Source organism: Lissotriton helveticus, chromosome 12 (assembly GCF_964261635.1).
Source record: "Lissotriton helveticus chromosome 12, aLisHel1.1, whole genome shotgun sequence".
NCBI classification, from domain to species: domain Eukaryota; kingdom Metazoa; phylum Chordata; class Amphibia; order Caudata; family Salamandridae; genus Lissotriton; species Lissotriton helveticus.
In genome coordinates this window covers 331,900,011-331,972,099 of record NC_136073.1, presented here as the reverse complement: position 1 = coordinate 331,972,099, position 72,089 = coordinate 331,900,011, and positions in this window count along the sequence as shown.

The following is a 72,089-nucleotide window of genomic DNA, read 5'->3' as shown; positions in this document are numbered from 1 at the left end:
TCTGATGAAGTGGTAATTGGACCACAGAAACGCGTCAGGCGAACGTACTTACCCGGATGATGGCGAGAGATTTAAATGACCCTTGAGGCAACGCACTGTGGAGTGCACCCTGGAAAGCTGAGGCAATTGAAATGACAAAATTTTGACACGGGGGCCTTCCCGTGCAGGATGCACCGGCTCACACACCGAGCGGCAAAGGCAGAGGAACTACTCCAGTCTGTCAGCACAGCGCGTTTATATCAGATAAACTCGCTTTCACAAATCGGATCCTACTACAGGAAAAAACATTATCTCCAATATCTGCTTCAACTGAACGAACAATGCAGCGCCAAGAACTACAAAGTCCAGCATGCAGTGTGGCTCAACTAAAAATCATGATAGTCCCACAAATGACAATTAAGAAATGAGCATGCGGCAAAGCAGCGCGGTTCAATTGAATGCAGGAGAACGCCTCTGATGAAGTGGTAATTGGACCACAGAAACGCGTCAGGCGAACGTACTTACCCGGATGATTGCGAGAGATTTAAATGACCCTTGAGGCAACGCACTGTGGAGTGCACCCTGGAAAGCTGAGGCAATTGAAATGACAAAATTTTGACACGGGGGCCTTCCCGTGCAGGATGCACCGGCTCACACACCGAGCGGCAAAGGCAGAGGAACTACTCCAGTCTGTCAGCACAGCGCGTTTATATCAGATAAACTCGCTTTCACAAATCGGATCCTACTACAGGAAAAAACATTATCTCCAATATCTGCTTCAACTGAACGAACAATGCAGCGCCAAGAACTACAAAGTCCAGCATGCAGTGTGGCTCAACTAAAAATCATGATAGTCCCACAAATGACAATTAAGAAATGAGCATGCGTCAAAGCAGCGCGGTTCAATTGAATGCAGGAGAACGCCTCTGATGAAGTGGTAATTGGACCACAGAAACGCGTCAGGCGAACGCACTTACCCGGATGATGGCGAGAGATTTAAATGACCCTTGAGGCAACGCACTGTGGAGTGCACCCTGGAAAGCTGAGGCAATTGAAATGACAAAATTTTGACACGGGGGCCTTCCCGTGCAGGATGCACCGGCTCACACACCGAGCGGCAAAGGCAGAGGAACTACTCCAGTCTGTCAGCACAGCGCGTTTATGTCAGATAAACTCGCTTTCACAAATCGGATCCTACTACAGGAAAAAACATTATCTCCAATATCTGCTTCAACTGAACGAACAATGCAGCGCCAAGAACTACAAAGTCCAGCATGCAGTGTGGCTCAACTAAAAATCATGATAGTCCCACAAATGACAATTAAGAAATGAGCATGCGTCAAAGCAGCGCGGTTCAATTGAATGCAGGAGAACGCCTCTGATGAAGTGGTAATTGGACCACAGAAACGCGTCAGGCGAACGTACTTACCCGGATGATGGCGAGAGATTTAAATGACCCTTGAGGCAACGCACTGTGGAGTGCACCCTGGAAAGCTGAGGCAATTGAAATGACAATATATATATATATATATATATATATATATTACAATTGATGAGGAAGGGAAGAGACAACCCTACCCTAAGGTTTCCCTGTGATGAGACATTGCCCTTCCCCATTTTAAAAATTATAATAGCATACCACGGACATTGGTGTCATTTGACGAAGCTGCATGACATTTTCCAATCAAATATCATGAGTGGTTTTGTTTTTTTCATATCCGGTTTCATGAAGCTCTGTGTATGGAGTGAAAACCCTTTTTCTTGAAAATAGAACATAACTTTACTGAGAATTGTGCAATTGCTTGAATTGGTGCAAATCCATTCATTTGTCTTGGAGAAATTAAAAGTTGCCAAAGGTGTTTTTCTTCTTCAAATATTTCTATTGATAATTTTTTCATTAATTTCACAAGAGGAGAATAGAGAAGTGTTAAACAAAACAAAGTTAATAGCAATGATCCATTAATACAATAATTTAAAATTAAATTAACATAGTTGTATGATAATATATACATCTATTCAGTTGGCATTAACTACAAGGAAATAGTTTGTAGGATAAAGTGCAAGTCGTGCTTCAAGTATAGAGCAGTGCAAAAGATGTAAATGCATATTCCTATCAACTTGTCTATTTTAATGATCTTTTAATACAGCAGTTACACTTAAAAAAAAAATCCATAATGCCATATACTTTATTCACATCTCAAGGGAAAGAGGGAGACGCAGGGGTATAACCAAAGTGCAGATAGTGATTCCTGTAAAAAAACAAGATACATAGAATTCATACAAATTAATGTAAGACATCTTCTAATGAGGGAAATACGAAAAGGCCCATTAATTCCCCATGCATCTGCAAGCATTTCCCAGGCCACATTTGTAGAGGGGCCCAGATCTGTTTGCCCCTTTTTCTAGCCTTTTCGTATATAAGGATTATTTTCTAGATTGTAAATTGATAGCAATCAAGCTAACCATTGAGGAAATGTGGATCACGCCATGCTGGAGCAATGCGATTATGGAAAATGGCCATAGCTATAAAAAACAAAGAACTGCTCTGACCTAGTGACTGTGTAATTCTGTGTACCCAGTAAAAATAATGGGAGGGTCATAGTAATGTCCAGGGACAGTGCAGTTTCCATTAACCTGGTTATCTCTTCTTTCAATACATGACATCCAGTGCCGGACAAGAGCTGAACATATGCACCATGTCTGCCTCCTGGCTTTGCCAACGGGGGCAGCGAATACCAGTATTTCCTCCCCATTTAGCATTTTTGTGACCGTATAGTATAGGTCAAAAAGTGTTCTAAAATGTTGCGCCTGCAGTCCTGCAGACAACAGTAAAGTGTGACCTAACTTCAAAGACTCATAAAAAAAAGTCAGTAGTACCTAGCTTGTTCTACCATTTGCCAAAATGTCTTTCCAAATCATCAGGCATGCCACCATTCAGATATTCATAAATTGGGCTAAATGTACATCTGAACTCATTCCCCTCGACCTACAACAAGGTCAGTTTATCAAATCTGCTGGGTACCCTACCGTTTTTTAAAAGAAAGTCACGAATCTGCATATATTAAAAGAATTCATCTGGTCTTAGTCCTGATGTAATTCTTTAAATGATGCAAATGCATCTCCAATATAATAATTCCCTAGGCCTCCCATCTGAGACAAAAAAAGTCCTGAAACAGTGGGGGAAGATAATGAGTTCCCCATATTGGGGTATAGTAGTCGAGTTTCCTAATCCACTTGTTTTCTTCGTCATTGTCCAGATCTTAAAAGCTGCACTGAGGGTCTTAAACTTAACTTTCTTAAAATAGCTTGGTTCAATTATCTTTTTTTTATTTTAAATAACATTTTTAGCATCCTTTCCAATAAGTAATTCATACATGGGAGAGATACTTTCTTCAGCATAGCAATTTCCTTCACTCCAATCAATAAGGGATCTCATATACTGTAGAGCAATTTAAAATTGGGAATGGCCCAACAACCTCTTTCCCTAGCTAGCATCAGAAATTTAAGGGCCCTTCTGGCTTTAGCATATGACCAGGCAAAGCTGCCATATCATCCATCGATTTTCAAACTCAAGTTGGATACATGATAAAGAAATAAAAGACTTTGGGTAGGAACAGCATCTTAATAACATTACAGCCAAAATGGATGTATATTCGTTATCAATCCTCTGTAAATCTCTTTTTGCTTTACAAAGTACCAGGGCTAGGTCAGATTTGACAATCTGATCTAGATCTGCCATAATGCTAACTCTCAGGTAAACTACTTCTGTTACATTGTGAACATAAGCAGTTTGTTTGTATTTATTTGCTATTACCTGAGCAATACACTGGGTGGGAATAGCCAGACAATTTCCCAAATTCAGGGGCTTTTCCCCTATCTGCCACATTGATGCCCCTAGGACAGATGTCATGACTGCAATTTCATCAGCTCTGTTTTAAACAAACAAGGGGACCCGAAGAGTAGCTAAGGACCCCGGGTATCAATTATGATATAGAACAATGGTCCTTAGGGAACAAGTTCAAAGAACAAACAAATGCGATATAGACCATAATGGGTACTATAAAGTGTCGATGCCCAGATGCATATGATCTTTAAGATTCCGACTTTTATTCAGATAGGATTGTATGTGTCACCACATTTTCTCCTATTTCAAACAAAATAAGGAAAACCATACTGCAACACTGGTCAATAATAAATGCAGGGACTCTAAACATTGAGAGACCGCTCTTTGCATTTTGTTAAAGTCGGAATCTTAAAGATCATTTGGTAAGGGCAGCGCTCTCTAACCCTTGTCAATCGACCACAATTTACTCACTACGGGGCTTATCCCCTCTGACTGGTCACTCCAAATGCGGCTCCTGCAATATTTGCGAATTTTCCTTGGAAGGCAAATCCTTCACTTTAAATAACATTACTGTACATTGTAGAGCTTTTTCTAATTGTAATACATGCAATATGGTGTATTTGATACAATGTCCTTGCTTGAAATTGTACGTTGGGCAGACAACTCAGAAAATATAAACAAGGATCTGCCAACACCGTAGCAGGATTAGATGCAAGACACAGAACGCCCCCTTGGTTGAACACTTCACATTGGCTCACCACATGGAGGACGATATCAGATGGACTATCCTAAAAGTGCTCAAACTTCCTCAAAGAGGAGGCAACATGGCTCTACTTTTGAATAGAGTGGAGCTTAAATCAATAATTCTTTTTGACACCATGAGAAGCGGATTGAACAGAAATGAGGATTGGACTACGCTTCTCTAATTGTCTCCTTCTATAAACTATCTGTGGTTCCAACAAGACTATCTCCTTGTACCATTATGTATTTGCCTTAATTACTTAGTATGTATTCATGCTATCTTCAACTGTCAAAAAGTGTTTTTTTCAAAATTTTTGTTTTCATAGGTGGCCACCACTCAATACAAAGAACAAGTGTACTGAGTTAACACTGTCCACCCACCTAATTCGTGGCCCTCCACTGGAAGCCTCCTTTCTTTCATTTAACAACACCTTAGATTGCTTTGTGCACCATGCATTATGCGGAAGTATTTCTTCCATTTCCACCACGTCCTCACCCAAGATGGCGTCCCGTTCACTGGCTTTACCTCGGAAGTAAAGGAGTTCGCACACAGTTCCTGCCATCGTGCGAGGGACTACAGGCGCATCCATGCCAGCATTATCACACGGTAAGCTAGTTGCTGGGCTCTTGCCTTTTCACCCACGCTTTTCCTTCACTCCCAATCTAACCCGAGGTTATTCTCCACAGCGGACGGTAGCCACATGCCCAACCGGGCACACTCAGCCAATTTCCTCCTTCAAAACCATTAAGACGCACCTTGACCCATCGGGGCTTTCTGCCACTCCATTGCTGACCATAAGGTAATCCCCATTTCAAGCTCTCACTAGCCACTTATGAACTCACAATCACCCCTTTGGGTCTCCGCTAACGGTCCCATTTTTTTTACAGTTATCACCATATCCGTGAAATGTTCTGTTCGTAGGAACTCCCCCCTCGATCCTATGAGGTTAGTTTTCACACTCTCACGGTTCCAGCTCGGAACTCGCGCCGGTTTTGAATGACCACAGCTCACTCGGTTATCGATTTCTTAATCGTTCAGATTCATGTTGTTTAGTTCACTTCCATCCCACTGCACCGCGTTCAACCCGCCCTCATTTTATCTGCTTTATAACCAAACCTTTTCGTGCATCAGCCACATGTTCGCCGTTGCATGACCTTTATTAGTAAATTGTTTCAGGCAGATCCTGCATGAGCCCACATTCATGATGTATCCATCACGACTGCACGTCCCGTCAGATCATTCAGCAAACCAGCATCTTCAGTAATCACAACTGCTTCCACTGCTAGCATTAAACTTTTAGCCCATTTTCTGACCATTCTTTATATGTGAATTATGTTGCATGGGCATGCTTGAACTTGGTGTAAACATGTCCTTTGCATATATATACTTGACAGGTGCTTCTGTTTTCTTTTCTTCCTGTTTTTACCAACAGGCAAATTATTATTTTAGTCCTGATGATGATCCCTTTAATTTATGAGATTGGGATCGAAACGTCGTTGACATACTAAATAGTGCCACTGTCCTCCATTGTGTATGAATAATGTGGTTACTATGTTCGTTAGCTTGTTTCACTGTATGCTAAATTCAAGCTTTCAATCCTCCAGTTTCTGCCTGTGTCCTTTTTGTTCATTGTATGCTTAATGTTTCTCGTTCTTTTGTCTCCCTAATCAGGTGCAGGATTGCGTCCCGCTGTATCTTCCTTCTTTTCATTGTTTTTATTTCTATCTGCATATTAAAATTCTTTGCCTGGCTGGGCTTCGACACTTTATAGTACCCATTATGGTCTATATCGCATTTGTTTGTTCTTTAAACTTGTCCCCTAAGGACCATTGTTCTAAATAATAATATGCAATATCGTCAGCAGCATCTAAGGGTTCTTGCTGTGGAATCGCATAGCTTGATTAAAGCTTTGGACTCCAGCCTCCTAAACAGAGGATCTATATGAAGGGTAAACAATAAAGGGGAGCAGGGGCACCCTTGCCTTGTCTCCCTCATAATTTTGATGAGATCAGATTGCCCCCTCTCCCCAAATCTTTGAAGCCAGGCAATGGGGTTATGATAGACAGATTGAATTACCCTAATATAACCCCATCCATACTATTTCATAACTGCCCAAAGATAATCGCAGGCAACCCTGCCAATGCTTTCTCTGCATCTAACAGGGCCAGAGCCATAGGTTCCTCTAAATTTGCTGCTTCATCAAACACCGTTATAACCCGGCGGACATGATCCATAGGGATAAAACTGTGTTCCCAAGGAGAAATCTACTTGATAATACATTGATATAGCCTTGTTTCTAGGACTTTAGAGTATAACTTAGTGTTGCTGTAATCTAATGGGTCTATCTGATCCTGTGGAGGCTTCCTTTTCTTGGGAAACACCACTATATTGGTCAAGGCCAAAGTCTCAGGCCCCTGTTGTACTTTTTGTGCCTTGAGGAATAACCCGACCAAAGCAGTGCCTAAAGCTGAGAAGAATAGAATTCTAGTGGAATTCTATACATCCCAACTGCCTTACCAGAAGGGAGCTCTTTGAGAGCTATATAAACTTCATCCTTAGCTGAGAGAGGTATCTAGAAAAACACTATCATCAGGGCAGACTTTAATTCCAGAGATTAATCTAAGTTATTTCTCAATCTTTTTATCATCCTTTGCCCTCTCAGCACAATACAATACATCGGTAATGTCTTGGAACACTTCATGGATCGCCCAGGGTCAGTTACAGAATGACCCTCCCTATCCTTAATTTTGGTGATCTCACCATATCTTGATTTTTGCCTTGTGTGTCTTGCAAGCAAATAACCTACCTGCTTACTATATTCCTAGCACTCCCATTTAAGAGACAACACTTTTCCACTTTTTTATTTGCCGAGATGCTGTTAATGGCCAATTAGCTAGAGCAAGATTAAGTTGGACCACTACTAGATCATCTCCTCCTGAGGTAGTGGCGATGAGTTGAGCCTTAACGTCGACTAATTCCCTATAAAATCTTTTCAATATCTGAGTTTGTGTCTTCTGGTGGTTCAGACGGAAACTAAGTGTCTCCCCCACAACTTCTTCTGTAAACCCATCCCAAACTATCCCAGGAGGAGCATTTTCCTGATTGCAATCTAACAACTCCAAGATCAAGTTATTGATTTGGGTAAGATATATCTAGCATGGATTAGACCTCTTATGAATGACCAGACCTGAACTGACCCTACACCAGTGGCATTTTAATGACCAGGGGATTATGATCAGACATGATTCTTGGGTATTTATTGAATAATATTGTAGTGAAGACGCTGGCGTCAAGGTAAGTGGAGAAGCTTTATTGTGGGCTACACAGTTTTGAGTCAAGGAGCAGAGACTCCACGACCACCACAGCTTCACCCACAAGTCCCAATTAAATGATACCATTCTAAGAACACAATAGATGTCAATCCCAGCAACCAGAGATACGCTGGTAGAGAATGTTTCACCCTGCCACCACAAAAAAGGGGAATACCAAAGGGGATGATGCACCGAGCGTTTGAGCATATCAAACACTCACCCCCAGTCAACTGATCTGGGTTTAATCCATCAACATTCTTTAGCTCACTCCACCTCCCCAGTTCCGACATGGCCATATGCAAATCAGTCTGACCCTGTGGCTCATGGGAACAGTCCAGCACGAACTGCCAAACCATGTCCTATCGGGACCAGAAACAAGCATCCAGGGACCGGTTTCGGGTTCATAACCCTCATCAGCCAGGCTATCTTGAATCCAGTGGCAAAGTGAGCAAGGGATCCACGTCTGGGCAACCCTGCCAACTTAGGGTGAACAAAGCGATACCAAAGGGGATGATGGACGGAGCGTTTGAGCAAATCAAACGCTCACCCCCAGTCATCTGATCTGGGTTTTATCCATCATCATTCTTTAGCTCACTCCATCACCCCAGTTCAGACATAGCCATATGCAAATCAGTCTGACCCTGTGCCTCATGGAAACAGTCCAGCCCGAACTGCCAAGCCATGTACTCCCTGGACCGGAAACAAGCATGTTGGGATCAGTTTCGGGTTCATAACCCTCATCAGCCTGGCTATCTTGAATCCAGTGGCAAAGTGAGCAAGGGACCCATGTATGGACATACCCTGCCAACTTAGGGCGAACAAAGTGAAACCAAAGGGAATGATGGACGGAGCGTTTGAGCAAATCAAACACTCACCCCCAGTTAACTGATCTGGGTTTAATCCATCATCATTCTTTAGCTCACTCCACCAACCCAGTTCAGACATGGCTATATGCAAATCAGTCTGACCCTGTGCCTCATGGGAACAGTCCAGCCCGCACTGCCAAGCCATGTCCTCCCTGGACCGGAAACAAGCATCTTGGGATCAGTTTCGGGTTCATAACCCTCATCAGCCAGTCTATCTTGAATCCAGTGGAAAAGTGAGCAAGGGGCCCACGTCTGGGCATACCCTGCCAACTTAGGGCAAATAAATCCATACCAAAGGGGATGATGGACGGAGCGTTTGAGCAAATCAGACACACCCCCAGTAAACTGATCTGGGTTTAATCCATCATCATTCTTTAGCTCACTCCACCACCCCAGTTCAGACATGGCCATATGCAAATCAGTCTGACCCTGTGCCTCATGGGAACAGTCTAGCCTGAACTGCTAAGCCATGTCCTCCCTGGACCGGAAGCAAGCATCCTGGGACTGGTTCGGGTTCATAACCCTCATCAGCCAGGCTATCTTGAATCCAGTGGCAAAGTGAGCAAGGGACTCTAGTCTAGGCATACCCTGCCAACTTAGGGCGAACAAAGTGATACCAAAGAGGATGATGGATGGAGCGTTTGAGCAAATTAAACACTCACTCACAGTCAACTGATCTGGGTTTAATCCATCATCATTCGTTAGCTCACTCCACCATCCCAGTTCAGACATGGCCATATGCAAGTCAGTCTGACCCTGTGCCTCAAGGGAACAGTCCAGCCCGAGCTGGCAAGCCATGTCCTCCCTGGACCGGAAACTAGCATCCTGAGGCCAGATTCAGGTTCATAACCCTCATCAGCCTGGCTATCTTGAATCCAGTGGCAAAGTGAGCAAGGGACCCATGTCTGGGCATACCCAGCCAACTTAGGGAGAACAAAGAGAAAACAAAGGGGATGATGGACAGAGCGTTTGAGAAAATCAAACACTCACCCCCAGTTAACTGATCTGGGTTTAATCCATCATCATTCTTTAGCTCACTCCACCACCCCAGTTCAGACATGGCTATATGCAAATCAGTCTGACCCTGTGCCTCATGGGAACAGTCCAGCCCGAACTGCCAAGCCATGTCCTCCCTGGACCGAAGAGAAGCATCCTGGGACCGGATTCGGGTTCATAACCCTCATCAGCCGGGCTATCTTGAATCCAGTGGCAAAGTGAGCAAGGGACCCACGTCTGGGCATACCCTGCCAACTTAGGATGAACAAAGCGATACCAAAGGGGATGATGGACAGAGCGTTTGAGCAAATCAAATGCTCACCCCCAGTCATCTGATCTGGGTTTAATCCATCATCATTCTTTAGCTCACTCCAGCACCCCAGTTCAGACATGGCCATTTGCAGATCAGTCTGACCCTGTGCCTCATGGGAACAGTCCAGCCCGAACTGCCAAGCTATGTCCTCCCTGGACCGGAAACAAGCATCTTGGGACCAGTTTCGGGTTCATAACCCTCATCAGCCAGGCTATCTTGACTCCAGTGGCAAAGTGAGCAAGGGACCCATGTCTGGGCATACCCTGCCAACTTAGGGCGAAAAAAGTGAAACCAAAGGGGATGATAGACGGAGCGTTTGAGCAAATCAAACACTCACCCCCAGTCAACTGTTCTGGGTTTAATCCATCATCATTCTTTAGCTCACTCCACCACCCCAGTTCAGACATGGCCATATGCAAATCAGTCTGACCCTGTGCCTCATGGGAACAGTCCAGCACAAACTGCCAAACCATTTCCTCTCTGGACCAGAAACAAGCATCCAGGGACCGGTTTCGGGTTCACAACCTTCCTCAGCCAGGCTATCTTGAATCCAGTGGCAAAGTGAGCAAGGGACCCACGTCTGGGCAACCCTGCCAACTTAGGGTGAACAAAGCGATAACAAAGGGGATGATGAACGGAGCGTTTGAGCAAATCAAACGCTCACCCACCGTCATCTGATCTGGGTTTTATCCATCATCATTCTTTAGCTCACTCCACCACCCCAGTTTAGACATGGCCATATGCAAATCAGTCTGACCCTGTGCCTCATGGGAACAGTCCAGCCCGAACTGCCAAGCCATGTCCTCCCTGGACCGGAAACTAGCATCCTGAGACCAGTTTCAGGTTCATAACCCTCATGAGCCTGGCTATCTTGAATCCAGTGGCAAAGTGAGCAAGGGACCCATGCATGGGCATACCCTGCCAACTTAGGGTGAACAAAGTGAAACCAAAGGGGATGATGGTTGGAGCGTTTGAGCAAATTAAACACTCACTCCCAGTCAACTGATCTGGGTTTAATCCATCATCATTCTTTAGCTCACTCCACAATCCCAGTTCAGACATGGCCATATGCAAGTCAGTCTGACCCTGTGCCTCATGGGAACAGTCCAGCCCGAGCTGCGAAGCCATGTCCTCCCTGGACCGGAAACTAGCATCCTGAGGCCAGTTTCAGGTTCATAACCCTTATCAGCCTGGCTATCTTGAATCCAGTGGCACAGTGAGCAAGGGACCCATGTCTGGGCATACCCTGCCAACTTAGGGTGAACAAAGTGAAACCAAAGGGGATGATGGACAGAGCGTTTGAGCAAATCAAACACTCACCCCCAGTTAACTGATCTGGGTTTAATCCATCATCATTCTTTAGCTCTCTCCGCCACCCCAGTTCAGACATGGCTATATGCAAATCAGTCTGACCCTGTGCCTCATGGGAAAAGTCCAGCCCGAACTGCCAAGCCATGTCCTCCCTGGACCAGAGAGAAGCATCCTGGGACCGATTTCGGGTTCATAACCCTCATCAGCCGGGCTATCTTGAATCCAGTGGCAAAGTGAGCAAGGGACCCATGTCTGGGCATACCCTGCCAACTTAGGGCGAACAAAGCCATACCAAAGAGGATGATGGACGGAGCGTTTGAGCAAATCAAACACACACCCCCAGCCAACTGATCTGGGTATAATCCATCATCATTCTTTAGCTCACTCCGCCACCCCAGTTCAGACAGGGCCATACGCAAATCAGTCTCTACCCTGTGCCTCATGGGAACAGTCTAGCCCGAACTGCTAAGCCATGTCCTCCCTGGACCGGAAGCACGCATCCTGGGACCGGTTCGGGTTCATAACCCTCATCAGCCAGGCTATCTTGAATCCAGTTGCAAAGTGAGCAAGGGACCCTAGTCTAGGCATACCCTGCCAATTTAGGGCTAACAAAGTGATATCAAAGGGGATGATGGACGGAGCGTTTGAGCAAATCTAAACTCACCCCATGTCAACTGATCTGGGTTTAATCCATCATCATTCTTTAGCTCACTCCACCATCCCAGTTCAGACATGGCCATATGCAAGTCAGTCTGACCCTGTGCCTCATGGGAACAGTCAAGCCCGAGCTGCCAAGCCATGTCCTCCCTGGACCGGAAACTAGCATCCTGAGACCAGTTTCAGGTTCATAACCCTCATCAGCCTGGCTATCTTGAATCCAGTGGCAAAATGAGCAAGGGCCCCATGTCTGGGCATACCCTGGAAACTTAGGGCGAAAAAAGTGAAACCAAAGGAGATGATAGACAGAGTGTTTGAGCAAATCAAACACTTACCCCCAGTTAACTGATCTGGGTTTAATCAATCATCATTCTTTAGCTCACTCCAGCACCCCAGTTCAGACATGGCTATATGCAAATCAGTCTGACCCTGTGCATCATGGGAACAGTCCAGTCCGAACTGCCAAACCATGTCCTCCCTGGACCGAAGAGAAGCATCCTGGGACCTGTTTCGGGTTCATAACACTCATCAGCCGGGCTATCTTGAATCCAGTGGCAAAGTGAGCAAGGGACCCATGTCTGGGCATACCCTGCCAACTTAGGGCGAACAACGCAATCCCAAAGGGGATGATGGACAGAGCGTTTGAGAAACTCAAACACTCATCCCCAGTTAACTGATCTGGGTTTAATCCATCATCATTCTTTAGCTCACTCCACCACCCCAGTTCAGACATGGCCATATGTAAATCAGTCTGACCCTATGCCTCATGGGAACAGTCCAGCACAAACTGCCAAACCATTTCCTCTCTGAACCAGAAACAAGCATCCAGGGACCGGTTTCGGGTTCACAACCCTCATCAGCCAGGCTATCTTGAATCCAGTGGCAAAGTGAGCAAGGGACCCATGTATGGGCATACCCTGCCAACTTAGGGCGAACAAAGTGAAACCAAAGGGGATGATGGATGGAGCGTTTGAGCAAATCAAACACTCACCCCCAGTTAACTGATCTGGGTTTAATCCATCATCATTCTTTAGCTCACTCCACCACCCAAGTTCAGACATGGCTATATGCAAATCAGTCTGACCCTGTGCCTCATGGGAACAGTCCAGCCCGAACTGCCAAGCCATGTCCTCCCTGGACCGGAAACAAGCATCTTGGGATCAGTTTTGGGTTCATAACCCTCATCAGCCAGTCTATCTTGAATCCAGTGGAAAAGTGAGCAAGGGGCCCACGTCTAGGCATACCCTGCCAACTTAGAGCAAACAAAGCCATAAAACAAGGGGCATCTTGGATCGGGGAGGATCGGTGGCAGTCATCCTCCTCGATCTAAGTGCCGCTTTTGACACTGTAAACCATACCATCTTATTGCAGCGCCTCCGGGACATTGGGATTCAAGGAGAAGCGTTGGAATGGATTTGTTCATTCTTAACCAACAGAAATTTCCAGGTTTTCGAGGGAACCACCACCTCCACCAGCAGGCCCTTGGATTGTGGAGTTCCGCAGGGTTCCTCACTCAGCCCGACGCTGTTTAATGTCTACATGAGGCCGCTGGCTGGGATCGTCCGCCCATATGGTATTAAGATCCTGACCTATGCGGACGATACCCAGCTGGTGGTCTCACTGGCGCGGGCTGGGGACCCTGTGGGCACAGTGGATCTGGGGGTTGCTTGAGTGAGGTCAGCAGCTGGATGACCCTGTCTTGTCCCAAACTTAACGGGGACAAGACAGAGGTCATGCTGTTGGGCCACTCAGTTCCATCTGTGATCGACCAGATCTGGCCAGCTTGCCTGGGCACTCCTCCAGTCCCTAAGGATAACATCAAGAGCTTGGGCGTCTGGATGGACAAGTCCTTGACGTTTGACCATCAGGCTGTTGTACTATCTGCCACCTGTTTTGGCCTCATTAGAATGTTGAGGAAGATCCTTCCTTTACTACCTTTTGAGGCAAGACAAATTGTGGTTCAAGGACTGATTCTTTCCAGGTTGGATTTCGGAAACGCGCTTTATCTTGGGGCCCCAGATTTCACACTAAAGAAGCTGCAGTTGATTCAAAATTGTGCTGCTAGGACCCTGCTTCAAATCCCCCGTAGGACTTCTGTGAAACCTGGATTAGCAAGACTGCACTGGCTCCCGGTGAAGGACAGGATTAGCTTCAAATCTCTTTGTGTTGCCCACCAATCTTTCTGGGAAACTGGTCCAGTGATCAGTCGTCCCTTAATTACCCCCTACCTTCCTTGCAGACAGCTACGGTCTACCAATGCTTTACGTGCTGTTGTGCCTAAGGTAAAAAGGTCTAGATCAGGAGGCCGCTCTTTTTTCCTGAATGCGGCTAGGCTTTGGAGCAGTCTACCTTTTCATTTAAGATCCAATTCGGACCTTACCTCTTTTAGGAAACAGTTGAAAACTTTTTTGTTTAATAAGTAGTTTTTTCTGTTCTGCTCACTAACTCAGCTGACAACACACTGTTAGCACTCAGCGCTTGGACGCCCCCGGGCAGCTATTTGCGCTTTACAAAATTCATTTTCATTTCATTTCACCAAAGGGGATGATGGATGGAGCGTTTGAGCAAATCAAACACACCCCCCCAAGTAAACTGATCTGGGTTTAATCCATCATCATTCTTTAGGTCACTCCACCACCCCAGTTCAGATATGGCCATATGCAAATCAGTCTGACCCTGTGCCTCATGGGAATAGTCTAGCCCGAACTGCTAAGCCATGTCCTCCCTGGACCGGAAGCAAGCATCCTGGGACCGGTTCTGGTTTATAACCCTCATCAGCCAGGCTATCTTGAATCCAGTGGCAAAGTGAGCAAGGGACTCTAGTCTAGGCATACCCTGCCAACTTAGGGCGAACAAAGTGAAACCAAAGGGGATGATGGACGGAGTGTTTGAGCAAATCAAACACTCACCCCCAGTTAACTGATCTGGGTTTAATCCATCATCATTCTTTAGCTCACTCCACCACCCCAGTTCAGACATGGCCATATGCAAATTAGTCTGACCCTGTGCCTCATGGGAACAGTCCAGCCCGAACTGCCAAGCCATGTCCTCCCTGTACCGGAAAGAAGCATCCTGGGACCAGTTTTGGGTTCATAACCCTCATCAGCCAGGCTATCTTGAATCCAGTGGCAAAGTGAGCAAGGGACCCACGTCTGGGCATACCCTGCCAACTTAGGGTGAACAAAGCGATACCAAAGGGGGTGATGGACAGAGCGTTTGAGCAAATCAAACGCTCACCACCAGTCATCTGATCTGGGTTTAATCCATCATCATTCTGTAGCACACTCCACCACCCCAGTTCAGACATTGCCATATGCAGATCAGTCTGACCCTGTGCCTCATGGGAACAGTCCAGCCGGTACTGCCATGCCATGTCCTCCCTGGACCGGAAACAAGCATCTTGGGACCAGTTTCGGGTTCATAACCCTCATCAGCCAGTCTATCTTGAATCCAGTGGCAAAGTGAGCAAGGGGCCCACGTCTGGGCATACCCTGCCAACTTAGGGCGAACAAAGCCATACCAAAGGGGATGAAGGACGGAGCGTTTGAGCAAATCAAACACACACCCCCAGTCAACTGATCTGGGTTTAATCCATCATCATTCTTTAGCTCACTCCACCACCCCAGTTCAGACAGGGCCATATGCAAATCAGTCTGACCCTGTGCCTCATGGGAACAGTCTAGCCCGAACTGCTAAGCCATGTCCTCCCTGGACCGGCAGCAAGCATCATGGGACCGGTTCGGGTTCATAACCCTCATCAGCCAGACTATCTTGAATCCAGTGGCACAGTGAGAAAGGGACCCTAGTCTAGGCATACCCTGCCAACTTAGTGTTCCGTTGCCGACCGGCCCAACATCGCAGGAGTGAAAAACGTCCCAGTCCTCTACCCTCACCGTGACCCCCAACACCCGCAATCAAAACGGATGGTGGAGAACACGACACCGGGAGAAGGTGGGTAACATAACAAGGGAACCCAAGGTCTTGGGGTACTCAACTCGTCTCCTCGGGCTTCTTGGCAGCTGACAGCTTGACACAGACGAGACCGCTAAAATGAAAGAAGGGGACAAGATTAAACACACACCAACTACTATTACCAGTGGCAAGTACACACACGAACCACCGACCTCCCTGCTTACCCCAGATAACAAACGGGAGTGGCTTGATACGAAACAGGAATTCTTCCACTGCAATCGTATTGGTTGTTTCTTGCGTAACCCCAGACCAACCACCCCCCCTCGGGAAACACCGAGAATGACAAAGGGGGTGGAATTCACAATTCTTAGGACAAAAAGGGACAGGGGAAAAATGGTATCAAGGGAATATGAAAGATACCCAAAAAAAACCTGGAATCTAAAAAATAACACGAAGGTAGCGCAAAAATGGCCGTTATTCAGCTCCTTCGTGAAACCACCCAAACACAGCGTATAACAAGATGGCTAGGATACAAAAAGGGATAATAACGGGACGTTAAAACCCAAGGAAACGCAGCCGCGAATCCCAGAACGTCACCGAAGATCAAAAACAGGTCCCCAATAAAGGGTTCAGAAATGCCCAAGGGAATAGGAAAACAAGGGAGCAGGGGAAAAAGGGGATCAAAACCCAGCACTAGAAAAGACCGCTGGAACTGAGCTCGAAGGAAGGGAAACAGGGTAGGAACACAGGAACAGGAATCACACGGCAAGGGACCAATATAGAAACCAAGCACCTGTTTCCTGTTGGCAGCCCCCTTTTAAAGCGAGCCCTAGGGAGCGTCCATAAATTTGCATATGCACTTGACACTTTTAAGAAAAAAACGCTAACGGGGAACTAGACAGAAGGAACCAGGCCCCCTTGAACCCCAACACTTAGGGCTAACAAAGTGATACCAAAGGGGATGATGGATGGAGCGTTTGAGCAAATCAAACACTCACCCCTAGTCAACTGATCTGGGTTTAATCCATCATCATTCTTTAGCTCACTCCACCATCCCAGTTCAGACATGGCCATATGCAAGTCAGTCTGACCATGTGCCTCATGGGAACAGTCCAGCCCGAGCTGCCAAGCCATGTCCTCCCTGGACCGGAAACTAGCATCCTGAGACCAGTTTCAGGTTCATAACCCTCATCAGCCTGGCTATCTTGAATCCAGTGGCAAAGTGAGCAAAGGACCCATGTCTGGGCATACCCTGCCAACTTAGGGCGAAAAAAGTGAAACCAAAGGGGATGATAGACGGAGCGTTTGAGCAAATCAAACACTCACCCCCAGTTAACTGATCTGGGTTTAATCCATCATCATTCTTTAGCTCACTCCAGCACCCCAGTTCAGAAATGGCTATATACAAATCAGTCTGACCCTGTGCCTCATGGGAACAGTCCAGCCCAAACTGCCAAGCCATGTACTCCCTGGACCGGAGAGAAGCATCCTGGGACCTGTTTCGGGTTCATAACCCTCATCAGCCAGTCTATCTTGAATCCAGTGGCAAAGTGAGCAAGGGACCCACGTCTGGCATACCCTGTCAACTTAGGGCGAACAACGCGATACCAAAGGGGATGATGGACAGAGCGTTTGAGAAACTCAAACACTCATCCCGAGTCCACTGTTCTTGGTTTAATCCATCATCATTCTTTAGCTCACTCCACCACCCCAGTTCAGACATGGCCATATGCAAATCAGTCTGACCCTGTGCCTCATGGGAACAGTCCAGCACAAACTGTGAAACCATGTCCTCTCTGGACCAGAAACAAGCATCCAGGGACCGGTTTCGGGTTCATAACCCTCATCAGCCAGGCTATCTTGAATCCAGTGGCAAAGTGAGCAAGGGACCCACATCTGGGCAACCCTGCCAACTTAGGGTAAACAAAGCGATACCAAAGGGGATGATGGACGGAGCGTTTGAGCAAATCAAACGCTCACCCCCAGTCATCTGATCTGGGTTTTATCCATCATCATTCTTTAGTTCACTCCACCACCCCAGTTCAGACATGGCCATATGCAAATCAGTCTGACCCTGTGCCTCATGGGAACAGTCCAGCCCGAACTGCCAAGCCATGTCCTCCCTGGACCGGAAACAAGCATCTTGGGACCAGTTTCGGGTTCAGAACCCTCATCAGCCAGTCTATCTTGAATCCAGTGGCAAAGTGAGCAAGGGGCCCACTTCTGGGCATACACTGCCAACTTAGGGCGAACAAAGCCATACCAAAGGGGATGATGGACGGAGCGTTTGAGCAAATCAAACACACACCACCAGTCAACTGATCTGGGTTTAATCCATCATCATTCTTTAGCTCACTCCACCACCCCAGTTCACACATTGCCATATGCAAATCAGTCTGACCCTGTACCTCATGGGAACAGTCCAGCACGAACTGCCAAACCATGTCCTATCGGGACCAGAAACAAGCATCCAGGGACCGGTTTCGGGTTCATAACCCTCATCAGCCAGGCTATCTTGAATCCAGTGGCAAAGTGAGCAAGGGATCCACGTCTGGGCAACCCTGCCAACTTAGGGTGAACAAAGCGATACCAAAGGGGATGATGGACGGAGCGTTTGAGCAAATCAAACGCTCACCCCCAGTCATCTGATCTGGGTTTTATCCATCATCATTCTTTAGCTCACTCCATCACCCCAGTTCAGACATAGCCATATGCAAATCAGTCTGACCCTGTGCCTCATGGAAACAGTCCAGCCCGAACTGCCAAGCCATGTCCTCCCTGGACCGGAAACAAGCATGTTGGGATCAGTTTCGGGTTCATAACCCTCATCAGCCTGGCTATCTTGAATCCAGTGGCAAAGTGAGCAAGGGACCCATGTATGGACATACCCTGCCAACTTAGGGCGAACAAAGTGAAACCAAAGGGGATGATGGACGGAGCGTTTGAGCAAATCAAACACTCACCCCCAGTTAACTGATCTGGGTTTAATCCATCATCATTCTTTAGCTCACTCCACCACCCCAGTTCAGACATGGCTATATGCAAATCAGTCTGACCCTGTGCCTCATGGGAACAGTCCAGCCCGAACTGCCAAGCCATGTCCTCCCTGGACCGGAAATAAGCATCTTGGGATCAGTTTCGGGTTCATAACCCTCATCAGCCAGTCTATCTTGAATCCAGTGGAAAAGTGAGCAAGGGGCCCACGTCTGGGCATACCCTGCCAACTTAGGGCAAACAAATCCATACCAAAGGGGATGATGGACGGAGTGTTTGAGCAAATCAGACACACCCCCAGTAAACTGATCTGGGTTTAATCCATCATCATTCTTTAGCTCACTCCACCACCCCAGTTCAGACATGGCCATATGCAAATCAGTCTGACCCTGTGCCTCATGGGAACAGTCTAGCCTGAACTGCTAAGCCATGTCCTCCCTGGACCGGAAGCAAGCATCCTGGGACTGGTTCGGGTTCATAACCCTCATCAGCCAGGCTATCTTGAATCCAGTGGCAAAGTGAGCAAGGGACTCTAGTCTAGGCATACCCTGCCAACTTAGGGCGAACAAAGTGATACCAAAGAGGATGATGGATGGAGCGTTTGAGCAAATTAAACACTCACTCACAGTTAACTGATCTGGGTTTAATCCATCATCATTCTTTAGCTCACTCCACCACCCCAGTTCAGACATGGCTATATGCAAATCAGTCTGACCCTGTGCCTCATGGGAACAGTCCAGCCCGAACTGCCAAGCCATGTCCTCCCTGGACCGGAAATAAGCATCTTGGGATCAGTTTCGGGTTCATAACCCTCATCAGCCAGTCTATCTTGAATCCAGTGGAAAAGTGAGCAAGGGGCCCACGTCTGGGCATACCCTGCCAACTTAGGGCAAACAAATCCATACCAAAGGGGATGATGGACGGAGTGTTTGAGCAAATCAGACACACCCCCAGTAAACTGATCTGGGTTTAATCCATCATCATTCTTTAGCTCACTCCACCACCCCAGTTCAGACATGGCCATATGCAAATCAGTCTGACCCTGTGCCTCATGGGAACAGTCTAGCCTGAACTGCTAAGCCATGTCCTCCCTGGACCGGAGAGAAGCATCCTGGGACCTGTTTCGGGTTCATAACCCTCATCAGCCAGTCTATCTTGAATCCAGTGGCAAAGTGAGCAAGGGACCCACGTCTGGCATACCCTGTCAACTTAGGGCGAACAACGCGATACCAAAGGGGATGATGGACAGAGCGTTTGAGAAACTCAAACACTCATCCCGAGTCCACTGTTCTGGGTTTAATCCATCATCATTCTTTAGCTCACTCCACCACCCCAGTTCAGACATGGCCATATGCAAATCAGTCTGACCCTGTGCCTCATGGGAACAGTCCAGCACAAACTGTGAAACCATGTCCTCTCTGGACCAGAAACAAGCATCCAGGGACCGGTTTCGGGTTCATAACCCTCATCAGCCAGGCTATCTTGAATCCAGTGGCAAAGTGAGCAAGGGACCCACATCTGGGCAACCCTGCCAACTTAGGGTAAACAAAGCGATACCAAAGGGGATGATGGACGGAGCGTTTGAGCAAATCAAACGCTCACCCCCAGTCATCTGATCTGGGTTTTATCCATCATCATTCTTTAGTTCACTCCACCACCCCAGTTCAGACATGGCCATATGCAAATCAGTCTGACCCTGTGCCTCATGGGAACAGTCCAGCCCGAACTGCCAAGCCATGTCCTCCCTGGACCGGAAACAAGCATCTTGGGACCAGTTTCGGGTTCAGAACCCTCATCAGCCAGTCTATCTTGAATCCAGTGGCAAAGTGAGCAAGGGGCCCACTTCTGGGCATACACTGCCAACTTAGGGCGAACAAAGCCATACCAAAGGGGATGATGGACGGAGCGTTTGAGCAAATCAAACACACACCACCAGTCAACTGATCTGGGTTTAATCCATCATCATTCTTTAGCTCACTCCACCACCCCAGTTCACACATTGCCATATGCAAATCAGTCTGACCCTGTACCTCATGGGAACAGTCCAGCACGAACTGCCAAACCATGTCCTATCGGGACCAGAAACAAGCATCCAGGGACCGGTTTCGGGTTCATAACCCTCATCAGCCAGGCTATCTTGAATCCAGTGGCAAAGTGAGCAAGGGATCCACGTCTGGGCAACCCTGCCAACTTAGGGTGAACAAAGCGATACCAAAGGGGATGATGGACGGAGCGTTTGAGCAAATCAAACGCTCACCCCCAGTCATCTGATCTGGGTTTTATCCATCATCATTCTTTAGCTCACTCCATCACCCCAGTTCAGACATAGCCATATGCAAATCAGTCTGACCCTGTGCCTCATGGAAACAGTCCAGCCCGAACTGCCAAGCCATGTCCTCCCTGGACCGGAAACAAGCATGTTGGGATCAGTTTCGGGTTCATAACCCTCATCAGCCTGGCTATCTTGAATCCAGTGGCAAAGTGAGCAAGGGACCCATGTATGGACATACCCTGCCAACTTAGGGCGAACAAAGTGAAACCAAAGGGGATGATGGACAGAGCGTTTGAGCAAATCAAACACTCACCCCCAGTTAACTGATCTGGGTTTAATCCATCATCATTCTTTAGCTCACTCCACCACCCCAGTTCAGACATGGCTATATGCAAATCAGTCTGACCCTGTGCCTCATGGGAACAGTCCAGCCCGAACTGCCAAGCCATGTCCTCCCTGGACCGGAAATAAGCATCTTGGGATCAGTTTCGGGTTCATAACCCTCATCAGCCAGTCTATCTTGAATCCAGTGGAAAAGTGAGCAAGGGGCCCACGTCTGGGCATACCCTGCCAACTTAGGGCAAACAAATCCATACCAAAGGGGATGATGGACGGAGTGTTTGAGCAAATCAGACACACCCCCAGTAAACTGATCTGGGTTTAATCCATCATCATTCTTTAGCTCACTCCACCACCCCAGTTCAGACATGGCCATATGCAAATCAGTCTGACCCTGTGCCTCATGGGAACAGTCTAGCCTGAACTGCTAAGCCATGTCCTCCCTGGACCGGAAGCAAGCATCCTGGGACTGGTGCGGGTTCATAACCCTCATCAGCCAGGCTATCTTGAATCCAGTGGCAAAGTGAGCAAGGGACTCTAGTCTAGGCATACCCTGCCAACTTAGGGCGAACAAAGTGATACCAAAGAGGATGATGGATGGAGCGTTTGAGCAAATTAAACACTCACTCACAGTCAACTGATCTGGGTTTAATCCATCATCATTCGTTAGCTCACTCCACCATCCCAGTTCAGACATGGCCATATGCAAGTCAGTCTGACCCTGTGCCTCAAGGGAACAGTCCAGCCCGAGCTGGCAAGCCATGTCCTCCCTGGACCGGAAACTAGCATCCTGAGGCCAGTTTCAGGTTCATAACCCTCATCAGCCTGGCTATCTTGAATCCAGTGGCAAAGTGAGCAAGGGACCCATGTCTGGGCATACCCAGCCAACTTAGGGAGAACAAAGAGAAAACAAAGGGGATGATGGACAGAGCGTTTGAGCAAATCAAACACTCACCCCCAGTTAACTGATCTGGGTTTAATCCATCATCATTCTTTAGCTCACTCCACCACCCCAGTTCAGACATGGCTATATGCAAATCAGTCTGACCCTGTGCCTCATGGGAACAGTCCAGCCCGAACTGCCAAGCCATGTCCTCCCTGGACCGGAGAGAAGAATCCTGGGACCGGATTCGGGTTCATAACCCTCATCAGCCGGGCTATCTTGAATCCAGTGGCAAAGTGAGCAAGGGACCCACGTCTGGGCATACCCTGCCAACTTAGGATGAACAAGGCGATACCAAAGGGGATGATGGACAGAGCGTTTGAGCAAATCAAATGCTCACCCCCAGTCATCTGATCTGGGTTTAATCCATCATCATTCTTTAGCTCACTCCAGCACCCCAGTTCAGACATGGCCATTTGCAGATCAGTCTGACCCTGTGCCTCATGGGAACAGTCCAGCCCGAACTGCTAAGCCATGTCCTCCCTGGACCGGAGAGAAGCATCCTGGGACCTGTTTCGGGTTCATAACCCTCATCAGCCAGTCTATCTTGAATCCAGTGGCAAAGTGAGCAAGGGACCCACGTCTGGCATACCCTGTCAACTTAGGGCGAACAACGCGATACCAAAGGGGATGATGGACAGAGCGTTTGAGAAACTCAAACACTCATCCCGAGTCCACTGTTCTGGGTTTAATCCATCATCATTCTTTAGCTCACTCCACCACCCCAGTTCAGACATGGCCATATGCAAATCAGTCTGACCCTGTGCCTCATGGGAACAGTCCAGCACAAACTGTGAAACCATGTCCTCTCTGGACCAGAAACAAGCATCCAGGGACCGGTTTCGGGTTCATAACCCTCATCAGCCAGGCTATCTTGAATCCAGTGGCAAAGTGAGCAAGGGACCCACATCTGGGCAACCCTGCCAACTTAGGGTAAACAAAGCGATACCAAAGGGGATGATGGACGGAGCGTTTGAGCAAATCAAACGCTCACCCCCAGTCATCTGATCTGGGTTTTATCCATCATCATTCTTTAGTTCACTCCACCACCCCAGTTCAGACATGGCCATATGCAAATCAGTCTGACCCTGTGCCTCATGGGAACAGTCCAGCCCGAACTGCCAAGCCATGTCCTCCCTGGACCGGAAACAAGCATCTTGGGACCAGTTTCGGGTTCAGAACCCTCATCAGCCAGTCTATCTTGAATCCAGTGGCAAAGTGAGCAAGGGGCCCACTTCTGGGCATACACTGCCAACTTAGGGCGAACAAAGCCATACCAAAGGGGATGATGGACGGAGCGTTTGAGCAAATCAAACACACACCACCAGTCAACTGATCTGGGTTTAATCCATCATCATTCTTTAGCTCACTCCACCACCCCAGTTCACACATTGCCATATGCAAATCAGTCTGACCCTGTACCTCATGGGAACAGTCCAGCACGAACTGCCAAACCATGTCCTATCGGGACCAGAAACAAGCATCCAGGGACCGGTTTCGGGTTCATAACCCTCATCAGCCAGGCTATCTTGAATCCAGTGGCAAAGTGAGCAAGGGATCCACGTCTGGGCAACCCTGCCAACTTAGGGTGAACAAAGCGATACCAAAGGGGATGATGGACGGAGCGTTTGAGCAAATCAAACGCTCACCCCCAGTCATCTGATCTGGGTTTTATCCATCATCATTCTTTAGCTCACTCCATCACCCCAGTTCAGACATAGCCATATGCAAATCAGTCTGACCCTGTGCCTCATGGAAACAGTCCAGCCCGAACTGCCAAGCCATGTCCTCCCTGGACCGGAAACAAGCATGTTGGGATCAGTTTCGGGTTCATAACCCTCATCAGCCTGGCTATCTTGAATCCAGTGGCAAAGTGAGCAAGGGACCCATGTATGGACATACCCTGCCAACTTAGGGCGAACAAAGTGAAACCAAAGGGGATGATGGACAGAGCGTTTGAGCAAATCAAACACTCACCCCCAGTTAACTGATCTGGGTTTAATCCATCATCATTCTTTAGCTCACTCCACCACCCCAGTTCAGACATGGCTATATGCAAATCAGTCTGACCCTGTGCCTCATGGGAACAGTCCAGCCCGAACTGCCAAGCCATGTCCTCCCTGGACCGGAAATAAGCATCTTGGGATCAGTTTCGGGTTCATAACCCTCATCAGCCAGTCTATCTTGAATCCAGTGGAAAAGTGAGCAAGGGGCCCACGTCTGGGCATACCCTGCCAACTTAGGGCAAACAAATCCATACCAAAGGGGATGATGGACGGAGTGTTTGAGCAAATCAGACACACCCCCAGTAAACTGATCTGGGTTTAATCCATCATCATTCTTTAGCTCACTCCACCACCCCAGTTCAGACATGGCCATATGCAAATCAGTCTGACCCTGTGCCTCATGGGAACAGTCTAGCCTGAACTGCTAAGCCATGTCCTCCCTGGACCGGAAGCAAGCATCCTGGGACTGGTGCGGGTTCATAACCCTCATCAGCCAGGCTATCTTGAATCCAGTGGCAAAGTGAGCAAGGGACTCTAGTCTAGGCATACCCTGCCAACTTAGGGCGAACAAAGTGATACCAAAGAGGATGATGGATGGAGCGTTTGAGCAAATTAAACACTCACTCACAGTCAACTGATCTGGGTTTAATCCATCATCATTCGTTAGCTCACTCCACCATCCCAGTTCAGACATGGCCATATGCAAGTCAGTCTGACCCTGTGCCTCAAGGGAACAGTCCAGCCCGAGCTGGCAAGCCATGTCCTCCCTGGACCGGAAACTAGCATCCTGAGGCCAGTTTCAGGTTCATAACCCTCATCAGCCTGGCTATCTTGAATCCAGTGGCAAAGTGAGCAAGGGACCCATGTCTGGGCATACCCAGCCAACTTAGGGAGAACAAAGAGAAAACAAAGGGGATGATGGACAGAGCGTTTGAGCAAATCAAACACTCACCCCCAGTTAACTGATCTGGGTTTAATCCATCATCATTCTTTAGCTCACTCCACCACCCCAGTTCAGACATGGCTATATGCAAATCAGTCTGACCCTGTGCCTCATGGGAACAGTCCAGCCCGAACTGCCAAGCCATGTCCTCCCTGGACCGGAGAGAAGAATCCTGGGACCGGATTCGGGTTCATAACCCTCATCAGCCGGGCTATCTTGAATCCAGTGGCAAAGTGAGCAAGGGACCCACGTCTGGGCATACCCTGCCAACTTAGGATGAACAAGGCGATACCAAAGGGGATGATGGACAGAGCGTTTGAGCAAATCAAATGCTCACCCCCAGTCATCTGATCTGGGTTTAATCCATCATCATTCTTTAGCTCACTCCAGCACCCCAGTTCAGACATGGCCATTTGCAGATCAGTCTGACCCTGTGCCTCATGGGAACAGTCCAGCCCGAACTGCCAAGCTATGTCCTCCCTGGACCAGAAACAAGCCTCTTGGGACCAGTTTCGGGTTCATAACCCTCATCAGCCAGGCTATCATGACTCCAGTGGCAAAGTGAGCAAGGGACCCATGTCTGGGCATACCCTGCCAACTTAGGGCGAAAAAAGTGAAACCAAAGGGGATGATAGACGGAGCGTTTGAGCAAATCAAACACTCACCCCCAGTCAACTGTTCTGGGTTTAATCCATCATCATTCTTTAGCTCACTCCACCACCCCAGTTCAGGCATGGCCATATGCAAATCAGTCTGACCCTGTGCCTCATGGGAACAGTCCAGCACAAACTGCCAAACCATTTCCTCTCTGGACCAGAAACAAGCATCCAGGGACCGGTTTCGGGTTCACAACCTTCATCAGCCAGGCTATCTTGAATCCAGTGGCAAAGTGAGCAAGGGACCCACGTCTGGGCAACCCTGCCAACTTAGGGTGAACAAAGCGATAACAAAGGGGATGATGAACGGAGCGTTTGAGCAAATCAAACGCTCACCCACCGTCATCTGATCTGGGTTTTATCCATCATCATTCTTTAGCTCACTCCACCACTCCAGTTTAGACATGGCCATATGCAAATCAGTCTGACCCTGTGCCTCATGGGAACAGTCCGAGCGGTAATTGCAAACACAACAGTGATGGACAGAATGTGCATCAATGTCACACATTCACCCCAGTCCAAAGATCTGTCCCCAAATCCATCGTTTTTCCACTCCACACCACCCTGGGTTAGACAATGGCGATATGCAAATCAGCGCTGACCCTGTGCCCCATGGGAACAGTCCAGTCCGAACTACAAAAGCCATGTCCTTCCCAGAACGGAAACAAGCATCCGAGGACCGGCCCGGTTTCGAGGTAACACCTCTCATCAGCCCGGCTAGCTTGATTCCAGTGGTGTGGAGTGCCTGGGACTCACGTCTGAGCATCCCCAGTACACTTAGAGCGGTAATTGCAAACACAACAGTGATGGACAGAATGTGGATCAATGTCACACATTCACCCCAGTCCAAAGATCTGGGCCCAAATCCATCGTTTTTCCACTCCACACCACCCTGGGTTAGACAATGGCGATATGCAAATCAGCGCTGACCCTGTGCCCCATGGGAACAGTTCAGTCCGAACTACAAAAGCCATGTCCTTCCCAGAACGGAAACAAGCATCCGAGGACCGGCCCGGTTTCGAGGTAACACCTCTCATCAGCCCGGCTAGCTTGATTCCAGTGGTGTGGAGTGCCTGGGACTCACGTCTGAGCATCCCCAGTACACTTAGAGCGGTAATTGCAAACACAACAGTGATGGACAGAATGTGGATCAATGTCACACATTCACCCCAGTCCAAAGATCTGGGCCCAAATCCATCGTTTTTCCACTCCACACCACCCTGGGTTAGACAATGGCGATATGCAAATCAGCGCTGACCCTGTGCCCCATGGGAACAGTCCAGTCCGAACTACAAAAGCCATGTCCTTCCCAGAACGGAAACAAGCATCCGAGGACCGGCCCGGTTTCGAGGTAACACCTCTCATCAGCCCGGCTAGCTTGATTCCAGTGGTGTGGAGTGCCTGGGACTCACGTCTGAGCATCCCCAGTACACTTAGAGCGGTAATTGCAAACACAACAGTGATGGACAGAATGTGGATCAATGTCACACATTCACCCCAGTCCAAAGATCTGGGCCCAAATCCATCGTTTTTCCACTCCACACCACCCTGGGTTAGACAATGGCGATATGCAAATCAGCGCTGACCCTGTGCCCCATGGGAACAGTCCAGTCCGAACTACAAAAGCCATGTCCTTCCCAGAACGGAAACAAGCATCCGAGGACCGGCCCGGTTTCGAGGTAACACCTCTCATCAGCCCGGCTAGCTTGATTCCAGTGGTGTGGAGTGCCTGAGACTCACGTCTGAGCATCCCCAGTACACTTAGAGCGGTAATTGCAAACACAACAGTGATGGACAGAATGTGGATCAATGTCACACATTCACCCCAGTCCAAAGATCTGGGCCCAAATCCATCGTTTTTCCACTCCACACCACCCAGGGTTAGACAATGGCGATATGCAAATCAGCGCTGACCCTGTGCCCCATGGGAACAGTCCAGTCCGAACTCCAAAAGCCATGTCCTTCCCAGAACGGAAACAAGCATCCGAGGACCAGCCCGGTTTCGAGGTAACACCTCTCATCAGCCCGGCTAGCTTGATTCCAGTGGTGTGGAGTGCCTGGGACTCACGTCTGAGCATCCCCAGTACACTTAGAGCGGTAATTGCAAACACAACAGTGATGGACAGAATGTGGATCAATGTCACACATTCACCCCAGTCCAAAGATCTGGGCCCAAATCCATCGTTTTTCCACTCCACACCACCCTGGGTTAGACAATGGCGATATGCAAATCAGCGCTGACCCTGTGCCCCATGGGAACAGTCCAGTCCGAACTACAAAAGCCATGTCCTTCCCAGAACGGAAACAAGCATCCGAGGACCGGCCCGGTTTCGAGGTAACACCTCTCATCAGCCCGGCTAGCTTGATTCCAGTGGTGTGGAGTGCCTGGGACTCACGTCTGAGCATCCCCAGTACACTTAGAGCGGTAATTGCAAACACAACAGTGATGGACAGAATGTGGATCAATGTCACACATTCACCCCAGTCCAAAGATCTGGGCCCAAATCCATCGTTTTTCCACTCCACACCACCCTGGGTTAGACAATGGCGATATGCAAATCAGCGCTGACCCTGTGCCCCATGGGAACAGTCCAGTCCGAACTACAAAAGCCATGTCCTTCCCAGAACGGAAACAAGCATCCGAGGACCGGCCCGGTTTCGAGGTAACACCTCTCATCAGCCCGGCTAGCTTGATTCCAGTGGTGTGGAGTGCCTGGGACTCACGTCTGAGCATCCCCAGTACACTTAGAGCGGTAATTGCAAACACAACAGTGATGGACAGAATGTGGATCAATGTCACACATTCACCCCAGTCCAAAGATCTGGGCCCAAATCCATCGTTTTTCCACTCCACACCACCCTGGGTTAGACAATGGCGATATGCAAATCAGCGCTGACCCTGTGCCCCATGGGAACAGTCCAGTCCGAACTACAAAAGCCATGTCCTTCCCAGAACGGAAACAAGCATCCGAGGACCGGCCCGGTTTCGAGGTAACACCTCTCATCAGCCCGGCTAGCTTGATTCCAGTGGTGTGGAGTGCCTGGGACTCACGTCTGAGCATCCCCAGTACACTTAGAGCGGTAATTGCAAACACAACAGTGATGGACAGAATGTGGATCAATGTCACACATTCACCCCAGTCCAAAGATCTGGGCCCAAATCCATCGTTTTTCCACTCCACACCACCCTGGGTTAGACAATGGCGATATGCAAATCAGTGCTGACCCTGTGCCCCATGGGAACAGTCCAGTCCGAACTACAAAAGCCATGTCCTTCCCAGAACGGAAACAAGCATCCGAGGACCGGCCCGGTTTCGAGGTAACACCTCTCATCAGCCCGGCTAGCTTGATTCCAGTGGTGTGGAGTGCCTGGGACTCACGTCTGAGCATCCCCAGTACACTTAGAGCGGTAATTGCAAACACAACAGTGATGGACAGAATGTGGATCAATGTCACACATTCACCCCAGTCCAAAGATCTGGGCCCAAATCCATCGTTTTTCCACTCCACACCACCCTGGGTTAGACAATGGCGATATGCAAATCAGCGCTGACCCTGTGCCCCATGGGAACAGTCCAGTCCGAACTACAAAAGCCATGTCCTTCCCAGAACGGAAACAAGCATCCGAGGACCGGCCCGGTTTCGAGGTAACACCTCTCAACAGCCCGGCTAGCTTGATTCCAGTGGTGTGGAGTGCCTGGGACTCACGTCTGAGCATCCCCAGTACACTTAGAGCGGTAATTGCAAACACAACAGTGATGGACAGAATGTGGATCAATGTCACACATTCACCCCAGTCCAAAGATCTGGGCCCAAATCCATCGTTTTTCCACTCCACACCACCCTGGGTTAGACAATGGCGATATGCAAATCAGCGCTGACCCTGTGCCCCATGGGAACAGTCCAGTCCGAACTACAAAAGCCATGTCCTTCCCAGAACGGAAACAAGCATCCGAGGACCGGCCCGGTTTCGAGGTAACACCTCTCATCAGCCCGGCTAGCTTGATTCCAGTGGTGTGGAGTGCCTGGGACTCACGTCTGAGCATCCCCAGTACACTTAGAGCGGTAATTGCAAACACAACAGTGATGGACAGAATGTGGATCAATGTCACACATTCACCCCAGTCCAAAGATCTGGGCCCAAATCCATCGTTTTTCCACTCCACACCACCCTGGGTTAGACAATGGCGATATGCAAATCAGCGCTGACCCTGTGCCCCATGGGAACAGTCCAGTCCGAACTACAAAAGCCATGTCCTTCCCAGAACGGAAACAAGCATCCGAGGACCGGCCCGGTTTCGAGGTAACACCTCTCATCAGCCCGGCTAGCTTGATTCCAGTGGTGTGGAGTGCCTGGGACTCACGTCTGAGCATCCCCAGTACACTTAGAGCGGTAATTGCAAACACAACAGTGATGGACAGAATGTGGATCAATGTCACACATTCACCCCAGTCCAAAGATCTGGGCCCAAATCCATCGTTTTTCCACTCCACACCACCCTGGGTTAGACAATGGCGATATGCAAATCAGCGCTGACCCTGTGCCCCATGGGAACAGTCCAGTCCGAACAACAAAAGCCATGTCCTTCCCAGAACGGAAACAAGCATCCGAGGACCGGCCCGGTTTCGAGGTAACACCTCTCATCAGCCTGGCTAGCTTGATTCCAGTGGTGTGGAGTGCCTGGGACTCACGTCTGAGCATCCCCAGTACACTTAGAGCGGTAATTGCAAACACAACAGTGATGGACAGAATGTGGATCAATGTCACACATTCACCCCAGTCCAAAGATCTGGGCCCAAATCCATCGTTTTTCCACTCCACACCACCCTGGGTTAGACAATGGCGATATGCAAATCAGCGCTGACCCTGTGCCCCATGGGAACAGTCCAGTCCGAACTACAAAAGCCATGTCCTTCCCAGAACGGAAACAAGCATCCGAGGACCGGCCCGGTTTCGAGGTAACACCTCTCATCAGCCCGGCTAGCTTGATTCCAGTGGTGTGGAGTGCCTGGGACTCACGTCTGAGCATCCCCAGTACACTTAGAGCGGTAATTGCAAACACAACAGTGATGGACAGAATGTGGATCAATGTCACACATTCACCCCAGTCCAAAGATCTGGGCCCAAATCCATCGTTTTTCCACTCCACACCACCCTGGGTTAGACAATGGCGATATGCAAATCAGCGCTGACCCTGTGCCCCATGGGAACAGTCCAGTCCGAACTACAAAAGCCATGTCCTTCCCAGAACGGAAACAAGCATCCGAGGACCGGCCCGGTTTCGAGGTAACACCTCTCATCAGCCCGGCTAGCTTGATTCCGTTCTGGGAAGGACATGGCTTTTGTAGTTCGGACTGGACTGTTCCCATGGGGCAACAGGGTCAGAGCTGATTTGCATATCGCCATTGTCTAACCCAGGGTGGTGTGGAGTGCAAAAAAACGATGGATTTGGGCCCAGATCTTTTGACTGGGGGAGTGTGTGACATTGATCCACATTCAGTCCATCACTTGTTGTTTTTGCAATTGCCGCCCTAAGTGCGCTGGGGATGCCCAGACGTGGGTCCCAGGCACTCCACACCACTTGGAGTCAAGCTAGCCGGGCTGAAGAGAGGTGTTACCTCGAAACCGGTCCGGTCCTCGGATGCTTGATTCCGTTCTGGGAAGGACATGGCTTTTGTAGTTCGGACTGGACTGTTCCCATGGGGCAACAGGGTCAGAGCTGATTTGCATATCGCCATTGTCTAACCCAGGGTGGTGTGGAGTGCAAAAAAACGATGGATTTGGGCCCAGATCTTTTGACTGGGGGAGTGTGTGACATTGATCCACATTCAGTCCATCACTTGTTGTTTTTGCAATTGCCGCCCTAAGTGCGCTGGGGATGCCCAGACGTGGGTCCCAGGCACTCCACACCACTTGGAGTCAAGCTAGCCGGGCTGAAGAGAGGTGTTACCTCGAAACCGGTCCGGTCCTCGGATGCTTGATTCCGTTCTGGGAAGGACATGGCTTTTGTAGTTCGGACTGGACTGTTCCCATGGGGCAACAGGGTCAGAGCTGATTTGCATATCGCCATTGTCTAACCCAGGGTGGTGTGGAGTGCAAAAAAACGATGGATTTGGGCCCAGATCTTTTGACTGGGGGAGTGTGTGACATTGATCCACATTCAGTCCATCACTTGTTGTTTTTGCAATTGCCGCCCTAAGTGCGCTGGGGATGCCCAGACGTGGGTCCCAGGCACTCCACACCACTTGGAGTCAAGCTAGCCGGGCTGAAGAGAGGTGTTACCTCGAAACCGGTCCGGTCCTCGGATGCTTGATTCCGTTCTGGGAAGGACATGGCTTTTGTAGTTCGGACTGGACTGTTCCCATGGGGCAACAGGGTCAGAGCTGATTTGCATATCACCATTGTCTAACCCAGGGTGGTGTGGAGTGCAAAAAAACGATGGATTTGGGCCCAGATCTTTTGACTGGGGGAGTGTGTGACATTGATCCACATTCAGTCCATCACTTGTTGTTTTTGCAATTGGCGCCCTAAGTGCGCTGGGGATGCCCAGACGTGGGTCCCAGGCACTCCACACCACTTGGAGTCAAGCTAGCCGGGCTGAAGAGAGGTGTTACCTTGAAACCGGTCTGGTCCTCGGATGCTTGATTCCGTTCTGGGAAGGACATGGCTTTTGTAGTTCGGACTGGACAGTTCCCATGGGGCAACAGGGTCAGAGCTGATTTGCATATCGCCATTGTCTAACCCAGGGTGGTGTGGAGTGCAAAAAAACGATGGATTTGGGCCCAGATCTTTTGACTGGGGGAGTGTGTGACATTGATCCACATTCAGTCCATCACTTGTTGTTTTAGTCATGGGAACAGTCCAGCCCGAACTGCCAAGCCATGTCCTCCCTGGACCGGAAACTAGCATCCTGAGACCAGTTTCAGGTTCATAACCCTCATCAGCCTGGCTATCTTGAATCCAGTGGCAAAGTGAGCAAGGGACCCATGCATGGGCATACCCTGCCAACTTAGGGCGAACAAAGTGAAACCAAAGGGGATGATGTTTGGAGCGTTTGAGCAAATTAAACACTCACTCCCAGTCAACTGATCTGGGTTTAATCCATCATCATTCTTTAGCTCTCTCCGCCACCCCAGTTCAGACATGGCTATATGCAAATCAGTCTGACCCTGTGCCTCATGGGAAAAGTCCAGCCCGAACTGCCAAGCCATGTCCTCCCTGGACCAGAGAGAAGCATCCTGGGACAGATTTCGGGTTCATAACCCTCATCAGCCGGGCTATCTTGAATCCAGTGGCAAAGTGAGCAAGGGACCCACGTCTGGGCATACCCTGCCAACTTAGGGCGAACAAAGCCATACCAAAGATGATGATGGACGGAGCGTTTGAGCAAATCAAACACACACCCCCAGCCAACTGATCTGGGTATAATCCATCATCATTCTTTAGCTCACTCCGCCACCCCAGTTCAGACAGGGCCATACGCAAATCAGTCTCTACCCTGTGCCTCATGGGAACAGTCTAGCCCGAACTGCTAAGCCATGTCCTCCCTGGACCGGAAGCACGCATCCTGGGACCGGTTCGGGTTCATAACCCTCATCAGCCAGGCTATCTTGAATCCAGTTGCAAAGTGAGCAAGGGACCCTAGTCTAGGCATACCCTGCCAATTTAGGGCTAACAAAGTGATATCAAAGGGGATGATGGACGGAGCGTTTGAGCAAATCTAAACTCACCCCATGTCAACTGATCTGGGTTTAATCCATCATCATTCTTTAGCTCACTCCACCATCCCAGTTCAGACATGGCCATATGCAAGTCAGTCTGACCCTGTGCCTCATGGGAACAGTCAAGCCCGAGCTGCCAAGCCATCCTCCCTGGACCGGAAACTAGCATCCTGAGACCAGTTTCAGGTTCATAACCCTCATCAGCCTGGCTATCTTGAATCCAGTGGCAAAGTGAGCAAGGGCCCCATGTCTGGGCATACCCTGGAAACTTAGGGCGAAAAAAGTGAAACCAAAGGAGATGATAGACAGAGTGTTTGAGCAAATCAAACACTTACCCCCAGTTAACTGATCTGGGTTTAATCAATCATCATTCTTTAGCTCACTCCAGCACCCCAGTTCAGACATGGCTATATGCAAATCAGTCTGACCCTGTGCATCATGGGAACAGTCCAGTCCGAACTGCCAAACCATGTCCTCCCTGGACCGGAGAGAAGCATCCTGGGACCTGTTTCGGGTTCATAACACTCATCAGCCGGGCTATCTTGAATCCAGTGGCAAAGTGAGCAAGGGACCCATGTCTGGGCATACCCTGCCAACTTAGGGCGAACAATGCAATCCCAAAGGGGATGATGGACAGAGCGTTTGAGAAACTCAAACACTCATCCCCAGTTAACTGATCTGGGTTTAATCCATCATCATTCTTTAGCTCACTCCACCACCCCAGTTCAGACATGGCCATATGTAAATCAGTCTGACCCTATGCCTCATGGGAACAGTCCAGCACAAACTGCCAAACCATTTCCTCTCTGAACCAGAAACAAGCATCCAGGGACCGGTTTCGGGTTCTCAACCCTCATCAGCCAGGCTATCTTGAATCCAGTGGCAAAGTGAGCAAGGGACCCATGTATGGGCATACCCTGCCAACATAGGGCGAACAAAGTGAAACCAAAGGGGATGATGGACGGAGCGTTTGAGCAAATCAAACACTCACCCCCAGTTAACTGATCTGGGTTTAATCCATCATCATTCTTTAGCTCACTCCACCACCCCAGTTCAGACATGTTTATATGCAAATCAGTCTGACCCTGTGCCTCATGGGAACAGTCCAGCCCGAACTGCCAAGCCATGTCCTCCCTGGACCGGAAACAAGCATCTTGGGATCAGTTTTGGGTTCATAACCCTCATCAGCCAGTCTATCTTGAATCCAGTGGAAAAGTGAGCAAGGGGCCCATGTCTAGGCATACCCTGCCAACTTAGGGCAAACAAAGCCATAAAACAAGGGGCATCTTGGATCGGGGAGGATCGGTGGCAGTCATCCTCCTCGATCTAAGTGCCGCTTTTGACACTGTAAACCATACCATCTTATTGCAGCGCCTCCGGGACATTGGGATTCAAGGAGAAGCGTTGGAATGGATTCGTTCATTCTTAACCAACAGAAATTTCCAGGTTTTCGAGGGAACCACCACCTCCACCAGCAGGCCCTTGGATTGTGGAGTTCCGCAGGGTTCCTCACTCAGCCCGACGCTGTTTAATGTCTACATGAGGCCGCTGGCTGGGATCGTCCGCCCATATGGTATTAAGATCCTGACCTATGCGGACGATACCCAGCTGGTGGTCTCACTGGCGCGGGCTGGGGACCCTGTGGGCACAGTGGATCTGGGGGTTGCTTGAGTGAGGTCAGCAGCTGGATGACCCTGTCTTGTCCCAAACTTAACGGGGACAAGACAGAGGTCATGCTGTTGGGCCACTCAGTTCCATCTGTGATCGACCAGATCTGGCCAGCTTGCCTGGGCACTCCTCCAGTCCCTAAGGATAACATCAAGAGCTTGGGCGTCTGGATGGACAAGTCCTTGACGTTTGACCATCAGGCTGTTGTACTATCTGCCACCTGTTTTGGCCTCATTAGAATGTTGAGGAAGATCCTTCCTTTACTACCTTTTGAGGCAAGACAAATTGTGGTTCAAGGACTGATTCTTTCCAGGTTGGATTTCGGAAACGCGCTTTATCTTGGGGGCCCAGATTTCACACTAAAGAAGCTGCAGGTGATTCAAAATTGTGCTGCTAGGACCCTGCTTCAAATCCCCCGTAGGACTTCTGTGAAACCTGGATTAGCAAGACTGCACTGGCTCCCGGTGAAGGACAGGATTAGCTTCAAATCTCTTTGTGTTGCCCACCAATTTTTCTGGGAAACTGGTCCAGTGATCAGTCGTCCCTTAATTACCCCCTACCTTCCTTGCAGACAGCTACGGTCTACCAATGCTTTACGTGCTGTTGTGCCTAAGGTAAAAAGGTCTAGATCAGGAGGCCGCTCTTTTTCCCTGAATGCGGCTAGGCTTTGGAGCAGTCTACCTTTTCATTTAAGATCCAATTCGGACCTTACCTCTTTTAGGAAACAGTTGAAAACTTTTTTGTTTAATAGGTAGTTTTTTCTGTTCTGCTCACTAACTCAGCTGACAACACACTGTTAGCACTCAGCGCTTGGACGCCCCCGGGCAGCTATTTGCGCTTTACAAAATTCATTTTCATTTCATTTCACCAAAGGGGATGATGGATGGAGCGTTTGAGCAAATCAAACACCCCCCCCCCAAGTAAACTGATCTGGGTTTAATCCATCATCATTCTTTAGGTCACTCCACCACCCCAGTTCAGATATGGCCATATGCAAATCAGTCTGACCCTGTGCCTCATGGGAACAGTCTAGCCCGAACTGCTAAGCCATGTCCTCCCTGGACCGGAAGCAAGCATCCTGGGACCGGTTCTGGTTCATAACCCTCATCAGCCAGGCTATCTTGAATCCAGTGGCAAAGTGAGCAAGGGACTCTAGTCTAGGCATACCCTGCCAACTTAGGGCGAACAAAGTGATACCAAAGAGGATGATGGATGGAGCGTTTGAGCAAATTAAACACTCACTCCCAGTCAACTGATCTGGGTTTATTCCATCATCATTTTTTAGCTCACTCACCCATCCCAGTTCAGACATGGCCATATGCAAGTCAGTCTGACCCTGTGCCTCATGGGAACTGTCCAGCCCGAGCTGCCAAGCCATGTCCTCCCTGGACCGGAATCTAGCATCCTGAGGCCAGTTTCAGGTTTATAACCCTCATCAGCCTGGCTATCTTGAATCCAGTGGCAAAGTGAGCAAGGGACCCATGTCTGGGCATACCCTGCCAACTTAGGGCGAACAAAGTGAAACCAAAGGGGATGATGGACGGAGTGTTTGAGCAAATCAAACACTCACCCCCAGTTAACTGATCTGGGTTTAATCCATCATCATTCTTTAGCTCACTCCACCACCCCAGTTCAGACATGGGTATATGCAAATCAGTCTGACCCTGTGCCTCATGGGAACAGTCCAGCCCGAACTGCCAAGCCATGTCCTCCCTGGACCAGAGAGAAGCATCCTGGGACCGGTTTCGGGTTCATAACCCTCATCAGCCGGGCTTTCTTGAATCCAGTGGCAAAGTGAGCAAGGGACACACGTCTGGGCATACCCTGCCAACTTAGAGCAAACAACGCGATACCAAAGGGGATGATGGACGGAGCGTTTGAGGAAATCAAACACTCACCGCCAGTCAACTGATCTGGGTCTAATCCATCATCATTCTTTAGCTCACTCCACCACCCCAGTTCAGACATGGCCATATGCAAATCAGTCTGACCCTGTGCCTCATGGGAACAGTCCAGCCCGAACTGCCAAGCCATGTCCTCCCTGTACCGGAAAGAAGCATCCTGGGACCAGTTTTGGGTTCATAACCCTCATCAGCCAGGCTATCTTGAATCCAGTGGCAAAGTGAGCAAGGGACCCACGTCTGGGCATACCCTGCCAACTTAGGGTGAACAAAGCGATACCAAAGGGGATGATGGACAGAGCGTTTGAGCAAATCAAACGCTCACCACCAGTCATCTGATCTGGGTTTAATCCATCATCATTCTTTAGCACACTCCACCACCCCAGTTCAGACATTGCCATATGCAGATCAGTCTGACCCTGTGCCTCATGGGAACAGTCCAGCCGGTACTGCCATGCCATGTCCTCCCTGGACCGGAAACAAGCATCTTGGGACCAGTTTCGGGTTCATAACCCTCATCAGCCAGTCTATCTTGAATCCAGTGGCAAAGTGAGCAAGGGGCCCACGTCTGGGCATACCCTGCCAACTTAGGGCGAACAAAGCCATACCAAAGGGGATGAAGGACGGAGCGTTTGAGCAAATCAAACACACACCCCCAGTCAACTGATCTGGGTTTAATCCATCATCATTCTTTAGCTCACTCCACCACCCCAGTTCAGACAGGGCCATATGCAAATCAGTCTGACCCTGTGCCTCATGGGAACAGTCTAGCCCGAACTGCTAAGCCATGTCCTCCCTGGACCGGAAGCAAGCATCCTGGGACCGGTTCGGGTTCATAACCCTCATCAGCCAGACTATCTTGAATCCAGTGGCACAGTGAGCAAGGGACCCTAGTCTAGGCATACCCTGCCAACTTAGTGTTCCGTTGCCGACCGGCCCAACATCGCAGGAGTGAAGAACGTCCCAGTCCTCTACCCTCACCGTGACCCCCAACACCCGCAATCAAAACGGATGGTGGAGAACACGACACCGGGAGAAGGTGGGTAACATAACAAGGGAACCCAAGGTCTTGGGGTACTCAACTCGTCTCCTCGGGCTTCTTGGCAGCTGACAGCTTGACACAGACGAGACCGCTAAAATGAAAGAAGGGGACAAGATTAAACACACACCAACTACTATTACCAGTGGCAAGTACACACACGAACCACCGACCTCCCTGCTTACCCCAGATAACAAACGGGAGTGGCTTGATACGAAACAGGAATTCTTCCACTGCAATCGTATTGGTTGTTTCTTGCGTAACCCCAGACCAACCACCCCCCCTCGGGAAACACCGAGAATGACAAAGGGGGTGGAATTCACAATTCTTAGGACAAAAAGGGACAGGGGAAAAATGGTATCAAGGGAATACGAAAGATACCCAAAAAAAACCTGGAATCTAAAAAATAACACGAAGGTAGCGCAAAAATGGCCGTTATTCAGCTCCTTCGTGAAACCACCCAAACACAGCGTATAACAAGATGGCTAGGATACAAAAAGGGATAATAACGGGACGTTAAAACCCAAAGGAAACGCAGCCGCGAATCCCAGAACGTCACCGAAGATCAAAAACAGGTCCCTAATAAAGGGTTCAGAAATGCCCAAGGGAATAGGAAAACAAGGGAGCAGGGGAAAAAGGGGATCAAAACCCAGCACTAGAAAAGACCGCTGGAACTGAGCTCGAAGGAAGGGAAACAGGGTAGGAACACAGGAACAGGAATCACACGGCAAGGGACCAATATAGAAACCAAGCACCTGTTTCCTGTTGGCAGCCCCCTTTTAAAGCGAGCCCTAGGGAGCGTCCATAAATTTGCATATGCACTTGACACTTTTAAGAAAAAAACGCTAACGGGGAACTAGACAGAAGGAACCAGGCCCCCTTGAACCCCAACACTTAGGGCTAACAAAGTGATACCAAAGGGGATGATGGAAGGAGCGTTTGAGCAAATCAAACACTCACCCCTAGTCAACTGATCTGGGTTTAATCCATCATCATTCTTTAGCTCACTCCACCATCCCAGTTCAGACATGGCCATATGCAAGTCAGTCTGACCATGTGCCTCATGGGAACAGTCCAGCCCGAGCTGCCAAGCCATGTCCTCCCTGGAACGGAAACTAGCATCCTGAGACCAGTTTCAGGTTCATAACCCTCATCAGCCTGGCTATCTTGAATCCAGTGGCAAAGTGAGCAAAGGACCCATGTCTGGGCATACCCTGCCAACTTAGGGCGAAAAAAGTGAAACCAAAGGGGATGATAGACAGAGCGTTTGAGCAAATCAAACACTCACCCCCAGTTAACTGATCTGGGTTTAATCCATCATCATTCTTTAGCTCACTCCAGCACCCCAGTTCAGAAATGGCTATATACAAATCAGTCTGACCCTGTGCCTCATGGGAACAGTCCAGCCCAAACTGCCAAGCCATGTACTCCCTGGACCGGAGAGAAGCATCCTGGGACCTGTTTCGGGTTCATAACCCTCATCAGCCAGTCTATCTTGAATCGAGTGGCAAAGTGAGCAAGGGACCCACGTCTGGCATACCCTGTCAACTTAGGGCGAACAACGCGATACCAAAGGGGATGATGGACAGAGCGTTTGAGAAACTCAAACACTCATCCCGAGTCCACTGTTCTGGGTTTAATCCATCATCATTCTTTAGCTCACTCCACCACCCCAGTTCAGACATGGCCATATGCAAATCAGTCTGACCCTGTGCCTCATGGGAACAGTCCAGCACAAACTGTGAAACCATGTCCTCTCTGGACCAGAAACAAGCATCCAGGGACCGGTTTCGGGTTCATAACCCTCATCAGCCAGGCTATCTTGAATCCAGTGGCAAAGTGAGCAAGGGACCCACATCTGGGCAACCCTGCCAACTTAGGGTAAACAAAGCAATACCAAAGGGGATGATGGACGGAGCGTTTGAGCAAATCAAACGCTCACCCCCAGTCATCTGATCTGGGTTTTATCCATCATCATTCTTTAGTTCACTCCACCACCCCAGTTCAGACATGGCCATATGCAAATCAGTCTGACCCTGTGCCTCATGGGAACAGTCCAGCCCGAACTGCCAAGCCATGTCCTCCCTGGACCGGAAACAAGCATCTTGGGACCAGTTTCGGGTTCAGAACCCTCATCAGCCAGTCTATCTTGAATCCAGTGGCAAAGTGAGCAAGGGGCCCACTTCTGGGCATACACTGCCAACTTAGGGCGAACAAAGCCATACCAAAGGGGATGATGGACGGAGCGTTTGAGCAAATCAAACACACACCACCAGTCAACTGATCTGGGTTTAATCCATCATCATTCTTTAGCTCACTCCACCACCCCAGTTCACACATTGCCATATGCAAATCAGTCTGACCCTGTACCTCATGGGAACAGTTTAGCCCGAACTGCTAAGCCATGTCCTCCCTGGACCGGAAGCAAGCATCCTGGGACCGGTTCGGGTTCATAACCCTCATCAGCCAGGCTATCTTGAATCCAGTGGCAAAGGGAGCCAGGGATCCTAGTCTAGGCATACCCTGCCAACTTAGGGTGAACAAAGTGATGCCAAAGGGGATGATGGACGGAGCGTTTGAGCAAATCAAGTACTCACCCCCAGTCAATTGATCTGGGTTTAATCCATCATCATTCTTTAGCTCACTCCACCACCCCAGTTCAGACATGGCCATATGCAAGTCAGTCTGACCCTGTGCCTCATGGGAACAGTCCAGCCCAAACTACCAAGCGATGTCCTCTCGGGACCGGAAAGAAGTATCCTGGGACCGGTTTCGGGTTCATAACCCTCATCAGTCATGCTATCTTGAATCCAGTGGCAAATTGAGCAAGGGACCCATGTCTGGGCATACCCTGCCAACTTAGGGCGAACAAAGCGATACCAAAGGGGATGATGGACGGAGCATTTGAGCAAATCAAACACTCACCCCCAATCAACTGATCTGGGTTTAATCCATCATCATTCTTTATCTCACTCCACCACCCCAGTTCAGACATGACCATATGCAAATCAGTCTGACCCTGTGCCTCATGGGAACTGTCCAGCCCGAACTACCAAACCATGTCCTCTCGGGACCGGAACGAAGCATCCTGGGACCGGTTTCGGGTTCATAACCCTCATCAGTCAGGCTATCTCGAATCCAGTGGCAAAGTGAGCAAGAGACCAATGTCTGGGCATACCCTGCCAACTTAGGGTGAACAAAACGATACCAAAGGGGATGATGGACAAAGCGTTTGAGCAAATCAAACACTCACCCCCAGTCAAGTGATCTGGGTTTAATCCATCATCATTGTTTAGCTCACTCCACCACCCCAGTTCAGACATGGCCATATGCAAGTCAGTCTGACCCTGTGCTTCATGGGAACAGTCCAGCCCGAACTGCCAAGCCATGTCCTCCCCTTGACCAGAAACAAGCATCCTGGGACTTGTTTCAGGTTCATAACCCTCATCAGCCAGGCTATCTTGAATCCAGTGGCAAAGTGAGCAAGGGACCCAAAAAAAACAATAAAGGGCAGCTCAGAGCAGCATTCTCATCTAATATTTACATATTCCTACATGCCTTCCCTTCTTCCCAATATAGAACAAACAGAAATAGAAAAAAACGATATCCACAGCACAAGAAGAACAAGAAATAAAATAATCGTTCACTCCCGAAACCTCTTTGGAGTGACAGACAATTTTAAGCTTCACCTGAGCCCACCATGCTCCTCCCTATACCCAATTATTTTTTCTATAACAACCTTGTCACATTCACACTTATTTAGTTCTCACTTTAACAATTTTGGAAAGGTTCCGCCAATGTCTACCCATAACCTGCACAGCATTATTGCCACGTCTCACAGCTCTAGTCGGCTCACCAAATTTTCTATCTCCCTTTTTCACATGAATGGGAGACTTCATTTTGACCATGTCTTCTACTGCAAGGGGAACTCATTTTGCACCCTTCCTGTGATCAAACCATGCCTTCTGATTAATTTGAGACTCTGACCTTTTTTGTCTCACCATCTCCATTAGTTTCTTTACATCAGAGTCTGATTTGATCCCTTTACCCATCCAACCAGTTCTAAAACTGGTGTTTGCCTTGCATCTCCTCAATTGCTCAAAAGGCGAGACATTGGTGGAGGAATCAGGTGTAGTTCTGTAGAACAACAACATACTATAAAAAGATCTAATATTATCATGTTTTCCAGATTTTGCCCACCTGATGCATTCGCCCACCACATGATTCATTATTTCCACCACTAGTCTGTGGGTGGTACAAAGAACGCTTGGAATGCTTTATGTTGCATGAAGCAAGAAAGGCTTGGCCCTCACTACTTACAAACTGAGTTCCATTGTTGGAGACAAGCGTCTCAGGGAACCCCTCTCTCATGCATACATCCCTTAAAAATGACACGATACTCAAATATTAGCTTCTCTTACAAGCTTGAATTCAAGCCATCTAGACATGGCTATGTGCAAATCAGTCTGACCCTGTGCCTCATGGGAACAGTCCAGCCCGAACTGCCAAGCCATGTCCTCCCTGGACCAGAAAGAAGCATCCTGGGACCAGTTTTGGGTTCATAACCCTCATCAGCCAGGCTATCTTGAATCCAGTGGCAAAGTGAGCAAGAGACCAATGTCTGGGCATACCCTGCCAACTTAGGGCAAACAAAATGATACCAAAGGGGATGATGGACAGAGCGTTTGAGCAAATCAAATACTCACCCCCAGTCAAGTGATCTGGGTTTAATCCATCATCATTGTTTAGCTCACTCCACCACCCCAGTTCAGACATGACCATATGCAAATCAGTCTGACACTGTGCCTCATGGGAACAGTCTAGCCCGAACTGCTAAGCCATGTCCTCCCTGGACCGGAAGCAAGCATCCTGGGACCGGTTCGGGTTCATAACCCTCATCAGCCAGGCTATCTTGAATCCAGTGGCAAAGTGAGCAAGGGACCCTAGTCTAGGCATACCCTGCCAACTTAGGGCTAACAAAGTGATAACAAAGGGGATGATGGACGGAGCGTTTGAGCAAATCAAACACTCACCCCCAGTCAAGTGATCTGGGTTTAATACATCATCATTCTTTAGCTCACTCCGCCATCCCAGTTCAGACATGGCCATATGCAAGTCAGTCTGACCCTGTGCCTCATGGGAACAGTCCAGCCCGAGCTGCCAAGCTATGTCCTCCCTGGACCGGAAACTAGCATCCTGAGACCAGTTTCAGGTTCATAACCCTCATCAGCCTGGCTATTTTGAATCCAGTGGCAAAGTGAGCAAGGGACCCATGTCGGGGCATACCCTGCCAACTTAGGGCGCACAACACGATACCAAAGGGGATGATGGACGGAGCGTTTGAGCAAATCAAACGCTCACCCCCAGTCATCTGATCTGGGTTTTATCCCTCATCATTCTTTAGCTCACTCCACCACCCCAGTTTAGACATGGCCATATGCAAATCAGTCTGACCCTGTGCCTCATGGGAACAGTCCAGCCCAAACTGCCAAGCCATGTCCTCCATGGACTGGAAACAAGCATCTTGGGACCAGTTTCGGGTTCATAACCCTGGATAGCCAGTCTATCTTGAATCCAGTGGCAAAGTGAGCAAGGGGCCCACTTCTGGGCATACCCTGCCAACTTAGGGCAAACAAAGCCATACCAAAGGGGATGATGGACGGAGCGTTTGAGCAAATCAAACACACACCCCCAGTCAACTGATCTGGGTTTAATCCATCATCATTCTTTAGCTCACTCCACCACCCCAGTTCACACATTGCCATATGCAAATCAGTCTGACCCTGTGCTTCATGGGAACAGTTTAGCCCGAACTGCTAAGCCATGTCCTCCCTTGACCGGAAGCAAGCATCCTGGGACCGGTTCGGGTTCATAACCCTCATCAGCCAGGCTATCTTGAATCCAGTGGCAAAGTGAGCTAGGGACCCTAGTCTAGGCATACACTGCCAACTTAGGGCGAACATAGTGATACCAAAGGGGATGATGGACGGAGCGTTTGAGCAAATCAAACACTCACCCTCAGTCAACTGATCTGGGTTTAATCCATCATCATTCTTTAGCTCACTCCACCACCCCCGTTCAGACATGGCCATATGCAAGTCAGTCTGACCCTGTACCTCATGGGAACAGTCCAGCCCGAACTACCAAGCGATGTCCTCTCGGGACCGGAAAGAAGCATCCTGGGACCGTTTTCGGGTTCATAACCCTCATCAGCCGGGCTATCTTGAATCCAGTGGCAAATTGAGCAAGGGACCCACGTCTGGGCATACCCTGCCAACTTAGGGCGAACAAAGCGATACCAAAGGGGATGATGGACGGAGCATTTGAGCAAATCAAACACTCAGCCCCAATCAACTGATCTGGGTTTAATCCATCATCATTCTTTAGCTCACTCCACCACCCCAGTTCACACATTGCCATATGCAAATCAGTCTGACCCTGTGCCTCATGGGAACAGTTTAGCCCGAACTGCTAAGCCATGTTCTCCCTTGACCGGAAGCAAGCATCCTGGGACCGGTTCGGGTTCATAACCCTCATCAGCCAGGCTATCTTGAATCCAGTGGCAAAGTGAGCCAGGGACCCTAGTCTAGGCATACACTGCCAACTTAGGGCGAACATAGTGATACCAAAGGGGATGATGGACGGAGCGTTTGAGCAAATCAAACACTCACCCCCAGTCAACTGATCTGGGTTTAATCCATCATCATTCTTTAGCTCACTCCACCTCTCCAGTTCAGACATGGCCATATGCAAATCAGTCTGACCCTGTGCCTCATGGGAACAGTCCAGCACAAACTGCCAAACCATGTCCTCTCTGGACCAGAAACAGGCATCCAGGGACCGGTTTCGGGTTCATAACCCTCAGCAGCCAGGCTATCTTGAATCCAGTGGCAAAGTGAGCAAGGGACCCACGTCTGGGCAACCCTGCCAACTTAGGGTGAACAAAGCGATACCAAAGGGGATGATGGACGGAGCGTTTGAGCAAATCAAACGCTCACCCCCAGTCATCTGATCTGGGTTTTATCCCTCATCATTCTTTAGCTCACTCCACCACCCCAGTTTAGACATGGCCATATGCAAATCAGTCTGACCCTGTGCCTCATGGGAACAGTCCAGCCCAAACTGCCAAGCCATGTCCTCCATGGACTGGAAACAAGCATCTTGGGACCAGTTTCGGGTTCATAACCCTGGATAGCCAGTCTATCTTGAATCCAGTGGCAAAGTGAGCAAGGGGCCCACTTCTGGGCATACCCTGCCAACTTAGGGCAAACAAAGCCATACCAAAGGGGATGATGGACGGAGCGTTTGAGCAAATCAAACACACACCCCCAGTCAACTGATCTGGGTTTAATCCATCATCATTCTTTAGCTCACTCCACCACCCCAGTTCACACATTGCCATATGCAAATCAGTCTGACCCTGTGCTTCATGGGAACAGTTTAGCCCGAACTGCTAAGCCATGTCCTCCCTTGACCGGAAGCAAGCATCCTGGGACCGGTTCGGGTTCATAACCCTCATCAGCCAGGCTATCTTGAATCCAGTGGCAAAGTGAGCCAGGGACCCTAGTCTAGGCATACACTGCCAACTTAGGGCGAACAGAGTGATACCAAAGGGGATGATGGACGGAGCGTTTGAGCAAATCAAACACTCACCCTCAGTCAACTGATCTGGGTTTAATCCATCATCATTCTTTAGCTCACTCCACCACCCCAGTTCAGACATGGCCATATGCAAGTCAGTCTGACCCTGTACCTCATGGGAACAGTCCAGCCCGAACTACCAAGCGATGTCCTCTCGGGACCGGAAAGAAGCATCCTGGGACCGTTTTCGGGTTCATAACCCTCATCAGCCGGGCTATCTTGAATCCAGTGGCAAATTGAGCAAGGGACCCACATCTGGGCATACCCTGCCAACTTAGGGCGAACAAAGCGATACCAAAGGGGATGATGGACGGAGCATTTGAGCAAATCAAACACTCACCCCCAATCAACTGATCTGGGTTTAATCCATCATCATTCTTAAGCTCACTCCACCACCCCAGTTCAGACATGACCATATGCAAATCAGTCTGACCCTGTGCCTTATGGGAACAGTCCAGCCCGAACTACCAAGCGATGTCCTCTCGGGACCGGAAAGAAGCATCCTGGGACCGGTTTCAGGTTCATAACCCTCATCAGTCAGGCTATCTTGAATCCAGTGGCAAAGTGAGCAAGATACCAATGTCTGGGCATACCCTGCCAACTTAGGGCGAACAAAACAATCACAAAGGGGATGATGGACAAAGCGTTTGAGCAAATCAAACACTCACCCCCAGTCAAGTGATCTGGGTTTAATCCATCATCATTGTTTAGCTCACTCCACCACCCCAGTTCAGACATGGCCATATGCAAGTCAGTCTGACCCTGTGCTTCATGGGAACAGTCCAGCCCGAACTGCAAAGCCATGTCCTCCCCTTGACCAGAAACAAGCATCCTGGGACTGGTTTCAGGTTCATAACACTCATCAGCCAGGCTATCTTCAATCCAGTGGCAAAGTGAGCAAGGGACCCAAAAAAACAAAAAAGGGCAGCTCAGAGCAGCATTCTCATCTAATATTTACATATTCCTACATGCCTTCCCTTCTTCCCAATATAGAACAAACAGAAACAGAAAAAAACTATATCCACTGCACAAGAAGAACAATAAATAAAATACTCGTTCACTCCCGAAACCTCTTTGGAGTGACAGACAATCTTAAGCTTCACCTGTGCCCACCATGCTCCTCCCAATACCCAATTATTTTTTCTATAACAACCTTGTCACATTCACACTTATTTAGTTCTCACTTTAACAATTTTGGAAAGGTTCCACCAATGTCTACCCATAACCTGGACAGCATTATTGCCACGTCTCACAGCTCTAGTCGGCTTACCAAATTTTCTATCTCCCTTTTTCACATTAATGGGAGACTTCATTTTGACCATGTCTTCTACTGCAAGGGGAACTCATTTTGCACCCTTCCTGTGATCAAACCATGCCTTCTGATTAATTTGAGTCTCTGACCTTTTTTGTCTCACCATCTCCATTAGTTTCTTTACATCAGAGTCTTATTTGATCCCATTACCCATCCAACCAGTTCTAAAACTGGTGTTTGCCTTGCATCTCCTCAATTGCTCAAAAGGCGAGACATTGGTGGAGGAATGAGGTGTAGTTCTGTAGAACAACAAAATACTATAAAAAGATCTAATAATATCATGTTTTCCAGATTTTGCCCACCTGATGCATTCGCCCACCACATGATTCATTATTTCCAGCACTAGCCTGTGGGTGGTACAAAGAACTCTTGGAATGCTTTATGTTGCATGAAGCAAGAAAGGCTTGGTCCTCACTACTTACAAACTGAGTTCCAGTGTTGGAGACAAGCGTCTCAGGGAACCCCTCTCTCATGCATACTTCCCTTAAAAATGACACAATACTCAAACATTAGCTTCTCTTACAAGCTTGAATTCAAGCCATCTAGACATGGCTATATGCAAATCAGTCTGACCCTGTGCCTCATGGGAACAGTCCAGCCCGAACTACCAAGCCATGTCCTCCCTGGACCAGAAAGAAGCATCCTGGGACCAGTTTTGGGTTCATAACCCTCATCAGCCAGGCTATCTTGAATCCAGTGGCAAAGTGAGCAAGGGACCCACGTCTGGGCATACCCTGCCAACTTAGGGTGAACAAAGCCATACCAAAGGGGATGAGGGACGGAGCGTTTGAGCAAATCAAACACACACCCCCAGTCAACTGATCTGGGTTTAATCCATCATCATTCTTTAGCTCACTCCACCAACCCAGTTCAGACAGGGCCATATGCAAATCAGTCTGACCCTGTGCCTCATGGGAACAGTCTAGCCCGAACTGCTAAGCCAAGTCCTCCCTGGACCGGAAGCAAGCATCCTGGGACCGGTTCGGTTTAATAACCCTCATTAGCCTGGCTATCTTGAATCCAGTGGCAAAGTGAGCAAGGGACCCATGCCTGGGCATACCCTGCCAACTTAGGGCGAAAAAAGTGAAACCAAAGGGGATGATAGACGGAGCGTTTGAGCAAATCAAACACTCACCCCCAGTTAACTGATCTGGATTTAATCCATCATCATTCTTTAGCTCACTCCAGCACCCCAGTTCAGACATGGCTATATGCAAATCAGTCTGACCCTGTGCCTCAAGGGAACAGTCCAGCCCGAACTGCCAAGCCATGTCCTCTCTGGACCTTAGAGAAGCATCCTGGGACCTGTTTCGGGTTCAAAACCCTCATCAGCCGGGCTATCTTAAATTCAGTGGAAAAGTGAGCAAGGGACCCACGTCTGGGCACACCCTGCCAACTTAGGGCGAACAACGCGATACCAAAGGGGATGATGGACAGAGCGTTTGAGAAACTCAAATACTCATCCCCCGTCAACTGTTCTGGGTTTAATCCATCATCATTCTTTAGCTCACTCCACCACCCCAGTTCAGACATGGCCATATGCAAATCAGTCAGACCCTGTGCCTCATGGGAACAGTCCAGCACAAACTGCCAAACCATGTCCCTCTGGACAAGAAACAAGCATCCAGGGACCGGTTTCGGGTTCATAACCCTCATCAGCCAGGCTATCTTGAATCCAGTGGCAAAGTGAGCAAGGGACCAATGTCTGGGCATACCCTGCCAACTTAGGGCGAACAAAACGATACCAAAGTGGATGATGGACAGAGCGTTTGAGCAAATCAAACACTCACCCCCAGTCAAGTGATCTGGGTTTAATCCATCATCATTGTTTAGCTCACTCCACCACCCCAGTTCAGACATGGCCATATGCAAGTCAGTCTGACCCTGTGCTTCATGGGAACAGTCCAGCCAGAACTGCCAAGCCATGTCCTCCCCTTGACCAGAAACAAGCATCCTGGGACTGGTTTCAGGTTCATAACACTCATCAGCCAGGCTATCTTCAATCCAGTGGCAAAGTGAGCAAGGGACCCAAAAAAACAAAAAAGGGCAGCTCAGAGCAGCATTCTCATCTAATATTTACATATTCCTACATGCCTTCCCTTCTTCCCAATATAGAACAAACAGAAACAGAAAAAAACTATATCCACTGCACAAGAAGAACAATAAATAAAATACTCGTTCACTCCCGAAACCTCTTTGGAGTGACAGACAATCTTAAGCTTCACCTGTGCCCACCATGCTCCTCCCAATACCCAATTATTTTTTCTATAACAACCTTGTCACATTCACACTTATTTAGTTCTCACTTTAACAATTTTGGAAAGGTTCCACCAATGTCTACCCATAACCTGGACAGCATTATTGCCACGTCTCACAGCTCTAGTCGGCTCACCAAATTTTCTATCTACCTTTTTCACATTAATGGGAGACTTCATTTTGACCATGTCTTCTACTGCAAGGGGAACTCATTTTGTACCCTTCCTGTGATCAAACCATGCCTTCTGATTAATTTGAGTCTCTGACCTTTTTTGTCTCACCATCTCCATTAGTTTCTTTACATCAGAGTCTTATTTGATCCCATTACCCATCCAACCAGTTCTAAAACTGGTGTTTGCCTTGCATCTCCTCAATTGCTCAAAAGGCGAGACATTGGTGGAGGAATGAGGTGTAGTTCTGTAGAACAACAACATACTATAACAAGATCTAATAATATCATGTTTTCCAGATTTTGCCCACCTGATGCATTCGCCCACAACATGATTCATTATTTCCACCACAAGTCTGTGGGTGGTACAAAGAACTCTTGGAATGCTTTATGTTGCATGAAGCAAGAAAGGCTTGGTCCTCACTACTTACAAACTGAGTTCCAGTGTTGGAGACAAGCGTCTCAGGGAACCCCTCTCTCATGCATACTTCCCTTAAAAATGACACGATACTCAAACATTAGCTTCTCTTACAAGCTTGAATTCCATCCATCTAGACATGGCTATATGCAAATCAGTCTGACCCTGTGCCTCATGGGAACAGTCCAGCCCGAACTGCCAAGCCATGTCCTCCCTGGACCAGAAAGAAGCATCCTGGGACCAGTTTTGGGTTCATAACCCTCATCAGCCAGGCTATCTTGAATCCAGTGGCAAAGTGAGCAAGGGACCCACGTCTGGGCATACCCTGCCAACTTAGGGTTAACAAAGCCATACCAAAGGGGATGAGGGACGGAGCGTTTGAGCAAATCAAACACACACCCCCAGTCAACTGATCTGGGTTTAATCCATCATCATTCTTTAGCTCACTCCACCAACCCAGTTCAGACAGGGCCATATGCAAATCAGTCTGACCCTGTGCCTCATGGGAACAGTCTAGCCCGAACTGCTAAGCCAAGTCCTCCCTGGACCGGAAGCAAGCATCCTAGGACCGGTTCGGTTTCATAACCCTCATTAGCCTATCTTGAATCCAGTGGCAAAGTGAGCAAGGGACCCATACCTGGGCATACCCTGCCAACTTAGGGCGAAAAAAGTGAAACCAAAGGGGATGATAGACGGAGCGTTTCAGCAAATCAAACACTCACCCCAAGTTAACTGATCTGGATTTAATCCATCATCATTCTTTAGCTCACTCCAGCACCCCAGTTCAGACATGGCTATATGCAAATCAGTCTGACCCTGTGCCTCAAGGGAACAGTCCAGCCCGAACTGCCAAGCCATGTCCTCCCTGGACCTTAGAGAATCATCCTGGGACCTGTTTCGGGTTCAAAACCCTCATCAGCCGGGCTATCTTAAATTCAGTGGAAAAGTGAGCAAGGGACCCACGTCTGCGCACACCCTGCCAACTTAGGGCGAACAACGCGATACCAAAGGGGATGATGGACAGAGCGTTTGAGAAACTCAAATACTCATCCCCCGTCAACTGTTCTGGGTTTAATCCATCATCATTCTTTAGCTCACTCCACCACCCCAGTTCAGACATGGCCATATGCAAATCAGTCAGACCCTGTGCCTCATGGGAACAGTCCAGCACAAACTGCCAAACCATGTTCTCTCTGGACAAGAAACAAGCATCCAGGGACCGGTTTCGGGTTCATAACCCTCATCAGCCAGGCTATCTTGAATCCAGTGGCAAAGTGAGCAAGGGACCCACGTCTGGGCAACCCTGCCAACTTAGGGTGAACAAAGCGATACCAAAGGGGATGATGGACGGAGCGTTTGAGCAAATCAAACGCTCACCCCCAGTCATCTGATCTGGGTTTTATCCATCATCATTCTTTAGCTCACTCCAGCACCCCAGTTCAGACATGGCTATATGCAAATCAGTCTGACCCTGTGCCTCAAGGGAACAGTCCAGCCCGAACTGCCAAGCCATGTCCTCCCTGGACCTTAGAGAAGCATCCTGGGACCTGTTTTGGGTTCAAAACCCTCATCAGCCGGGCTATCTTAAATTCAGTGGCAAAGTGAGCAAGGGACCCACGTCTGGGCACACCCTGCCAACTTAGGGCGAACAACGCGATACCAAAGGGGATGATGGACAGAGCGTTTGAGAAACTCAAACACTCATCCCCAGTCAACTGTTCTGGGTTTAATCCATCATCATTCTTTAGCTCACTCCACCACCCCAGTTCAGACATGGCCATATGCAAATCAGTCAGACCCTGTGCCTCATGGGAACAGTCCAGCACAAACTGCCATACCATGTCCTCTCTGGACCAGAAACAAGCATCCAGGTACCGGTCTCGGGTTCATAACCCTCATCAGCCAGGCTATCTTGAATCCAGTGGCAAAGTGAGCAAGGGACCCACGTCTGGGCAACTCTGCCAACTTAGGGTGAACAAAGCGATACCAAAGGGGATGATGGACGGAGCGTTTGAGCAAATCAAACGCTCACCCCTATTCATCTGATATGGGTTTTATCCATCATCATTCTTTAGCTCACTCCACCACCCCAGTTCAGACATGGCCATATGCAAATCAGTCTGACCCTGTGCCTCATGGGAACAGTCCAGCCCAAACTGCCAAGCCATGTCCTCCCTGGACCGGAAACAAGCATCTTGGGACCAGTTTCGGGTTCATAACTCTGATCAGCCAGTCTATCTTGAATCCAGTGGCAAATTGAGCAAGGGGTCCACTTCTGGGCATACCCTGCCAACTTAGGGCAAACAAAGCCATACCAAAGGGGATGATGGATGGAGTGTTTGAGCAAATCAAACACACACCCCCAGTCAACTGATCTGGGTTTAATCCATCATCATTCTTTAGCTCACTCCACCACCCCAGTTCACACATTGCCATATGCAAATCAGTCTGACCCTGTGCCTCATGGGAACAATTTAGCCCAAACTGCTAAGCCATGTCCTCCCTGGACTAGAAGCAAGCATCCTGGGACCGGTTCGGGTTCATAACCCTCATCAGCCACAGGCTATCTTGAATCCAGTGGCAAAGTGAGGCAGGGACCCTAGTCTAGGCATACCCTGCCAACTTAGGCGAACAAAGTGATACCAAAGGGGATGATGGACGGAGCGTTTCAGCAAATCAAACACTCACCCCCAGTCAACTGATCTGGGTTTAATCCATCATCATTCTTTTGCTCACTCCACCACCCCAGTTCAGACATGGCCATATGCAAGTCAGTCTGACCCTGTGCCTCATGGGAACAGTCCAGCCCGAACTACCAAGCGATGTCCTCTCGGGACCGGAAAGAAGCATCCTGGGACCGGTTTCGGGTTCATAACTCTCATCAGTCAGGCTATCTTGAATCCAGTGGCAAAGTGAGCAAGAGACCAATGTCTGGGCATACCCTGCCAACTTAGGGCAAACAAAACGATACCAAAGGGGATGATGGACAGAGCGTTTGAGCAAATCAAACACTCACCCCCAGTCAAGTGATCTGGGTTTAATCCATCATCATTGTTTAGCTCACTCCACCACCCCAGTTCAGACATGACCATATGCAAATCAGTCTGACCCTGTGCCTCATGGGAACAGTTTAGCCCGAACTACCAAGCGATGTCCTCTCGGGACCGTAAAGAAGCATCCTGGGAACGGTTTCGGGTTCATAACCCTCATCAGCTGGGCTATCTTGAATCCAGTGGAAAATTAAGCAAGGGACCCACGTCTGGGCATACCCTGCCAACTTAGGGCGCACAACGCGATACCAAAGGGGAAGATGGACGGAGAGGTTGAGCAAATCAAACACTCACCCCCAGTCAACTGATCTGGGTTTAATCCATCATCATTCTTTAGCTCACTCCACCACCCCAGTTCAGACATGGCCATATGCAAATCAGTCCGACCCTGTGCCTCATGGGAACAGTCCAGCCCGAACTGCCAACCCATGTCCTCCCTGGACCAGAAAGAAGCATCCGGGGACCAGTTTTGGGTTCATAACCTTCATCATCCAGGCTATCTTGAATCCAGTGGCAAAGTGAGCAAGGGACCCACGTCTGGGCATACCCTGCCAACTTAGGGCGAACAAAGCGATAACAAAGGGGATGATGGACGGAGCATTTGAGCAAATCAAACACTCACCCCCAATCAACTGATCTGGGTTTAATCCTTCATCATTCTTTAGCTCACTCCACCACCCCAGTTCAGACATGACCATATGCAAGTCAGTCTGACCCTGTGCCTCATGGGAACAGTCCAGCCCGAACTACCAAGCGATGTCCTCTCGGGACCATAAAGAAGCATCCTGGGACCGGTTTCCTGTTCATAACCCTCATCAGCCGGGCTATCTTTAATCCAGTGGAAAATTGAGCAAGGGACCCAGGTCTGGGCATACCCTGCCAACTTAGGGCGCACAACGCGATACCAAAGGGGAAGATGGACGGAGAGGTTGAGCAAATCAAACACTCACCCCCAGTCAACTGATCTGGGTTTAATCCATCATCATTCTTTAGCTCACTCCACCACCCCAGTTCAGACATGGCCATATGCAAATCAGTCCGACCCTGTTCCTCATGGCAACAGTCCAGCCCGAACTGCCAACCCATGTCCTCCCTGGACCAGAAAGAAGCATCCGGGGACCAGTTATGGGTTCATAACCCTCATCAGCCAGGCTATCTTGAATCCAGTGACAAAGTGAGCAAGGGACCCACGTCTGGGCATACCATGCCAACTTAGGGCGAACAAAGCGATACCAAAGGGGATAATGGACGGAGCATTTGAGCAAATCAAACACTCACCCCCAATCAACTGATCTGGGTTTAATCCATCATCATTCTTTAGCTCACTCCACCACCCCAGTTCAGACATGACCATATGCAAATCAGCCTGACCCTGTGCCTCATGGAAACAGTCCAGCCCGAACTACCAAGCGAAGTCCTCTCTGGACCGGAAAGAAGCATCCTGGGACCGGTTTCAGGTTCATAATCCTCATCAGTCAGGCTATCTTGAATCCAGTGGCAAAGTGAGCAAGATACCAATGTCTGGGCATACCCTGCCAACTTAGGGCGAACAAAACGATACCAAAGGGGATGATAAACAGAGCGTTTGAGCAAATCAAACACTCACCCCCAGTCAACTGTTCTGGGTTTAATCCATCATCATTCTTTAGCTCACTCCACCACCCCAGTTCAGACATGGCCATATGCAAATCAGTCAGACCCTGTGCCTCATGGGAACAGTCCAGCACAAACTGCCATACCATGTCCTCTCTGGACCAGAAACAAGCATCCAGGTACCGGTTTCGGGTTCATAACCCTCATCAGCCAGGCTATCTTGAATCCAGTGGCAAAGTGAGCAAGGGACCCACGTCTGGGCAACTCTGCCAACTTAGGGTGAACAAAGCGATACCAAAGGGGATGATGGACGGAGCGTTTGAGCAAATCAAACGCTCACCCCCATTCATCTGATATGGGTTTAATCCATCATCATTCTTTAGCTCACTCCACCACCCCAGATCAGACATGACCATATGCAAATCAGTCTGACCCTGTGCCTCATGGAAACAGTCCAGCCCGAACTACCAAGCGAAGTCCTCTCTGGACCGGAAAGAAGCATCCTGGGACCGGTTTCAGGTTCATAATCCTCATCAGTCAGGCTATCTTGAATCCAGTGGCAAAGTGAGCAAGATACCAATGTCTGGGCATACCCTGCCAACTTAGGGCGAACAAAACGATACCAAAGGGGATGATAAACAGAGCGTTTAAGCAAATCAAACACTCACCCCCAGTCAAGTGATCTGGGTTTAATCCATCATCATTCTTTAGCTCACTCCACCATCCCAGTTCAGACATGGCCATATGCAAGTCAGTCTGACCCTGTGCCTCATGGGAACAGTCCAGCCCGAGCTGCCAAGCCATGTCCTCCCTGGACCGGAAACTAGCATCCTGCGACCAGTTTCAGGTTCATAACCCTCATCAGCCTGGCTATCTTGAATCCAGTGGCAAAGTGAGCAAGGGACCCATGTCTGGGCATACCCTGCCAACTTAGGGCGAAAAAAGTGAAACCAAAGGGGATGATAGACGGAGCGTTTGAGCAAATCAAACACTCACCCTCAGTTAACTGATCTGGGTTTAATCCATCATCATTCTTTAGCTCACTCCAGCACCCCAGTTCAGACATGGCTATATGCAAATCAGTCTGACCCTGTGCCTCAAGGGAACAGTCCAGCCCGAACTGCCAAGCCATGTCCTCCCTGGACCTTAGAGAAGCATCCTGGGACCTGTTTCGGGTTCAAAACCCTCATCAGCCGGGCTATCTTAAATTCAGTGGCAAAGTGAGCAAGGGGCCCACGTCTGGGCACACCCTGCCAACTTAGGGCGAACAACGCGATACCAAAGGGGATGATGGACAGAGCGTTTGAGAAACTCAAACACTCATCCCCAGTCAACTGTCCTGGGTTTAATCCATCATCATTCTTTAGCTCACTCCACCACCCCAGTTCAGACATGGCCATATGCAAATCAGTCAGACCCTGTGCCTCATGGGAACAGTCCAGCACAAACTGCCATACCATGTCCTCTCTGGACCAGAAAGAAGCATCCAGGTACCGGTTTCGGGTTCATAACCCTCATCAGCCAGGCTATCTTGAATCCAGTGGCAAAGTGAGCAAGGGACCCACGTCTGGGCAATTCTGCCAACTTAGGGTGAACAAAGCGATACCAAAGGGGATGATGGACGGAGCGTTTGAGCAAATCAAACGCTCACCCCCATTCATCTGATATGGGATTTATCCATCATCATTCTTTAGCTCACTCCACCACCCCAGTTCAGACATGGCCATATGCAAATCAGTCTGACCCTGTGCCTCATGGGAACAGTCCAGCCCAAACTGCCAAGCCATGTCCTCCCTGGACCGGAAACAAGCATCTTGGGACCAGTTTCGGGTTCATAACTCTGATCAGCCGGTCTATCTTGAATCCAGTGGCAAATTGAGCAAGGGGTCCACTTCTGGGCATACCCTGCCAACTTAGGGCAAACAAAGCCATACCAAAGGGGATGATGGACGGAGTGTTTGAGCAAATCAAACACACACCCCCAGTCAACTAATCTGGGTTTAATCCATCATCATTCTTTAGCTCACTCCACCACCCCAGTTCACACATTGCCATATGCAAATCAGTCTGACCCTGTGCCTCATGGGAACAGTTTAGCCCGAACTGCTAAGCCATGTCCTCCCTGGACTGGAAGCAAGCATCCTGGGACCGGTTCGGGTTCATAACCCTCATCAGCAAGGCTATCTTGAATCCAGTGGCAAAGTGAGGCAGGGACCCTAGTCTAGGCATACCCTGCCAACTTAGGCGAACAAAGTGATACCAAAGGGGATGATGGACGGAGCGTTTCAGCAAATCAAACACTCACCCCCAGTCAACTGATCTGGGTTTAATCCATCATCATTCTTTTGCTCACTCCACCACCCCAGTTCAGACATGGCCATATGCAAGTCAGTCTGACCCTGTGCCTCATGGGAACATTCCAGCCCGAACTACCAAGTGATGTCCTCTCGGGACCGGAAAGAAGCATCCTGGGACCGGTTTTGGGTTCATAACCCTCATCAGTCAGGCTATCTTGAATCCAGTGGCAAAGTGAGCAAGAGACCAATGTCTGGGCATACCCTGCCAACTTAGGGCAAACAAAACGATACCAAAGGGGATGATGGACAGAGCGTTTGAGCAAATCAAACACTCACCCCCAGTCAAGTGATCTGGGTTTAATCCATCATCATTGTTTAGCTCACTCCACCACCCCAGTTCAGACATGACCATATGCAAATCAGTCTGACCCTGTGCCTCATGGGAACAGTTTAGCCCGAACTACCAAGCGATGTCCTCTCGGGACCGTAAAGAAGCATCCTGGGAACGGTTTCCGGTTCATAACCCTCATCAGCCGGGCTATCTTGAATCCAGTGGAAAATTGAGCAAGGGACCCACGTCTGGGCATACCCTGCCAACTAAGGGCGCACAACGCGATACCAAAGGGGAAGATGGACGGAGAGGTTGAGCAAATCAAACACTCACCCCCAGTCAACTGATCTGGGTTTAATCCATCATCATTCTTTAGCTCACTTCACCACCCCAGTTCAGACATGGCCATATGCAAATCAGTCCGACCCTGTGCCTCATGGGAACAGTCCAGCCCGAACTGCCAACCCATGTCCTCCCTGGACCAGAAAGAAGCATCCGGGGACCAGTTTTGGGTTCATAACCTTCATCATCCAGGCTATCTTGAATCCAGTGGCAAAGTGAGCAAGGGACCCACGTCTGGGCATACCCTGCCAACTTAGGGCGAACAAAGCGATACCAAAGGGGACGATGGACGGAGCATTTGAGCAAATCAAACACTCACCCCCAATCAACTGATCTGGGTTTAATCCTTCATCATTCTTTAGCTCACTCCACCACCCCAGTTCAGACATGACCATATGCAAGTCAGTCTGACCCTGTGCCTCATGGGAACAGTCCAGCCCGAACTACCAAGCGATGTCCTCTCGGGACCGGAAGGAAGCATCCTGGGACCGGTTTCAGGTTCATAACCCTCATCAGTCAGGCTATCTTGAATCCAGTGGCAAAGTGAGCAAGATACCAATGTCTGGGCATACCCTGCCAACTTAGGGCGAACAAAACGATACCAAAGGGGATGATGGACAGAGCGTTTGAGCAAATCAAACACTCACCCCCAGTCAAGTGATCTGGGTTTAATCCATCATCATTGTTTAGCTCACTCCACCACGCCAGTTCAGACATGGCCATATGCAAGTCAGTCTGACCGTGTGCTTCATGGGAACAGTCCAGCCCGAACTGCCAAGCCATGTCCTCCCCTTGACCAGAAACAAGCATCCTGGGACTGGTTTCAGGTTCATAACCCTCATCAGCCAGGCTATATTGAATCCAGTGGCAAAGTGAGCAAAGGACCCCAAAAAAACAAAAAAGGGCAGCTTAGAGCAGCATTCTCATCTAATATTTACATATTCCTACATGCCTTCCCTTCTTCCCAATATAGAACAAACAGAAACAGAAAAAAACTATATCCACAGCACAAGAAGAACAATAAATAAAATACTCGTTCACTCCCGAAACCTCTTTGGAGTGACAGACAATCTTAAGCTTCACCTGAGCCCACCATGCTCCTCCCAATACCCAATTATTTTTTCTATAACAACTTTGTCACATTCACACTTATTTAGTTCTCACTTTAACAATTTTGGAAAGGTTCCACCAATGTCTACCCATAACCTGGACAGCATTATTGCCACGTCTCACAGCTCTAGTCGGCTCACCAAATTTTCTATCTCCCCCTTTTTCACATGAATGGGAGACTTCATTTTGACCATGTCTTCTACTGCATGGGGAACTCATTTTGCACCCTTCCTGTGATCAAACCATGCCTTCTGATTAATTTGAGTCTCTGACCTTTTTTGTCTCACCATCTCCATTAGTTTCTTTACATCAGAGTCTGATTTGATCCCTTTACCCATCCAACCAGTTCTAAAACTGGTGTTTGCCTTGCATCTCCTCAATTGCTCAAAAGGCGAAACATTGGTGGAGGAATGAGGTGTAGGTCTGTAGAACAACAACATACTATAAAAAGATCTAATAATATCATGTTTTCCAGATTTTGCCCACCTGATGCATTCGCCCACCACATGATTCATTATTTCCACCACTAGTCTGTGGGTGGTACAAAGAACTCTTGGAATGCTTTATGTTGCATGAAGCAAGAAAGGCTTGGTCCTCACTACTTACAAACTGAGTTCCATTGTTGGAGACAAGCGTCTCAGGGAACCCCTCTCTCATGCATACTTCCCTTAAAAATGACACGATACTCAAACATTAGCTTCTCTTACAAGCTTGAATTCAAGCCATCTAGAAACATAATCCATGAGTACTAACACGTACCTGCAACAGCCAGGCAAATAATCATATGGTCCCATCACATCAATGCCTAATTTGACCTATGGGCCAGAAGGACATTCAATAGGTAAAAGAGGAGGAAACGCATCTTTGAGGCTTTTATCAGCAGCACCACACACACAACAACTACCCACTACTTCTTCAATCCTTTCAGCCATTCTTGGCCACCAAAAACTTGCCAGAATGTGGTGTTTAGTAAGTGTCACACCCAAATGCCCCTTGTGGGCATTTTTAATAATGCCCTGTTTGGGCAAACTAGGAAGAACAAGCTTATCACAACGTAGCAACATGCAATCCTTTATAGACATTTCATCCTCAACCTTACAATAGGGGTGTAAAAGGGGAGACAAAACCTTTTCCCTAGGCCAAGCTTTCCTCTCAAACTCATAAACTTGCTGAAGTAACACATCATTCCGCAATGCATTTTTCCAATCATCTTCAGAATCTATCTCGAACTGAGGCATGTTCAGTGCAGCTACAAAACAATCATTGCAATCTTCATCACAAAGTTCACTGAAGTTCACATTCTCACCTTCAAACATTCTTTGTGGAAAGTGAGTAAGAACATCAGCCCTCCCATTCTTTCCACCAGCAAAGTGAGACACATTAAACTGGTACTGCAACAACCTAGTGACCATGCTCAAGATCCTTGGGATACAACATTTACACCAGCACATAGAATAGTGAACAAAGGCTTGTAAACAGTTTGTAATCTGAACAGCCGACCCCAAATATATGGGTGAAAATTTTCTGTGGCCCACAAACATGCAAGCAGTCCCTTCTCTATGACAGAGTACTGGACCTCAGCATCTCTCAAAACTCTGGATGCAAAGGCTACAGTATTCTCCTTATCACAAATCACTTGTGTTAATATTGCACCAAGCCCCACTTGGCCTGCGTCAACATTAATGCAACAAGGTACATCCAGATGAAACGGCTTGAGAGCTTTGCTCTTTCCCAAGAGGGACTTGATCTGATCAAATGCTGAGGCGCACTCATCAGACTATAGAAACTTGACACCTCTTTTGAGTAGGTTGCTGATAGAATGTACTACGGTTGCGAAGTCAGGAATAAACTGTGAGTAATACCCACATAACCCCAGTAGTGACTTACCACCTGCCTTGTTGTCAGGAGAAGAAGCATTGACGATAGCTTCAACCAGACCGTGCCTATGTCTAATGCCTTCATGAGAGAATACATGCCCCAGGTATTCTACCCCACTGCAGAGAAATTTGCATTTCTCTGTTTTGAGAACCACACCTTGTTTCTCGAACATTTTGAGTACCCTGTGTAGAATGCTATGATAGGATTTGGTATCTTTGGCAAATATCAACACGTCATCATGGAAAGCCAGAACACCTTCCACGCCTCTTAATACATTTTGCACCACTCTCTGAAAAACTGATGCAGCCGACACCAGACCAAAAGGCATGCGTAGGTACTGGAATGTGCCAAGTGGAGAAATGGATGCAGTCAAGTGACACTATTCTGGATGGAGCTCTAGCTGGTGGTAAGCACTGGCTAAATCCAATTTAGAAAAATACTTGGCTCCTTTAAGACAGGCAAATAAATAATGATCTTAGGCAAGGGATAAGAATCAACCCAAATTTCCCTGATAAGTGACCTCAAATCTACACAAACACACAGCTGCCCGCACCTCTTGTGGGCCGCAAGGGGAGACATCCACAACGCAGATTCACTGAGCTCTGTGATTCCATTGTCGCATAAACTCTTCAGCTCCTTGTTCAGATAACTTCTCACACTAAAGGGAACACCTTTGAGTTTATGCTTGACAGGAATGGCATCCTTCTTAACAATTACTTTGTGCTTGAACCCATGAATCCTGCCCAAATTGTTAGCAAATACAGAAGAAAAATCTGCCATCAACTTCCGTCTCTCATCCTTACAATCTACTACTAAAACTTGCTTCTTGGCACCTGGCTTTAAAATCATACCGAACAGTCCATGGTGAAACCAATCTAGAACGTTAAGGCCCTTGACTGCAACATAAACCTTTCCATGAATTCTAATGCATCCTCAATGAATCCAAGTAACCCAATCTGGCGTCCCTCATAGGAAATAGGAGAACGATCTGATGGTAGCAAATCTCTGTTGCCTCATATCTCTTCAAACAGTTGTCGGGTAATCATGGTCATCCTAGCCCCTGAATCAACTAATAGTTTAAGGATCTTTCCCCAAACACTGATCACTGCTATGGGATCAACGTACTGAGAAGTATCACCAACAACAGGTTCACTCAAGTCACTTTGGCTGCACACAGGATCATCCCTGGTGACAGAAACAACTTCAGTCTCAGACTCACCACCAGATTCTACCACACAAGCCACAGTCTTCTTTGAAGTTCTCCTTTTCAAATACACCTTAGCAAAATGCCCAACTTTTTCACAATAATTGCACGTGACATTGGCTGCAGGACATCTCCCTCCTTTGTGTTGGGGGGCAGTGCCACTCCGGTAGCACATGTTGGTGATAGAATTGAAAGTGTCAACTTTTGATTTTACAGCCATGGCATTGCTGCTATGTACAATCTTTTGTTGGGATTTACTTACTCCACCAACCCCGACCCACTCAGATGGTTTATCAGCCATTCAGTCAGTCAGTCAAAACCACTTTTTCCGGTTAGTAAAAACCAAAAAGGTACACTGCATACAACATATACCACAACAATAAAAGATATCATCATAAATAATGTTAGGCACCATAAAACATGTAATTATCAAATAAATTAAAAGGCCTTAAAACAAGCTTCCACTATTAGCTTTAGAAAGGGAGATCTAAGCAAGAGATCTAAACAAGAGTTTCTCAGTGACATTTTAGCGGAGAAAAAACAATCTGCATTACAAGCAGAATTTTTCTTCATACATGTTATACAGCTAAACCCTTCAGATGAAAGGGCAATCATTAAGACAAAATTCATCTGTTCATAAAGAAGCTACAAGAGTACTAGACATAATGTGCATTATTTTCCTTTTCCTAACAACAGCAACTAAAAAGCTGGCAACATTAAAAGTGCCGGCTAGGGGGGGGGGCGTGGCCACTCAGGCAACCAAGATGGCCACCTGCGCTTGAAGCTCCACCTGCCGGGCACTTTTCTAGCCCAATCTACCATATTCTCGACATGTAATAACTGACGGATGCCTCTCCATTCAGCCTCTGAGGACTTGCTGTGCGTGGGGCTGCCTTCACCGCTTTGATCGGTGCGGCGGATCACCCTCGACCTGCAGCAGCATTTGCCCGTATGATGCTTCTGGAGGGGGGGCTGATAAGTGTGCTGCAGCCCGAGAATTGTAGGTGAGCACAGGCCCCCGACCGGAGCCCTCCCTGGTGTTATCGCCGTCCCCCCCGATCTCGTTAGGAGCGGTCTCCTCCCCCCGCCCCCTTGGCTGCGCTGGGTGTATTGGTCTTGGTGGGCGGGCACGGCAGCTGCGGGGCTTGTTCAAGGCTTAGTGGCTGCGGCTGCGCCAGGCCTTGCTTTGCGCTGCAGCAGCTAGGGGTGTGGCGGGCATGTGGGGGAGGCCCGATTGGCTGCCCATTGGGGGTCATGACGGAGGGGGGCTCCCTCCTTTCCTTACTGCTGGATGCCCCTGCAGTGGTGCCTGCTTTGACACAGGGGACTGGAGTTGCTGTCCCTGGGACAGCCCTGATCTCAGGTTTATGCTGGAGCCCGTCGAATTGGTACCCCTCGGTGATCTAAGGGCTGATTCGCATGAATGCTGCTCCTGATCTGCTGCATTGTTGCTGTTAACTTTTTGTGGGGGGGCGCCAAGATCCTCTGCCACTCTGATCCTTTAAGGCGAGACGCGCCTGTGTGACTGTGTCTGGTCCTCCTGCACTTGTTTGCAGGTTTGCTGATTTGGGCCCTGCTGTGGTCTCTCTGCCTCCCATATAGACTGCATGTGTGCTCTGGTCTCAGCTTTCTCACTGGCTCCCATCTCCTGTTGGCTAGCAATTCGGCGTTGGGCTGCCCTTGCGCTTCTTTGCTTAACTCCACTGGCTGCCCACCCCTCGGGATACTGCCTGCACACCTCTAGGTCCCGGCCATACGATGCGCACCCAATGGGACTAGTTCAGCGCCTTTCGCAGTGTGTCTCTGTAGTGTAGTTCCTATATTCCCAATAGGCTCTGCGCATTGGAATAATATAAACAGCAGTGTAGACGTAGGACTGAGGTCATCTAGGTCTCTACTGACTATATTAGACTTAATTACTTTTGCCAGCTAGCTCAGAGGTCACTAGAAACTTTCTCGAATGTTGAGGAAAGAGTTAACTCTCCTGATTTAGACAAGAAGGGATTAGTTTCTGACAACCGCATAAACATGACAACTTTGCTCCCTCAGAATAAAGAGTATATCTCCAGAGGCGTGTGAAAACAATAGACAACTATTTCACTCAGTCAATCGTGCATACTTAGTTTCACCAGAGTGCAGAGAAATAGAGAGACGGGCGTTTTCAATAAAAGGTGTTATTTATTGAACAGTCTTCTTTCTCATGCAAGAGAAATTAATTGCCACAATTGAAATACTTATCATGAAGTAAAGTGCGTACAGTAAAAAGAGTATTATGAAATAATACTGTAAAAGCATTGATATGGTTTCTTAGCCATATGATACTTTAAAACAGATAAAATATATACATACATAAAAACATTGACTAACATACTCAACTGGTGCTTCTAATATACGCCTACCCCGGTGTACCTGACCTAAGCCTAATACGTGGGAAGGAGTAAGTAAGTTGCAGTTTAAGTTAAGTTGTTTTTTTGCCAAGAATCTGAATCAAGAAATCTCTTAAGGGTTTACTCAGCTCCGTACCTTGGTTCTAGAATGCAGGAGGTCTTGTATCTCTCTCTCAGGACTCGATCTCCCAGCAACCCGCAAGGGTGACTGGAAACACCAGAGCTGGATTTCTCAGCAAGAGAAAAGACAGCGTCTCTCTCAGTGCGTCAAGGGAGGGTTGGCTTCCTTCGGCTCTCACATCAGCTGGGCGTCGGGCAAGTAGATAGCCGCTCTGCTCCAAACCACCGTGTCTTTGCTTAAGGCAACGTTGGTATATTTATACCTTAAAGGTGCCGTGTTTGACGTAAGGTTGGACATAAGACGTCACTAAGAACTAACAGTTCTTTCTGGACTCCAGGAGTTCTTGTGCAAATCAAAACCAAAGCAGGGGGAATTCCTGGGCTGCTGGAGGCTTGTTTTTTAAAAGAACACGTTGTGCTTTCTAGGAGTCTATGGGAGTTGCCTTGCCGTATTTGGACTGCATGGGCTATGACTAGATATGGACATGATTCCTATGCCTTTATAAGGATATGTTTTATTATAACCACATAAGGGCATGAATCGGGGATATCTAATTAGGGTCCTAGATAGATTCACAACACCCACTCCACGTATTATGTCAATCATTACTAAATACTAAGGAATACTAAACATATAACGATGCATGTGTTTTCCAACCCACCCCAAAATACATAAATTGCATTTGAAATGGTGTATGGTGTATACACGAAAATGAGTTTTGGTACTGTACCACTTTTAAGCAGTGGTATCATTCAGTTAAATGCATATATATCTCAGCTGAATGAATTTGCGAAAATTGCACATGAAATGGCTCTAAATACAGAAAAGAAGGTCGAGACCATTTCATCACATATTTATACAATACTGTACATATGCTAGAGGCTGAGGTGAAATATTGTCTCTAGTATCTCTAAAAATAGAAGCTCTGTTCTCTAAGAATAGTTCTACTTTAAGAAGAGTACCATGTGCCAAAAAAAGATAAATATTTTGAAAAAGGAAAAATAATAATTTCTCTTTCAGGGGAAAAAAATAGTTCCAAATGTTTGCAGTAGTTTTGTTTATCAAAAACTGAAGGCCTAATTCAGAGTTCAGGGAACGCTGTGTGCTCGTTGTTTTAAAAGTTATTCTTTTTGTTCAGGGGAGAACATCATATCAGACAGGCTTGCGAAAAATTGGTCTGCAACATCAGGTGAAAGTTCGACTAAGTTCGAAAATGCTGAAATTGTGCAAATGTGAGAATGATTGCTATCATCAATGTCGGGATCAGCAATGCTCACAGATGGTTGTACCTGTTTGGTGCTGCTTTCCTCTCGTACTTCACCGCCACCTACTCGTAATGGTGAAGTCTCAACGAATGCCGCCATCAGAATAGGTAGCCGCTGGGGACAACACGTTGCATGAGTCGTTACCGGACCTAGCAAAGTATCGATATCCATTGGTACTGCTGATGGTAGTGTAAGACAGATGTCTAACACGCATTCTTCTCCGCATAGCAGACATCGAAGCACAGGTAAGATGCAATCTTGCCAGATTGGTCTGAATGAAAGAAACCAGGTTGCTTTCAGATCTCTTAGCCGGGCTAATCCGAGGACTCTAGTGATCTGATCTTGGTAGCGTATTGCTAAGATCGTTTCTTCCATTGTAGCTGGAGTTCTGTCTGTGGCTTGGCTTGCCATATCGGAGCAGAAGGATCAAAAATAAAAATCCTGCTACGAGTCCCAAAAGAAGAGGCAGGCCGCCGAAAAAGGAATGGACAAAATTCGGGAAAATGCCCAGAACTGTTTCAAAGGGTGCTAACAGTCCCGAAAAAATTGTCTTAAATACATGTGCGATGCCACTGGTATCAGACATGTTTAAGATTTGACCTAACATTTCTACGAAATGTAGGGGGCAATTTGTTGATAATAGGGAATGTATCTCTGCTGCTGTCCTTGCAACTTGCAGATCATACGTCTCTTTGGACGAGGTTAAAGGCACAGTTGTCTGTAAAAGAATGGACTTCATTCTGCCTAAAGTATCAATTTGAATAGAAGAGATATTCAAAGAAGGCCATATTGCTGCCTCCATGTCTGGATTGCTGTTTGGATACAATACTTGCATACAGCAAGTGACCATGGAACTAACGCTTACGAGATAGGCTTTTCCTGGCACCAAGTCACAACAGCTGTGGTCACTTATTAGAACATAACTGCAGTTGGAAAGCTGTCTAAAAAATGGCTCTATCTGTGTTGCAGGAGTGCCGTGCAGGTGACATGAAAGGTTATTTGAAGACCCTTCGCAGGCTCCATGCAAGTTAATACCTTGACACAGAAGTGTACCGCTTAGTGATTTTTTACAATTGTTACCACTAAGAAATACCTCTTTTTTCCCTTCACTATAACATTTGTGTGAATAAGGTAAATTCCATGTTGACTTGATGTATCCTTTACCCAACCTTTCATACAGGCCTGCTGATATATATTTTTGGCAATACTTAAACTGGAAAGTTGTTATTGGGATTGTAATCGTTCCATGTATTATCCATTCAACGACAGGTCTCTCCGACATTGTCAATGGTAATCTCTCAAGTTTTTCAATGCTCTGAATCGTATAGTCTGCTCCTTTTTGTGCCAAACTGATTTGTTTATCAGTAAGGTTAAAGATAGAAAATAATTACGTTATGTTGATTAGGCGCCATGGCACGTAGCCTGAACGCAGGTTTTGCAAATTCCAGCCAAGTTGTACAATAGAACGTAATTGGTACTGACCATGTTGTAACATTAGTAAGTCCTGCTCTATTATATTAATAGCAGATGATACAATGCTGTCCAGTGAATATATTCTGGAGGACAGAGTCGTTAACCCATTGTCCACTAGAGAAAGTGATTTTTCCAAATTTATACGATCAATTTCTCGTATTTTTTCAGCTGTTTCAATTTGTGTTACTTTCCAAGCTTCGTTGTAAGCAGCGTATATACCGGCCGCTATGAAACGTTTTTGATGCTGTTTGCGTGGTCCCAATATGAAATCACGCAAGTCAGCACCGTCTTTAAGTAAAGTCAAGTGTTGCTTAATTTCAGCCAGTGTGGATTTCTGTAGCCATTCGAGGCAGAGCTTCCCTACACTGTATGTTGTAACTATCCCTGGATGTTGTCTCTGGGAATATCTTGGGTCTGGCATGGTCTGTTTAAACCCTTGTGTTTTGTTCAGGAATCTATCTTGACAGTTATTTGTGTCTGTGGGCCAGATCAACCATTTTTTCCAATCAGGATTTGTTCTGTTTTGGTGTAAAATATGGGATACGTCTATCTCCACATCTGTAGTGCTATTACTATCAGGCATGGGATTCGAAATAGACGGTTTGTTTAAGTCTTTTATCTTGGCTAAACCAAGACAAGTTGTCTGTTGAATGGTGTCATTCAAGAATATTATTTTTTCTGGGATCATGCAGGCTCTAAATATTGCTTCTAGACCTTGTACCTGCCAGTCTTTTGAACCCCAGATGGTTTTTGTTTCAATGTTGTTTTTCCAAAATTCAAAACCAAATGTAGACATTTTCTCATAAAATGTTTCTGAATATATCAATTTAGTATTTATCAACATTGTTTTAATTCCTGTCTTATTTAGCATTCTAAAATAAAACGTTTCTGGATCACTGTTGTTAAACCCTGAGAAGTATGTGAATTTCTCATAAAATGTTTTCAAACTGCCTTTTGGCGGTGTTGGACAATGTTCCCATTGATTATGATTTAAAACATTTCTAGTTTGAGCAGATTTATGCAAATAGTGATGACCAAAATGATTATAACAGTACATTTCTTCATGGTTCGATGAACCCTGTAAATAATCATGTTCTGTGAATTTAGCTGACATTACTAAATCTGACATCATATTATTAATATGTTCAAAGTCCCAATCATCAGAGAAAGTACTTGCTGTCACAAAGTCACTTAAGGAAACCTTAAATTGGTGTAGATATTTCAAGAGCTCAATCGGGCCATAGATTTCATAATCCGTTTTGTCCCATGCTACCCCATCGGGTATTGTATTGGCTGTGATGTTCACTGATAACAGTTCTCTTTCTTGATGTGAGAGGATGTGTGAGGCTTTAGGACCAAGTTGATGTTCTGACTTGCTGTGTCCATTGTACTATGTTTTCCATCAATAAATCTACCCAAACATAAAACAATGATGAGCCAAAGCAGGAGGAAAAGTACACCTAACACAATCCAGAATTCAATCCATGGTGAAATCAGATATGATTCTTTTAGTTGATGAAAGAGTTCAGTCATTTTTTCTTTAAAAGTTTTTGTTGCTGGCGTTTCTTCATGTTCACTTGGATCATCGGAAAAGTCATCGAAATTGATGAAGTAGCCAGATGCAGTTCTGTCAATTGTTGGAATTGCTTCCGGATTTTCATTTGTCTTTGCATTTTTCTTTGTTTCATTAGCATAGCCTGATGCTACATCATTGTAGACTGGTATTTCTTGACGAACTGTTGCAATTTGGGTTTCAAGAGGCACAAGTTCCATGGCTTTGTCGCATAGTCCTTTTTTATTCACTGTACGTTTAAAGTGATTAGTCTCTCAGTTTTAACCTCTTGGATTGTAGCAAGATTTGGTCTTCTGCTATTTTTTGGGAGTCCACTGGGCCTACTACTTATTATTGGCCACATGATTGTGGTTTTACCAGGTCGATGGATACAACTCTGTTCTCCTTTTTACCAGCAAGGGGCGGTAGTACTACTGATCTTGTTCCGCTGACAGCTAAGACAGGTACTGCTTTTCTGTAAGAAGGCCCAAATTCCTTCTTTACCACGATCTTCTCTCTGACTAGATCCCCAATCTTTGGAATCCAGACAGGTCTTGCTGGGACAGGTGGTTTCTCTTCAGTGACTGTTGGCTTTAACTTTATATTACTCAGACTTCTTCTTGTTTCATTTAAGTCCTGTAAAACAGCCAAACTGTCTTTGATATCAAAGGCTTTTTCTTCTACCACTGAAGTCTGACAATCTAAATCCTGAATGTGCATTCTAGTGCCGAACAATAGTTCGTAAGGAGTGATACCTTTTAGAGAATTTATTGGCAGATTGTTAAGACTACGTTGGACACTTATTAAATGTTTGACCCACCCATCACCCGAACCTAATGCCCTCGCCGTTATAGATTGCTTTATGTCACGGTTTTTTCTTTCCACTACCGCATTTCCCTCAGGATGGAAGGGAGAAGAGTACCGCAATGCAATGCCCATGCTGGTCATGGCCTCTTTGTAAGCTCGAGAGCTAAACGCAGGACCCTGATCAGAATGTAGCATGCCAATTGCGTATGTGCCGATAAAGACTCGCAAATCTTTTATAACAGTTCTGGCGTCAGCCGAGCGCTGGGGCCACATTCAAATGAATCTCGTGCAGGAATCCACTGCGACCATGATATATTTATAGTTGCCATCCCTTTGTAAGGGACCACAGTGGTCCAGGTAAACGCATGCTAATGGTTTATCTGAGATTAGAAGGGGTGTCTGTGCTGGTCGTTTCACTGTTGATACTTTCATTCTTTGGCATATTTCACATTCTAGAACATAGTTTCTAGTCTGTTTCCTCATGCGTGGCCACCAATATCTCTGTTTTAATAATGATACTGTGGCGGAAACACCAGCGTGTGCAGAAGCAAGCCCTTCGTGTGCTGCTAAAACTAGTCCTAACCTGTGTTCCCTGTTTGGAATTGCCCTATCCCCCACTCCAGGGATTTGAGCAAAAGGAACATTATTCGCATAAGTTATGTATGAGTACTTTACTGGAAAGCCTTTCGGGAGTGTTTTTCTATCATCTTTTACTGAAGCACTGACAGCTTGCATTATATCGCTGTTTATTTTTGTTTTTGACCGGGTGATGGCAGCTATGGAAGCCGTTTGCACAGCAGCCTTCGCGGCCTCATCAGCCAATGAATTCCCCGCAACATGAACGCCATCACGTTGATGACTCAGTGTATGTATCACGTGAGTCTTTTGTAGTTCTTTCAGTAAAAGAACTATTTGTTCTCAACATGTTTTATGCTTGATTGTGCCACCTTTTGCATCTTTGAGGCCGTTTTAAACCCAGTTCTGCAAGTATTCATTGTAAGACTGAACGCAGTAATATGAATTGCACACTATTAGTGTGGGGAATTCGCGATCTGTATTCTCAAGCGCCATCTTAAAAGCCAGTAGTTCAGCTCGCTGAGCTGTACAATCTCCTAGAGATTGAGTTTTAGTGACCAGTGGTCTAAATTTTTCCTTCGTGCCAACAACCTTTAACAATCGCGCACGCAGCACTGTATGCTTGTTTACCCCCAACTGCGGGTTGTGCTGAACCGTCTGTATATATTATACAGCCGTAATGTTCCAGAGGCAGGATTTCGGTCGGCAGAGGACATTCATATTCATATTTGAGAAATTCTTGTGTTTTTAAATTAGGATCAAATTTGTGTACTACGTCTGATGCAGCAAGAGAATTAACCCATTGTATCCATCTCGGATGTAGAGCTTTAACATTTGGAATGCTTGCTCTTGTTACTGCTTCTAGGGCAGGTACTGGTGTAACGATTATTATTTGTTTACCTTGTGCTAGTGCTCTTTCTTTTGCTACAGCAGTTTGAACCGCAGTTAGAATTTTTTCAGTAGAACTGAATTTTATTTTAGCTTGTGTGTACAAATGTGATTTGTAAGCTATTGGTACCGTTTCTCCCTCATTAGAGGTTAGGTATGTGAATCTGCATTTTCCTGGGATGACTCGGAGTACAAGGTTGCGTTCATTTGCGTGTGTTTGCAGTTTTGTTTTAGCTAACATGTCTGTTTGTAATGATCTTAACAGTTCTGTGTGTTTCTGAGTCTAATTAATTGGTTTGAAATCAGGTTTTATTAATTCATAGAGAGGTTTAACCCTCTCTGGATAATTTAGAATGTATGTTCTTCCGAAATTCAGGAAACCTAGAATTGATTGTAAGTTCTTCAGCGTTTTTGGAGCTTGGAGTACAGCACATTTCTCTAAGAAATTGTCTGTTAGGCTTTTACCTTCACTTGATAGTTCATATCCTAAAAACAGGACAGTTAGATGGGCAATTCGTGACTTCTTAAAGTTGAATTCATACCCTTCAGCTGCGAACCCAAGTATTATGGTGTTCACTCTTTTCAAGTGTGTCTCCAGGTCGTCGTCTGTAAGATAGATGTCATCGACATATGATAATGCCTCATCATCATACATTTGTGGTAACTCTGTTACTCTTGCTGAGAATAATCCTGGGCTATTCTTGAATCCCTGTGGGAGTCGACAGAATTGTTTTTTGGGACCCCATTGTTGAGAAAGCGGTCAAATACCCGCTTTCAGGTGCAATGTTTTGACAAAAGAAACCATTTGAGGTATCTAATGTTGTTTTATATTTTTTTGGGCACAATGGTATTTATCAGTGCTGCACTGTGTGAGTTTTGTACTGCAAATGTTTTGCAGCAAGAGTTTAGGTGTCTGTAGTCCAAAACTGGACGATATGAATTGTCTGACTTGGAGACAGGAAACAAGGGATTGTTCATTTGTGAGGTGCATGTTTCAATCACCCC